The sequence below is a fragment of the Drosophila takahashii genome, chromosome 2R (assembly GCF_030179915.1).
Source record: "Drosophila takahashii strain IR98-3 E-12201 chromosome 2R, DtakHiC1v2, whole genome shotgun sequence".
NCBI classification, from domain to species: domain Eukaryota; kingdom Metazoa; phylum Arthropoda; class Insecta; order Diptera; family Drosophilidae; genus Drosophila; species Drosophila takahashii.
The window spans coordinates 14,981,893-15,053,981 of NC_091679.1; the positions used below are offsets into that span (position 1 = coordinate 14,981,893).

Consider the following 72,089-nt stretch of genomic DNA (forward strand, 5'->3'; position numbering starts at 1 on the left):
AGCAGCGCAGTGTCGCCCTCAGCAGTACCGAAGCGGAGTATATGGCGCTATCATCAGCTTGCAAGGAGGCCGTTCTGATGCGCCGACTTATAAACGAAATTGGTTGCGGAGACGAGAAGACTCCAATCATTCATTACGGCCACAATTTGAGTTCCCAAGCTCTGGCCAAGAATCCAGTTCATCATTCCAGAACAAAACATGTTAATATACGCTATCATTTTGTAAGACAAGTTGTCAAGGAAGGACAAGTTTTGTTAAAGTATAAATGTATTAATGAAATGATTGCTGATATTTTGACCAAAAATCTCCCAAAGTAGAATTTACAGAGATGTTACATTTAAATTAGATTTTCATTTTTGTAAACTTGCAAGCATTGAGGAAGGGTGTGGAAAATAATTGCGGTTGTAGAAGACTGGCAATGATGGCATGTACTATAGAGGTCTCGCTCTTACGAAGATGGAGCAACATCAATGTATGATAATTGTATTCTCCTTTTTAGTTAGTTGCAAATAAACTCTTCATGTGAACACATGCACGGCGGTTTATATTATTAGATTTGCCAGCTCAATAGTTTGGCATTGAACGTATGCATTTTGTGCATTCTGGAAGCGTCCATATTTTGCTATATCAAGCAGACTCTTCAGCTTTTTATAGACCGGGCAGCCTTTGTAGTTTCTTCGTCTTTGGTCTTTTTTGCTTGCAGGGCAAGGTTGGGAGTTGTGCAATTCTTCACAAGTTACGCAGACTGATCAAAGCCCGCAGTTGTTTCTGGTGTGTCCATACTCTTGGCAGACCATTTCGCTTATGCGGCTAATCAACAGTAATCCTTCTATGCAACAGGAATTGTATTTTGTAGATCGGCTGCACTTACTTTTTTCTGCAAAGCTCTGCTTTCTTGCTCCAGCTCCATAAAGAAAGTAAAACAAAAAAAAGTCCATTTCTTAAAAACTATTCATCAACAATCCACTCATTTTTTCTAAAAAAAGTAGAATGTTCACTGCCTTAGGCTTTAGTCTCGACCTTTTCTCACTAGCTATTTGGCCCTCCTTGCTGAAAGCCCTTTCCGATTCGGTTGAGGTGGCTGGAATGCACAAATATTTCAAAGCGCACTGCGCAAGGGAGCTAAAGTGGAATTCGTTAGCCTGTAAAAACAAATATATTTATTCAACAATAAATGTAAAATATACAATAATTTACCCTCCAAAACTCCAGCGTATCAATTTTTTGTGGAGCATTTTGTTGCTGATAATATTGACTCAGCTCGATAATTGCATCGGATCTACTAGTTTTTGGTTTCTTTTTATTTTTTTCTGCCAAATCTATTTGTCTCGGCGGGCGGTTCCTCGTTTGGACATTGGTCCTGCACATTTTTGAAGAAAAGAGTTAAATCATTTTCCAACGCAGCTACTGCTTGGTCAGCATTCATAGGATTGTAGAATCCTTCCTTCTTAAATCGGGGATCTAAAATCGTTGTCATCCTTGTTACACTTCTGGATTCATAAGGGTACAGCCTGTTCTTCAGTTGGCTTGTTAAAAACAAGCAAGTGTCAATCCCTACAGTTGTCTTCATTTCCAACTTAAGGGTATCCATTTTGATTATAAGGCCAAGTACTGGGGGTATTATTAGGGATATGGTTACCGTTTTCGCAGCCGACGTATTCACTGTTGCCGTTTCAAAGGGTTCTAAAAGTGTGCAAATATCTTCAATAATAGAAAATTTCTCCTCACTTAAGGGAACTGGAACTTTTAATGTTTTTAGCAAAACTCCGCAAACTGCCTCTCGAACGAGTAAAATTCGCTTCAGCATATAGAAGGCGCTATTCCAGCGAGTAGGCACTTCTTGAATAAGGTTGAATGGCTTTTAAACGGCTTGAGCAGATCTTAGTTTGGCATACGCAATCGAACTGCTCTTAAAATAGGTGACTATACTTTTAACGCATTTTAAAACGTCTTGCACATCCTTCAAAGCCAAAGAGCTTTGAACAATTAGATTTAATGAATGGGCAAAACAACACAGATGCTTTTTTTGCAAATTCTCGCAGGCTTTCTTCATTGATGCTGCATTGTCAGTAACAATAGTTACCACTTTATCTTAAATTTCGAAGTCATGACATATTGCTTTTACGGTTCCTGCAATATTGTCGCTACAGTGATTCGTTTCGTCTAATAGGGGCTGCGTAGCTAGAACAACCGTTTTTAACTTGAAGTTTTCAATAAAGTGGCACGTCAACGTAAGATAACTTGCGTTTGCGCCAGATGTCCAGCAATCCGTTGTTAGGGAGCAATAAGGGATCTTTCTCAGCTTATTTTTCAATTTTGTCATCGTTTCCTCATAAAGATTTTTTATAAGCACATTTTTCAATGTTGTGCGACTTGGCAAAACGTATCTTGGATCGAGCAATTTTACAAAATGTTGGAACCCCTTATCGTCCACGATACTAAACGGTTGAATATCTGACGACACCATTTTGGCGAGACCTTTATCCAATTCGATTTTTCTGCTTGAAGCTGAATCGTACTGCTTAGATCTTGAAACAAACTCATCCATTTTTCTAGGATTTTCTGAAACTGCAGCTACTTTAAGTGGATGGAGGCGTCGTAAATGCTCTATTAGGTTTGATGTGTTGCCGGAAGTTTTATACTCCTTTCCGCAAAGTCGACATTTGGAAAACATTTTGTTTTTGCACCTCTCATAGTATTTCCACACTTCTGAAACAGATTTCTTCCGTTTTTTAATGTCTGGAGGGTCACAGTCAAATTCCGATTCTGGATTTTCCAAAATATCAGCAGACGAAGATGGATACCCACAATTCTGTGAGTATATTTTGAAATTAAATAAAAGAGTCACCATGATAATTTTGCATAACTAGGCACTCCAAACAATTCAAGAAAAAAGCCATGCTATATTAAAAGCTAAACTTGTTTCAGGGAAATTTACGTTTAGCGAGAAGAATGGTCGCAGCAAGGTTTGGCAGGTTTTCGGAAAAATTTTTGACGATAACAAGCAGGAGGTCAGTGGATTAGTTGCGTGTCGCACTTGCCTATCTTGCATGAAGTATTTCGGGAATACATCAAATCTTGTGAGACAAGATAAGAAAACCATCCTCTGATGTACCTGCCTACCCACTTCTTTAGACGCGGAAACAAAATCAAAAATTACCAAAGCTATGACAAAATGGACCCTGAAAAGCTGCAGGTCCTTTAACATGGTTGCTGACGAAGGGCTGCTGAACCTGGCAGAAATTTTCGTTGACATCGGAGCGCGGCACGGTTCAAGTATCAACATTAAATCATGCATGCCTTATCCCACAGCGATCTAAAGAAATATCAAAGACCTTTACGAAGCAGAATTATCTATATCAATATTTGTCTTGATTAAAAAACGGTCAGTAGCAAATTCCACCCAGAACGGATTGACCTAAAAATCTAGAAAAATCACAGTAATTACTAAAATAATTAGGAGCCGCGTAAGGGGTACTTTTTAGAACAAAAAACAAACCCAAAGTGCCCCAAAATTCGATTTGTTTTTTTTTTTAAATTCTTTTTTTGCCATTTCTCTGTTATAAATTTTGTTAAAATGGTTTAAAAATGTGATGTTCATAATCTTATGGCATACCCGCAAATAACTGCATTTAAATTTCTTGGAGATTCAGCATCCGTAACCAAGTCCCCAATATTTTCAAATTTGGCTAACCTGTGACGTCACGCGTCCCCATGTGTTTGTATGTATGTTCTGCTGGCGCATGTATGTATGTACATATGTATGTCCTGCTGTCGCAATTTAAGTGTGACCGCGCAAGGGGAAAATGAAAATACCACAGCCAAAAAAAAATCGATTATATCGCAAATCTTTTCTTTTGCGCCTTTTTCTTAAGTAAACGTTACATTTTAAAATATCGGTAGACCTTACAGAAATCCCATTAAGCTGAATTTTACAGTCGAAATTTTCCTTAAAATTGCTTCTGTTTTTTTTAAATGCAAAAGACCGATCAGCAAACTTTTTATTAGTTTTCAAATGTTGAGTTATCGACAAACTTTGGATTTGTAAAAAACAAAAACAAACAATGATTTGCTCTGCTATGTACACACACACGCACAAAATAAATATATCAAAAAAATGCGTATTTTACACACACAGCCATTAGATACATATGTATATGCATGTGTACGTTTGTGTGTGTGCATTGCAGCTGACTAAGGAATTGATATTCGCTCAAATTCAAATTCAAGACAACCCAGCGGGAACATTCCTCTGGAAAATAACATATTTTCAAGAGGTTTCTCCATACAAGCGGAAGGGACAAAACCTCATTCACCCCTTACATTTCTTCCGTCTCTGGTTTCAAAATACACGGGGGTGACACAAAAAGTAAGGGGGAAATGAGGTTTCTATGTGGTTTTCCTAGGGAATTTACATTTTCCCTACACCGTCGCCTGCTGAAAGAAACAGGATTTCCAACACTTTCTGCTAAAAGGAACAGGATTTTCAGCACACAAAGAACCACCTTCTCACTTTCCCGGTGGGAACCCACCGGGAAAATTCCTCTGGAAAATAACATATTTTCAAGAGGTTTCTCCATACAAGCGGAAGGGACAAAACCTCATTCACCCCTTACATTTCTTCCATCTCTGGTATCAAAATACACGGGGGTGACACAAAAAGTAAGGGGGAAATGAGGTTTCTATCTGGATCTCTGGCAGAAGAATGCAGGACAAAATCCACTGGTTTTTCGACTTCCCGCATTATAGATTTTCCACACGTACCCAGTTATGGTTTTCCTCCACTTGCAATATCTGCTTTTCTACACCCTCCCAGTTTTGGTTTTTCCAGACCCTCGCAGTTTTGGTTTTGCACTGCTTTGCAGTATCTGATTTTCCACAATAAAAATCATGTTTTTTGTAATATTTGTTTGTGTATTTATTAATAATATTTACAATCGAAGCATTGGAACTGAAAATTTGTAATGCCTGAAGCATTCCCGGGTTTTGCTTGGCCGAATGCAGTTCTTAGATATCCATTTCTTGTCTGTCTTCTGAAAATATCAAAAATAATTTAGATATGAATGTAAGACCAGGAATAATAATAAGAGTAATTACCATTATTAGGTCTCCGCACAAAATTAAAGGATCTCTCCAGAAATTATGCCTGGTTTGCCATGGCCGATCATTTACCCTCTGTTCAGTTGTTTTATGTCGGGTATCTATATCAAAAACTATGAGAAGAAAAAATAAAATATGACAAACGTAGGCGCAACACTTCTGGTCCCAAGAAGTCCCAGTCGGCCTGGCTGAAATAAATGTAATATTTTGATTAAGTTAAACAACTAAGTTAGTACTGAATTGCTATTTATACAACCATTTAATGAACACCTCACACCATTTACCACTGGTAAAGATTAAAAACATTTCAAGTGTCACTGAAATGCAGAATTTGTGTTGAAGATAGCATCCGGAGGCGTATATTTATTAATGGCGAAAATATCTGTGATACTAACCTTTGTAACGCTGAAATAAAGGTTATAAAAAGACAAAATTCATTTTATCACTCACCTTTTTATTGTTTTTTAGATTAAAATTAACTATTTTCACTTTTTTTCACTTTTTCCAACAAATTTAAAATTGATGTGACCCTGCATTATATTCTTGATAATACCATACAAAATGCAGATAATTTTGGTGTAAATTTCTTTGCAAAGTACGGTCACACTTTGACGCCGAATAAATATTTCGTTTAAACAATACTTTTCAGGGACCGTAATCATTAAAGGTTACGTATATTATAGGTATATTTTTCGTGTTATCAATACCACCAACACGAATTTTTATATTTTAACAACACTTAAAAATGGCTTAGGCCACGGTCTGACGATCAAAATATTTTCTTTCACAGAAAATGTTTAAAAATGTAGAAAACAACAATAGTTTTCTTTGTAATTTAATGTAATTCCTTGATAAATGTGATCAAATATTTTAATCGTCTTACCGTGGCTTTTCTCTATAATTTGGTTGAATCCCACATTCATTCTTATTATTATTTGAAAAATGTTGAGTAAAATAAATTAATATTATCATTATAGACATTATGATAATAGTTATATAGTTTAATTTTTTTGATTAACAATTATTAATATTTTTTCTACGAATTTTAAAATTACTAAAAATTAAAACTAAATGATAGGACAAGTCTTTTGGTTTTGGTGTAAGTCATAGGATTTTTGAATATTATAAGTTGGTGATTTTTTTGTTAAAAAATATTATAATCGTGGTGTCACAGAAATCACACAGCGCATAAGTGGCCTGATATTGATGCTTCTCAGAAACCCACCCCCATTTAACGCTCAGAAATTATCTAACCCCACACCGCCGCCTGCAAAAAGGAACAGGATTTCAAGAACACAAAAACCAACTTCCCACATTCCCGCTGGGAATACTGATATCCTTTTGCTAAAAGAATATTTCATTTACATTTCCACAACATACTTACATAAGACATTTTGTAACCGATTTTTGTGAACTAAATTTCAAATCGCATTGATAATATTAAAATAACATTAAATATTCAAACCAATTGATTCTCTTGCTCTTTATTACACGTGCTCATATTGTTTAAACAATTTCAAATGTTTAAACAATTTGATTCACGGCTTCCCCGCCCACCTGAATTCCCTATTATTAATATAATTCTAATCAAGGTGAAAAATTAATGTGAAAACAAAAATACTGAAACAAAATATCAATGATAAAGTGCAGTAATTTGGAATTGCCTTTCTTGATGTCTTTTCTTAAATTAGTCAAATACATAAAGCAAAACATTGCTCCGCATATTTGTTTCCCTTATAATAGTTGTCTACTGTGGATACCTTCCAAAAACCCCCGGTAGCAAATTCGCCAAGAGTATTTGGATTGTAATAGTTTAAATAAATAGTTTAAAAATTGCATCTTTTAAAAACCAAAAATAGAAATAGAAATAGAAAATGTAGAACGAGGTAGCATGGCCAATATCAACAGGATTTGTTTTAAGGGACCGATTAAATAAAAATAAGCCTAAAATTATCCTATCTCTGGCATTCATTTTTTTAAAATAAGAATTGGAGACATTAATTTTTTTTTAACTGTCGAAGGATTAACATCCCATCACATTTTGAAGCGGTTGTAACATTTCAAGGCGAACTTAAATTAAAAATATTCCCTCAAATTTTTTAAATCTTAATCAAAATTATTATATTGGTTGTTTGAGAGCTATGTAAAACTTTTAGCAATTTTTTTTAAGAATACAAGTTTTTTTCCAGAGTTAAACGCTAATCGATTTGGAATTGAATTACATACTTAACGCGGCGTGATAATCCATATTTTGGCAGTTTTTTGCTTTGTTTTCGATAAAGTACTGCTTTGAAATTCATATTTTTGCACTCTTAATTCATACAAAAAAATGCATAAATTTATCTGGATAAGAGCGGGACAGCAATAGTCAAAACTCTCCGAAATTGAAAAAGAGTTTAATATTTTTAACATGTAAATTTAATCAAATTCGTATCCTATCTATTTTTTTCTTAAAGAAATTTTTTTTCAAATAATGTTTCTAGGCTTTAATGGCAATGGATTGGGAATTTAATTACATGCTCAACGCAGTATGACATTCTATATTTAAATAATATGTTTTGGACAATATACTAATGTTTTGAATGAAATTAGTGTAAGGATTTGTGTCGAAAAAGGAATCTGTTTGTTTCTGTTTTGTCCATCTGTTAACTTATGCAAACAATCCATAATAATTTTAAAAAGATTTAAAAAAGACACATGTTTTTTAAGTAGTTTTCAAAGGACAAAATATTTTTGTTTTTACGGATATCAAGGGAAAAAGTTCTGATAAAATCTTTTCTCGGTTTATAGAATACAAATTAGGAATTTTTTAAATTTAAAATAAGTACCAAAGATAAAGCAATGTTTAATTTTCAATTTTAATTTCCGCAAGCGAAGCTGCGGGCTACAGACCCTGCTAGTCGAAGATAAAACTAGAATTGACTAACAATAATGAAAACGGATTTTCAATAACATGCGATATATAAACGGACATGTTCCTCAAAAGGTCATACCTCGGCATTACAACTCACTACATTTGTGAAGACAAATTAGTAAACCGGCTGTTAACAATGATATCAATGGACGGAGAATCCTGCACAGGTATTTATGTAAAATTAGTAAGAAATTATTTATCTTATATATTTACTCCTAGGACCGAGAGTACGCAGTATAGTAGCGTCCTGCCTTAAGAAGTTCAACCTTGCTATACAAAAAAACTATTATAGTCACCGATCGAGGATGTAATATGGTAGCAGGTTTTAGAGGGTATGATCACTTATTCTGTACTAGCAGGGTCTGTAGCCCGCAGCTTCGCCTGCGGAAATTAAAATTGAAAATTAAGCATTGCTTTATCTTTGGTACTTATTTTAAATTTAAAAAATTCCTAATTTTTATTCTATAAACCGAGAAAAGATTTTATCAGAACTTTTTCCCTTGATATCCGTAAAAACAAAAATATTTTGTCCTACGAAAACTACTTAAAAAACATGTGTCTTTTTTAAATCTTTTTAAAATTATTATGGATTGTTTGCATAAGTTAACAGATGGACAAACAGAAACAAACAGATTCCTTTTTCGACACAAATCCTTACACTAATTTCATTCAAAACATAAGTATTTTGTCCAAAACATATTATTTAAATATAGAATGTCATACTGCGTTGAGCATGTAATTAAATTCCCAATCCATTGCCATTAAAGCCTAGAAACATTATTTGAAAAAAAATTTCTTTAAGAAAAAAATAGATAGGATACGAATTTGATAAAATTTACATGTTAAAAATATTAAACTCTTTTTCAATTTCGGAGAGTTTTGACTATTGCTGTCCCGCTCTTATCCAGATAAATTTATGCATTTTTTTGTATGAATTAAGAGTGCAAAAATATGAATTTCAAAGCAGTACTTTATCGAAAACAAAGCAAAAAACTGCCAAAATATGGATTATCACGCCGCGTTAAGTATGTAATTCAATTCCAAATCGATTAGCGTTTAACTCTGAAAAAAAAAAATTGTATTCTTAAAAAAAATTGCTAAAAGTTTTACAAAGCTCTCCAACAACCAATATAATAATTGTGATTAAGATTTAAAAAATTTGAGGGAATATTTTTAATTTAAGTTCGCTTTGAAATGTTACAACCGCTTCAAAATGTGATGGGATGTTTATCCTTCGACAGTTAAAAAAAATTAATGTCTCCAATTCTTATTTTAAAAAAATGAATGCCAGAGATAGGATAATTTTAGGCTTATTTTTATTTAATCGGTTCCTTAAAACAAATCCTGTTGATATTGGCCTTGCTACCTCGTTTTACAATTTCTATTTCTATTTTTGGTTTTTTAAAGATGCAATTTTTAAACTATTTATTTAAACTATTACAAACCAAATACTCTTTGCGAATTTGCTACCGGGGGGTTTTTGGAAAGTATCCACGGTAGACAACTATTATAAGGGAAACAAATATGCGGAGCAATGTTTTGCTTTATGTATTTGACTAATTTAAGAAAAGACATCAAGAAAGGCAATTCCAAATTACTGCACTTTATCATTGATATTTTGTTTCAGTATTTTTGTTTTCACATTAATTTTTCACCTTGATTAGAATTATATTAATAATAGGGAAGGCAGGTGGGCGGGGAAGCCGTGAATCAAATTGTTTAAACATTTGAATTTGTTTAAACAATATGAGCACGTGTAATAAAGAGCAAGAGAATCAATTGGTTTGAATATTTAATGTTATTTTAATATTATCAATGCGATTTGAAATTTAGTTCACAAAAATCGGTTACAAAATGTCTTATGTAAGTATGTTGTGGAAATGTAAATGAAATATTCTTTTAGCAAAAGGATATCAGTATTATCTTGAATTGGAAATTGAGCGAATCTCAATTCCTTAGTCAGCTGCAATGCACACACACAAAAGTACACACGCATATACATATGTATCTAATAGCTGTGTGTGTAAAATACGCATTTTTTTGATATATTTATTTTGTGCGTGTGTGTGTACATAGCAGAGCAAATCATTGTTTGTTTTTGTTTTTTACAAATCCAAAGTTTGTCCATAACTGAACATTTGAAAACTAATAAATAGTTTGCTGATCGGTCTTTTGCATTTAAAAAAACAGAAGCAATTTTAAGGAAAATTTCGACTGTAAAATTCAGCTTAATGGGATTTCTGTAAGGTCTACCGATATTTTAAAATTTAACGTTTACTTAAGATTTGCGATATAATCGATTTTTTTTGGCTGTGGTATTTTCATTTTCCCCTTGCGCGGTCACACTTAAATTGCGACAGCAGGACATACATATGCACATACATACATGCGCCAGCAGAACATACATACAAACATATGGGGACGCGTGACGTCACATTAGGTTAGCCAAATTTGAAAATATTGGGGACTTGGTTAAGGATGCTGAATCTCCAAGAAATTTAAATGCAGTTATTTGCGGGTATGCCATAAGATTATGAACATCACATGTTTAAACCATTTTAACAACATTTATAACAGAGAAATGGCAAGAGAAAGAATTAAAAAAAAAACAAATCGAATTTTGGGGCACTTTGGGGTCTTTTTTTTCTAAAAAGTACCCCTTACGCGGCTCCTAATTATTTTAGTAATTACTGTGATTTTTCTAGATTTTTAGGTCAATCCGTTCTTTGTGGAATTTGCTACTGACCGTTTTTTAGGGGTCGAATTTTATAGTAGTTTAGATAGGGAAGGCAGGTGGACGGGGAAGCCGTAAATCAAATTGTTTAAACATTGGAATTTGTTTAAACAATATGAGCACGTGTAATAAAGAGCAAGAGAATCAATTGGTTTGAATATTTAATGTTCTTTTAATATTATCAATGCGATTCGAATTTTAGTTCACAAAAATCGGTTACAAAATGTCTTATGTAAGTATGCTGTGGAAATATATGAATATGAAATATTCTTTTAGCAAAAGGATATCAGTATTATCTTGAATTGGAATTTGAGCGAATCTCAATTCCTTAGTCAGCTGCAATGCACACACACAAACGTACACACGCATATACATATGTATCTAATGGCTGTGTGTGTAAAATACGCATTTTTTTGATATATTTATTTTGTGCGTGTGTGTGTACATAGCAGAGCAAATCATTGTTTGTTTTTGTTTTTTACAAATCCAAAGTTTGTCGATAACTCAACATTTGAAAACTAATAAAAAGTTTGCTGATCGGTCTTTTGCATTTAAAAAAACAGAAGCAATTTTAAGGAAAATTTCGACTGTAAAATTCACCTTAATGGGATTTCTGTAAGGTCTACCGATATTTTAAAATGTAACGTTTACTTAAGAAAAGGCGCAAAAGAAAAGATTTGCGATCTAATCGATTTTTTTTGGCTGTGGTATTTTCATTTTCCCCTTGCGCGGTCACACTTAAATTGCGACAGCAGGACATACATATGTACATACATACATGCGCCAGCAGAACATACATACAAACATATGGGGACGCGTGACGTCACATCAGGTTAGCCAAATTTGAAAATATTGGGGACTTGGTTACGGATGCTGAATCTCCAAAAAATTTAAATGCAGTTATTTGCGGGTATTCCATAAGATTATGAACATCACATTTTTAAACCATTTTAACAACATTTATAACAGAGAAATGGCGAAAGAAAGAATTTAAAAAAAAACAAATCGAATTTTGGGGCACTTTGGGGTCGTTTTTTCTTCTAAAAAGTACCCCTTACGCGGCTCCTAATTATTTTAGTAATTACTGTGATTTTTCTAGATTTTTAGGTCAATCCGTTCTGGGTGGAATTTGCTACTGACCGTTTTTTAATCAAGACAAATATTGATATAGATAGGGAAGGCAGGTGGGCGGGGAAGCCGTGAATCAAATTGTTTAAACATTTGAATTTGTTTAAACAAGATGAGCACGTGTAATAAAGAGCAAGAGAATCAATTGGTTTGAATATTTAATGTTATTTTAATATTATCAATGCGATTTGAATTTTAGTTCACAAAAATCGGTTGTTTGATCGCACCTTGAACGAGGGGGATCAATGAATGTTGTAGGTTCGGTTAACTTGAGTTGAATTATTAGTTAGCGCGAGTGTGCTCCCGGGAATGCGGAATAAAGTACGCGGAGTTATAGGTTGAATAGATAACTCAATGTTTGATCCCAAGCGTGGCTTGGAGATCAATATAAGTTTGTATACGAGGCCTCTTCCCGGAGGTCAGAAAGGAAGACCGCGGTGTTATAAGATGTGTTGATAACTGATTTATTGTGAATTTGGTACTAGCTTATATACTACTTGTATAACACGGAAGTTTAGTGTAAAGAATAGTGAAATTGCTTGTAATCTGGAGTAGGTCAGAATGTTTTGATTATGGTAGCAGTTTGTATCGTTGGGTCGGTTGACTCTGCAGAAAGTTCTGACTTCTTGGCGGGTCAGTGAGACATCGAGTCAACCGTTGACATTGACTATGTAGAATATGTTGATCAGCAAATAGTATCTGCCGTGGGTGTAACTGGACGCCTGATACTGTTACCAATAATACTACTGCTAGAGTTGTTGGTCGTTGATCATGTTGAGCAACATAGAGTACGAACGTTGGTCATGTTGAGCAACATTGATAACGAACATTCTCCCCCCCAATGAGGGGTACCCTCAATTAAAGCGTGATGTCGGTCACCTCTTGACCGATTTGTATAGTCCGCAGCTACCATCTCCATGAAAGTGTCGGATCCTTCCTTCTGCTGTCGAGATTTAAGCTTCTGATTAACGTCCTTCCTGTTTTCTTGTTGCTGATAAACGATCGCCTTTGCGACAAATATTATATTGATAAGAAGTTGAGCTGATTTTTCTAAAAAGTTCACTTGCTGGCTGGTTTTCCGCTAGCTGCAAGGACTTATTCGGTCTAATCGTTGGTCCTTGGTCGGTTGAGTCAGTTTCGATGGTTCTTACTTGGTTACAAGTATATTCAGGCTCAATTATGTCATGATCCACCAATACTAAGTTCGTTAAATGCATCCTTTCTTCATTATGAGAGTTCCTTTTTATCCGTTCGCTATCTTTTGTTATTTCGGCAGATTGGTTATTTGTACACAGCTCTTCGATGTAACGATCCCTGATCGCCCCGAGTTGGCTGAGCTAGCTCAGGGGATTGGATTGGATTCGGTCCACGAATTTATACACGTGGCAGTACCCCGAATAAGAACACAAGAAGATCCAATTCACGATAATGTCTTTATTTCTGCTTATTTCTTGCCCGTGATACAACTTTTCGCTCCCCGCCGTTTCCGTCACTCCGTTCTTCCTCCAGGGGTCCACTCCGGGTTTCGCCGTTCCCGGGCGTTCGCTCTGACCGGTCCGCTTAGGACACCGTCCTAAGCTCCGATTGAGCTGCCTTGACCAACTCGATCGTCAGTGCCTCCGCTGGCTGGGACACTCGCCGGCCTTCGTCGGCGAAAGCGCTCGACTGGGCAGCTAGCGCGCACAGCTTGGTCACTGTCCGATCCCGTGGTCCGCCGGTCCCGCGACTCGGCTTGGGGAAGGCCTTCGGTGGCCGGACTGGGCTGACAGGGGTCCTTCGGGCAGGACCTGTTGGCTCCGTTGAATCACTCGTCTCCTGGGCTGTTCCGCCTACTCCGTGGCCGCGTCTTCGACTACGCCGTACCGCACTTGATCTCCTTGCTGCCGCTGGGTTCAGAACTCCTCGTCCTGATGATTTCCACTTCACTTCACCGACCATACACTGACTCGCGCCTGCGCACTAAGAGACTCTCCCGCCGCCGCGGCCCTCCTTATATACCCGGCCCGCCGCCATCTTCCGCCGGGTAACTTTCCATCACGTGATCCTCCACCAATGGTATCGCCGCTGGTCCCGATTAACGGGTCGCCATCGTCTTTGGCTTTTTCATGACCAAATAAGGTAACAAACTCGGGTCCGCCGCGCTGGGGCCCTTTTCATGCCCTTATAAGGTCACCAATCTTGCTGATTCTCGACGCTGTTCGGCTCGACGCTGCTCGGCTCTCCGCTCCTTCACCATTCCTCGTAGTCCGCCATCCCACTTGACTCTCCTTTTCCCCAGCGTCTTCTAACGGCCTTTCCCTCCATCCGCGGACTGGAACAATCAAGCGGTTCCCCGTCTAGAGGTACCGCTTCGTTCCCTTAGGTACTGTTCCCTGTATTTAGGTACTGTTCCCTGTATTTAGGTACCGTTCCCCGTATTTAGGTACTGTTTCCCGGTCTTTATTCTTGTGCGGTATTCCAATACCTCACACTCCCCCCTTTCTTTCCAGGGAAAATCCTCTTATTTTCCCTTCACCATTCCTGATCATTTAAACTTCCCGCGCACGCGCCGTCCGGCAACGCCGCCGTTTAAACCTCGCGCCTTTCCGCTCGAGTTGCCAGATCACCACGGATGGTCCTCGATCTCAGTTCGTGTCTTCGCTCGATATTTTATCCGAGTTCTCCACCATTTGGTATTTAGTATTCTACCTGGTGTGACCCTCCTACGGTATCGTTCACCTATCGGCGTTTCTCCGATCTCCAGTTCCATCTTTAGCATTTTCCTGGCCTCGTGTTTCCCTGCTCCTGGTAAGTTTTATTATTTTCCCCACTTTCCCAATCCGAAAAGTTTAAATCTTGGTGTCTTTTTCCTTCCAGCTTCCGCTGTACTTTATTATGCCTGCTCCTTCAGGACCCGGATCCCCCCTTGGACCCATTGGACGCGGTAGCGCCGCCCTGCTGCCCACACCAGCTGCGACAACCGGCGCTTCGCCCTGCCCCGCTGGCGTTGGACTGCCGCGTGGACCTCGTGCGGCCAATCCTCCAGCTGGACCTCCGTCCATCGCTGCCGGCCTGCTGGACACGACGCCTGCCGTTGCAGCGGTGGCGGCCGTTGTACCGGCCGCTCGGGCATCGACTGTTGCCGCTGCAACGTCGGCCGTTGCTGTTCCGGATCCGGCCACTTCCACTCACCCCGCTCCAGGTTCTCCACGGTGACGTCGGCGGCCGCCCCACCGTGCACCCTGCGTCCACCGGCGGTTCGACGTCCATCGCCGCTGTCGTCGCCGTCTTCCGGAGCCTTGGATCCCGGGGTTCCTCGGCCTCCTCTGCCGCTGTGGTCGGTGCTGCTGCTGGTGGCGGCCCGTCCCTCGTGGCACCTTGATGGGGGTCCGGCGTGCCCGGCGGAAATGGGTCCATCCACTGGACCAGGAACGCCTTCCTATGACACCACCAGTCGCCCACCGGCGTCGACGTCTGCCACTGCAGGTACACCGGTTCCTGCCAGTGGCCTCGGGCTCCTTGCTGCTGTCCATCGTCCGCCCCCTGCTCGTCGTCCGACGAGATGATGACCACCTCCTCCTCTGACTCCGACAACGGGTGCCCCCGTGGTGTCGGCGCTCTTGGTGGCCGCCACGTGGTTGGCCCGTCGTCTCCGCCGCCGGTCGCGTCGCCGTCTCCGCCGCCGGTCGCGTCGCCGTCTCCGCCGCCGGTCGCATCGCCGTCTCTGCCACCGGTCTCCTCGCCGTCTCCGCCGCCGGTCGCGTCGCCGTCGCCGCCGGTCGCATCGCCGTCTCTGCCACCGGTCTCCTCGCCGCCGGTCGCCTCACCGCCGGTCGCTTTGCCGCCCTCGCCGCCGGTCGCCTCGTCGTCCTCGCCGCCGGTCGCCTTGCCGTCTCCGCTGCTTGCGTCGTCCTCATCTGGCCACGGTCCGTGGGCCCACCCCGTGGGGCACGCCACCGGCCCTGGACTGCCTCGAGGGTCGTAGACTTTTGGGCCCGCGCCCCAGTCCGAAAACCCGCTGCCGCTGTCGCCGCTGTTCCACCCCACCGACGGACTCTCCGGGTACATCCACCGTCGACTGTCGTCCGACTCGGACCCAGTCCTGGTTGCCTGGGGTGAGACCAGCGGCGAAGCCAGCAGTTGCAGTACCGGGCTGCGGTGCCGGCGCGGTGGTGCCCTTCGGCGGACTCGGACGTCCCTCCTAGGATAAAGAAACGGCAGCCGCGTTCCTACACGTGGTCCTCGACCACGTGCTGCCCGCTGCCGTCTCCCGCTGGTCATCGCTGCGTTTACCTCCATTCTTGCTGCCTGTTCAACTTCAAGTGACTGAGTTGGAAGCTCGGCGACGGCATGGAAGCTGTTGGTCGCCTCCTTCGTATGATCCCGTTACCCGTAAGTTCGGCTTTTGCCTCTTATCTTTTACCTTTGCGTACTTATCTTTGTTCTTTTCCCCACCCGCTCTCCCATGTAGATTTGCTCATCTGCCGGCTTCGTTCACCTGCATCTGTGTGGTGGCCAGTGATGCTCGCTGCCCATCTGTTCCTGCTTCGGTATTATCCACTTCCTCCCAGTATTTTGACTGTGTACTCATTTCGACTTTGTTTTCCTTCCAGGATAGGCTTGATGTTGCGTTCGGATTTGGATTTGGCCCGGGTCCCTTTCCCGTTTGGATATTATTATTATGTTATTATTATATTATTATTATAATACTATCCATGTATTCTTTGCTAGTATTAATACATTCTGTATATGCCGGTGCTATGCGTCGTTCCTTGTGTTCTTATTCTTTGTAGTGGGTAGGCGTCTTTTTCCGATCTGCTATTCAGCTGCCTAAAGTCTACACATAGACGCCATTTTCCCGTCTTCTTTTTCACCATCACTATCGGGGCGCTGTGTGGGCTTTTCGATGGTTCGATGCAGCCTTTCTCTATGAGCTCGTCCACTAATTTATTAATTTCCGCCTGCATTTTGGGGTTTTTGGGAAAATACCTCTGTTTTATCGGTCTTGGATCGGTCATCTTTATATGATGTTGAGCTATGTGGGACGTTCCTGAGAGTTTACTGAACGCTTCCAGTTCCTCGTTCAAGAACTGTTTTATTGCTGGATCGTCTGTTAGTGGATTCTCGTGTATGACAGCCACCGATAGTCGTTCCTCCAACCACCCCTCATTCCTCGACCGTGGTACTATTTTTACTCCCAGACCTGCACATTCAAACCGCAGTCCCATTGTTCTCAGAAAATCCCATCCTAACACCAAATCGTCGATTATTCCTGGTAGAATTAGCAGTCTTATCCCGTGGCTTTCTTTTCCAAAGGTGATTTTTGTTTCGATTTGTTCTGATATACCTGTATTTTTCCCGTCTGCCAGACGTACTTGCCGTTTTATTCCTTTCCTTTTTGCCACCGTACCGATTAGTTTCGCGAGGCTCTCGCTTATAAAGCTCCCAGTTGCTCCCGTATCCACCGTCGCTTTATACGCTGTCCCACCGATTTCCACCGTAGCTGACAGGTGGGTGCCTTCGTCTTTCAGGCTTCCAATCAGTTTTGAGGGTGTTCTTGTTCCGACCGCCGCTGCTCCCTCAATGGACGGGGTCGGAATGCGTTTCCCCTCGCTTTGCAGCAACGCCATGTACTCACGCCGATTCTTCCGCACTGCCAGCAGTACTCTAACCAAGCGTTCTGGCATTCGCGGGCAAAGTGTCCGTCTTGCCCACAGCGTCTGCAAGCCATCATCGGGTTGTTTACGAATCCGTTACCGGCCCTCGGTGCCGTTTGTGGGCCTTGTGAGTAACTTTCTTGGAGCCGCCAGCACTCTTCTGGTGTTGGCTGGTATTGTACCTCCGCCGCCATGAATCTCGGGCGAGTCCTTGCTTCCTGTCGTATTTTTTCCCTGTCCCTTTCGAGCTCTTCGAATTCGTCCGCTAATTTCATTAGCTGTAATAGGTTATCGCATTGGAATGGCCTGGCATATGCCCTAAAATCCGGAAGGCTTTTCTCTAATATGGTTTTGAGCTGATCCTCTGTTGAATAACGAAGGGGTCGCATTAATGTCTGCATCTCCACCATATAAACTTTGAATCGTTCTCCCACTCTCTGCCTTCTTCGATTTACCTCCTCCCTGAGTTTTTTAAAATAGTCTCTCGGAAGGAAATAAACTTGGAAGCTGTCTATAAACTCCGTCCATCGATCCCAGTGTTCATTATTTGCTACATACCATTTTAATGCCATCCCTGACAAAAGTTCTGGCATTGCTCGAGGGATTAGGTCTTTGTCCAGTCCATAAGTGTCCGCCGACCATTCTACCTGTTCTAGGAACTCGAGGGCCTTTCCTGTTCCGTCGAATTTGAATCCCCACTCCCTTACTTGTTTTGCTACTTTTGAGTAATCTCTGGGGGTTTCGGGCAGCCGATAGTTTGGTTTGGGTGGAACTTTTATTGTTATGGGGTCTGTAGCTGCTATCTCACCTTTTGGTTCTGCGTTTTTTCCTGGGGATGTTCGCTGGTGCAGTTTTGCTAGTTCGTTTAATCGTTCTATGTGTTCCGGATCATTACTGTGTGTTTCCACCCACTCGCCGAACTGTTTCCTCATCTCGTCCACGAGTCCAGTTAGCTTGACTGTGAATTCTTCTCCGTATTTTTGGAGATCTTCCTTTCTTAGTCCCCAGACCCATCCTAAAGCCATTTTTGCGGGTTGACTTTATTCGTTTCTCTTGTTATTGGTACTATTCGGGTGTACTATCCACGTTGGGCGCCAGTGTAACGATCCCTGATCGCCCCGAGTTGGCTGAGCTAGCTCAGGGGATTGGATTGGATTCGGTCCACGAATTTATACACGTGGCAGTACCCCGAATAAGAACACAAGAAGATCCAATTCACGATAATGTCTTTATTTCTGCTTATTTCTTGCCCGTGATACAACTTTTCGCTCCCCGCCGTTTCCGTCACTCCGTTCTTCCTCCAGGGGTCCACTCCGGGTTTCGCCGTTCCCGGGCGTTCGCTCTGACCGGTCCGCTTAGGACACCGTCCTAAGCTCCGATTGAGCTGCCTTGACCAACTCGATCGTCAGTGCCTCCGCTGGCTGGGACACTCGCCGGCCTTCGTCGGCGAAAGCGCTCGACTGGGCAGCTAGCGCGCACAGCTTGGTCACTGTCCGATCCCGTGGTCCGCCGGTCCCGCGACTCGGCTTGGGGAAGGCCTTCGGTGGCCGGACTGGGCTGACAGGGGTCCTTCGGGCAGGACCTGTTGGCTTCGTTGAATCACTCGTCTCCTGGGCTGTTCCGCCTACTCCGTGGCCGCGTCTTCGACTACGCCGTACCGCACTTGATCTCCTTGCTGCCGCTGGGTTCAGAACTCCTCGTCCTGATGATTTCCACTTCACTTCACCGACCATACACTGACTCGCGCCTGCGCACTAAGAGACTCTCCCGCCGCCGCGGCCCTCCTTATATACCCGGCCCGCCGCCATCTTCCGCCGGGTAACTTTCCATCACGTGATCCTCCACCAATGGTATCGCCGCTGGTCCCGATTAACGGGTCGCCATCGTCTTTGGCTTTTTCATGACCGAATAAGGTAACAAACTCGGGTCCGCCGCGCTGGGGCCCTTTTCATGCCCTTATAAGGTCACCAATCTTGCTGATTCTCGACGCTGTTCGGCTCGACGCTGCTCGGCTCTCCGCTCCTTCACCATTCCTCGTAGTCCGCCATCCCACTTGACTCTCCTTTTCCCCAGCGTCTTCTAACGGCCTTTCCCTCCATCCGCGGACTGGAACAATCAAGCGGTTCCCCGTCTAGAGGTACCGCTTCGTTCCCTTAGGTACTGTTCCCTGTATTTAGGTACTGTTCCCTGTATTTAGGTACCGTTCCCCGTATTTAGGTACTGTTTCCCGGTCTTTATTCTTGTGCGGTATTCCAATACCTCACATCGAGTTGGAGGTCATCCATCGGATTGTCATCCTTTTGTTCCTCAAAAACCGGATGAGGTCCTGCATGATCGTCTACTCCTTCTTCTAAGCCCGGCCTTATTTTTGCATCACACGAGGTTTCTGTTTCGAGAAGACCTGTGACTACATTGCACAGACTTGAGCCTCCGGTGCTTTTATAGTCGGAATTTATACGAATTTATACACGTGGCAGTACCCCGAATAAGAACACAAGAAGATCCAATTCACGATAATGTCTTTATTTCTGCTTATTTCTTGCCCGTGATACAACTTTTCGCTCCCCGCCGTTTCCGTCACTCCGTTCTTCCTCCAGGGGTCCACTCCGGGTTTCGCCGTTCCCGGGCGTTCGCTCTGACCGGTCCGCTTAGGACACCGTCCTAAGCTCCGATTGAGCTGCCTTGACCAACTCGATCGTCAGTGCCTCCGCTGGCTGGGACACTCGCCGGCCTTCGTCGGCGAAAGCGCTCGACTGGGCAGCTAGCGCGCACAGCTTGGTCACTGTCCGATCCCGTGGTCCGCCGGTCCCGCGACTCGGCTTGGGGAAGGCCTTCGGTGGCCGGACTGGGCTGACAGGGGTCCTTCGGGCAGGACCTGTTGGCTCCGTTGAATCACTCGTCTCCTGGGCTGTTCCGCCTACTCCGTGGCCGCGTCTTCGACTACGCCGTACCGCACTTGATCTCCTTGCTGCCGCTGGGTTCAGAACTCCTCGTCCTGATGATTTCCACTTCACTTCACCGACCATACACTGACTCGCGCCTGCGCACTAAGAGACTCTCCCGCCGCCGCGGCCCTCCTTATATACCCGGCCCGCCGCCATCTTCCGCCGGGTAACTTTCCATCACGTGATCCTCCACCAATGGTATCGCCGCTGGTCCCGATTAACGGGTCGCCATCGTCTTTGGCTTTTTCATGACCAAATAAGGTAACAAACTCGGGTCCGCCGCGCTGGGGCCCTTTTCATGCCCTTATAAGGTCACCAATCTTGCTGATTCTCGACGCTGTTCGGCTCGACGCTGCTCGGCTCTCCGCTCCTTCACCATTCCTCGTAGTCCGCCATCCCACTTGACTCTCCTTTTCCCCAGCGTCTTCTAACGGCCTTTCCCTCCATCCGCGGACTGGAACAATCAAGCGGTTCCCCGTCTAGAGGTACCGCTTCGTTCCCTTAGGTACTGTTCCCTGTATTTAGGTACTGTTCCCTGTATTTAGGTACCGTTCCCCGTATTTAGGTACTGTTTCCCGGTCTTTATTCTTGTGCGGTATTCCAATACCTCACATCGAGTTGGAGGTCATCCATCGGATTGTCATCCTTTTGTTCCTCAAAAACCGGATGAGGTCCTGCATGATCGTCTACTCCTTCTTCTAAGCCCGGCCTTATTTTTGCATCACACGAGGTTTCTGTTTCGAGAAGACCTGTGACTACATTGCACAGACTTGAGCCTCCGGTGCTTTTATAGTCGGAATTTATACGAATTTATACACGTGGCAGTACCCCGAATAAGAACACAAGAAGATCCAATTCACGATAATGTCTTTATTTCTGCTTATTTCTTGCCCGTGATACAACTTTTCGCTCCCCGCCGTTTCCGTCACTCCGTTCTTCCTCCAGGGGTCCACTCCGGGTTTCGCCGTTCCCGGGCGTTCGCTCTGACCGGTCCGCTTAGGACACCGTCCTAAGCTCCGATTGAGCTGCCTTGACCAACTCGATCGTCAGTGCCTCCGCTGGCTGGGACACTCGCCGGCCTTCGTCGGCGAAAGCGCTCGACTGGGCAGCTAGCGCGCACAGCTTGGTCACTGTCCGATCCCGTGGTCCGCCGGTCCCGCGACTCGGCTTGGGGAAGGCCTTCGGTGGCCGGACTGGGCTGACAGGGGTCCTTCGGGCAGGACCTGTTGGCTCCGTTGAATCACTCGTCTCCTGGGCTGTTCCGCCTACTCCGTGGCCGCGTCTTCGACTACGCCGTACCGCACTTGATCTCCTTGCTGCCGCTGGGTTCAGAACTCCTCGTCCTGATGATTTCCACTTCACTTCACCGACCATACACTGACTCGCGCCTGCGCACTAAGAGACTCTCCCGCCGCCGCGGCCCTCCTTATATACCCGGCCCGCCGCCATCTTCCGCCGGGTAACTTTCCATCACGTGATCCTCCACCAATGGTATCGCCGCTGGTCCCGATTAACGGGTCGCCATCGTCTTTGGCTTTTTCATGACCAAATAAGGTAACAAACTCGGGTCCGCCGCGCTGGGGCCCTTTTCATGCCCTTATAAGGTCACCAATCTTGCTGATTCTCGACGCTGTTCGGCTCGACGCTGCTCGGCTCTCCGCTCCTTCACCATTCCTCGTAGTCCGCCATCCCACTTGACTCTCCTTTTCCCCAGCGTCTTCTAACGGCCTTTCCCTCCATCCGCGGACTGGAACAATCAAGCGGTTCCCCGTCTAGAGGTACCGCTTCGTTCCCTTAGGTACTGTTCCCTGTATTTAGGTACTGTTCCCTGTATTTAGGTACCGTTCCCCGTATTTAGGTACTGTTTCCCGGTCTTTATTCTTGTGCGGTATTCCAATACCTCACACTCCCCCCTTTCTTTCCAGGGAAAATCCTCTTATTTTCCCTTCACCATTCCTGATCATTTAAACTTCCCGCGCACGCGCCGTCCGGCAACGCCGCCGTTTAAACCTCGCGCCTTTCCGCTCGAGTTGCCAGATCACCACGGATGGTCCTCGATCTCAGTTCGTGTCTTCGCTCGATATTTTATCCGAGTTCTCCACCATTTGGTATTTAGTATTCTACCTGGTGTGACCCTCCTACGGTATCGTTCACCTATCGGCGTTTCTCCGATCTCCAGTTCCATCTTTAGCATTTTCCTGGCCTCGTGTTTCCCTGCTCCTGGTAAGTTTTATTATTTTCCCCACTTTCCCAATCCGAAAAGTTTAAATCTTGGTGTCTTTTTCCTTCCAGCTTCCGCTGTACTTTATTATGCCTGCTCCTTCAGGACCCGGATCCCCCCTTGGACCCATTGGACGCGGTAGCGCCGCCCTGCTGCCCACACCAGCTGCGACCACCGGCGCTTCGCCCTGCCCCGCTGGCGTTGGACTGCCGCGTGGACCTCGTGCGGCCAATCCTCCAGCTGGACCTCCGTCCATCGCTGCCGGCCTGCTGGACACGACGCCTGCCGTTGCAGCGGTGGCGGCCGTTGTACCGGCCGCTCGGGCATCGACTGTTGCCGCTGCAACGTCGGCCGTTGCTGTTCCGGATCCGGCCACTTCCACTCACCCCGCTCCAGGTTCTCCACGGTGACGTCGGCGGCCGCCCCACCGTGCACCCTGCGTCCACCGGCGGTTCGACGTCCATCGCCGCTGTCGTCGCCGTCTTCCGGAGCCTTGGATCCCGGGGTTCCTCGGCCTCCTCTGCCGCTGTGGTCGGTGCTGCTGCTGGTGGCGGCCCGTCCCTCGTGGCACCTTGATGGGGGTCCGGCGTGCCCGGCGGAAATGGGTCCATCCACTGGACCAGGAACGCCTTCCTATGACACCACCAGTCGCCCACCGGCGTCGACGTCTGCCACTGCAGGTACACCGGTTCCTGCCAGTGGCCTCGGGCTCCTTGCTGCTGTCCATCGTCCGCCCCCTGCTCGTCGTCCGACGAGATGATGACCACCTCCTCCTCTGACTCCGACAACGGGTGCCCCCGTGGTGTCGGCGCTCTTGGTGGCCGCCACGTGGTTGGCCCGTCGTCTCCGCCGCCGGTCGCGTCGCCGTCTCCGCCGCCGGTCGCGTCGCCGTCTCCGCCGCCGGTCGCATCGCCGTCTCTGCCACCGGTCTCCTCGCCGTCTCCGCCGCCGGTCGCGTCGCCGTCGCCGCCGGTCGCATCGCCGTCTCTGCCACCGGTCTCCTCGCCGCCGGTCGCCTCACCGCCGGTCGCTTTGCCGCCCTCGCCGCCGGTCGCCTCGTCGTCCTCGCCGCCGGTCGCCTTGCCGTCTCCGCTGCTTGCGTCGTCCTCATCTGGCCACGGTCCGTGGGCCCACCCCGTGGGGCACGCCACCGGCCCTGGACTGCCTCGAGGGTCGTAGACTTTTGGGCCCGCGCCCCAGTCCGAAAACCCGCTGCCGCTGTCGCCGCTGTTCCACCCCACCGACGGACTCTCCGGGTACATCCACCGTCGACTGTCGTCCGACTCGGACCCAGTCCTGGTTGCCTGGGGTGAGACCAGCGGCGAAGCCAGCAGTTGCAGTACCGGGCTGCGGTGCCGGCGCGGTGGTGCCCTTCGGCGGACTCGGACGTCCCTCCTAGGATAAAGAAACGGCAGCCGCGTTCCTACACGTGGTCCTCGACCACGTGCTGCCCGCTGCCGTCTCCCGCTGGTCATCGCTGCGTTTACCTCCATTCTTGCTGCCTGTTCAACTTCAAGTGACTGAGTTGGAAGCTCGGCGACGGCATGGAAGCTGTTGGTCGCCTCCTTCGTATGATCCCGTTACCCGTAAGTTCGGCTTTTGCCTCTTATCTTTTACCTTTGCGTACTTATCTTTGTTCTTTTCCCCACCCGCTCTCCCATGTAGATTTGCTCATCTGCCGGCTTCGTTCACCTGCATCTGTGTGGTGGCCAGTGATGCTCGCTGCCCATCTGTTCCTGCTTCGGTATTATCCACTTCCTCCCAGTATTTTGACTGTGTACTCATTTCGACTTTGTTTTCCTTCCAGGATAGGCTTGATGTTGCGTTCGGATTTGGATTTGGCCCGGGTCCCTTTCCCGTTTGGATATTATTATTATGTTATTATTATATTATTATTATAATACTATCCATGTATTCTTTGCTAGTATTAATACATTCTGTATATGCCGGTGCTATGCGTCGTTCCTTGTGTTCTTATTCTTTGTAGTGGGTAGGCGTCTTTTTCCGATCTGCTATTCAGCTGCCTAAAGTCTACACATAGACGCCATTTTCCCGTCTTCTTTTTCACCATCACTATCGGGGCGCTGTGTGGGCTTTTCGATGGTTCGATGCAGCCTTTCTCTATGAGCTCGTCCACTAATTTATTAATTTCCGCCTGCATTTTGGGGTTTTTGGGAAAATACCTCTGTTTTATCGGTCTTGGATCGGTCATCTTTATATGATGTTGAGCTATGTGGGACGTTCCTGAGAGTTTACTGAACGCTTCCAGTTCCTCGTTCAAGAACTGTTTTATTGCTGGATCGTCTGTTAGTGGATTCTCGTGTATGACAGCCACCGATAGTCGTTCCTCCAACCACCCCTCATTCCTCGACCGTGGTACTATTTTTACTCCCAGACCTGCACATTCAAACCGCAGTCCCATTGTTCTCAGAAAATCCCATCCTAACACCAAATCGTCGATTATTCCTGGTAGAATTAGCAGTCTTATCCCGTGGCTTTCTTTTCCAAAGGTGATTTTTGTTTCGATTTGTTCTGATATACCTGTATTTTTCCCGTCTGCCAGACGTACTTGCCGTTTTATTCCTTTCCTTTTTGCCACCGTACCGATTAGTTTCGCGAGGCTCTCGCTTATAAAGCTCCCAGTTGCTCCCGTATCCACCGTCGCTTTATACGCTGTCCCACCGATTTCCACCGTAGCTGACAGGTGGGTGCCTTCGTCTTTCAGGCTTCCAATCAGTTTTGAGGGTGTTCTTGTTCCGACCGCCGCTGCTCCCTCAATGGACGGGGTCGGAATGCGTTTCCCCTCGCTTTGCAGCAACGCCATGTACTCACGCCGATTCTTCCGCACTGCCAGCAGTACTCTAACCAAGCGTTCTGGCATTCGCGGGCAAAGTGTCCGTCTTGCCCACAGCGTCTGCAAGCCATCATCGGGTTGTTTACGAATCCGTTACCGGCCCTCGGTGCCGTTTGTGGGCCTTGTGAGTAACTTTCTTGGAGCCGCCAGCACTCTTCTGGTGTTGGCTGGTATTGTACCTCCGCCGCCATGAATCTCGGGCGAGTCCTTGCTTCCTGTCGTATTTTTTCCCTGTCCCTTTCGAGCTCTTCGAATTCGTCCGCTAATTTCATTAGCTGTAATAGGTTATCGCATTGGAATGGCCTGGCATATGCCCTAAAATCCGGAAGGCTTTTCTCTAATATGGTTTTGAGCTGATCCTCTGTTGAATAACGAAGGGGTCGCATTAATGTCTGCATCTCCACCATATAAACTTTGAATCGTTCTCCCACTCTCTGCCTTCTTCGATTTACCTCCTCCCTGAGTTTTTTAAAATAGTCTCTCGGAAGGAAATAAACTTGGAAGCTGTCTATAAACTCCGTCCATCGATCCCAGTGTTCATTATTTGCTACATACCATTTTAATGCCATCCCTGACAAAAGTTCTGGCATTGCTCGAGGGATTAGGTCTTTGTCCAGTCCATAAGTGTCCGCCGACCATTCTACCTGTTCTAGGAACTCGAGGGCCTTTCCTGTTCCGTCGAATTTGAATCCCCACTCCCTTACTTGTTTTGCTACTTTTGAGTAATCTCTGGGGGTTTCGGGCAGCCGATAGTTTGGTTTGGGTGGAACTTTTATTGTTATGGGGTCTGTAGCTGCTATCTCACCTTTTGGTTCTGCGTTTTTTCCTGGGGATGTTCGCTGGTGCAGTTTTGCTAGTTCGTTTAATCGTTCTATGTGTTCCGGATCATTACTGTGTGTTTCCACCCACTCGCCGAACTGTTTCCTCATCTCGTCCACGAGTCCAGTTAGCTTGACTGTGAATTCTTCTCCGTATTTTTGGAGATCTTCCTTTCTTAGTCCCCAGACCCATCCTAAAGCCATTTTTGCGGGTTGACTTTATTCGTTTCTCTTGTTATTGGTACTATTCGGGTGTACTATCCACGTTGGGCGCCAGTGTAACGATCCCTGATCGCCCCGAGTTGGCTGAGCTAGCTCAGGGGATTGGATTGGATTCGGTCCACGAATTTATACACGTGGCAGTACCCCGAATAAGAACACAAGAAGATCCAATTCACGATAATGTCTTTATTTCTGCTTATTTCTTGCCCGTGATACAACTTTTCGCTCCCCGCCGTTTCCGTCACTCCGTTCTTCCTCCAGGGGTCCACTCCGGGTTTCGCCGTTCCCGGGCGTTCGCTCTGACCGGTCCGCTTAGGACACCGTCCTAAGCTCCGATTGAGCTGCCTTGACCAACTCGATCGTCAGTGCCTCCGCTGGCTGGGACACTCGCCGGCCTTCGTCGGCGAAAGCGCTCGACTGGGCAGCTAGCGCGCACAGCTTGGTCACTGTCCGATCCCGTGGTCCGCCGGTCCCGCGACTCGGCTTGGGGAAGGCCTTCGGTGGCCGGACTGGGCTGACAGGGGTCCTTCGGGCAGGACCTGTTGGCTTCGTTGAATCACTCGTCTCCTGGGCTGTTCCGCCTACTCCGTGGCCGCGTCTTCGACTACGCCGTACCGCACTTGATCTCCTTGCTGCCGCTGGGTTCAGAACTCCTCGTCCTGATGATTTCCACTTCACTTCACCGACCATACACTGACTCGCGCCTGCGCACTAAGAGACTCTCCCGCCGCCGCGGCCCTCCTTATATACCCGGCCCGCCGCCATCTTCCGCCGGGTAACTTTCCATCACGTGATCCTCCACCAATGGTATCGCCGCTGGTCCCGATTAACGGGTCGCCATCGTCTTTGGCTTTTTCATGACCGAATAAGGTAACAAACTCGGGTCCGCCGCGCTGGGGCCCTTTTCATGCCCTTATAAGGTCACCAATCTTGCTGATTCTCGACGCTGTTCGGCTCGACGCTGCTCGGCTCTCCGCTCCTTCACCATTCCTCGTAGTCCGCCATCCCACTTGACTCTCCTTTTCCCCAGCGTCTTCTAACGGCCTTTCCCTCCATCCGCGGACTGGAACAATCAAGCGGTTCCCCGTCTAGAGGTACCGCTTCGTTCCCTTAGGTACTGTTCCCTGTATTTAGGTACTGTTCCCTGTATTTAGGTACCGTTCCCCGTATTTAGGTACTGTTTCCCGGTCTTTATTCTTGTGCGGTATTCCAATACCTCACATCGAGTTGGAGGTCATCCATCGGATTGTCATCCTTTTGTTCCTCAAAAACCGGATGAGGTCCTGCATGATCGTCTACTCCTTCTTCTAAGCCCGGCCTTATTTTTGCATCACACGAGGTTTCTGTTTCGAGAAGACCTGTGACTACATTGCACAGACTTGAGCCTCCGGTGCTTTTATAGTCGGAAATGGTTGAATCGGTTGCGAGCATTGGCTGTCTTCTACTTGGTTGTTCATCCAATATTTCTAGCATGCAAGATCTTCGTTCCAAGAAACTTAGAACGCTTGGTAGAGTGGGCACTTCTGTGGGTGCGTCGGCAGCGTCCTCTAATGCTGCTAGTGTCTTGTGATCGAGCCTTTCTCGTATTAGGAATCCTAAAATTGGATCCCATGTCTGTGTGTCGATTTCTAGACTTTTAAGTGTGCTTAGAGATCTTTCGACAGTATCATGCAGCGCTCGGATTTGAGTAGCCGACCCATTGATGGGCTCATGGTCAAAAATCTTTGCGAGTGCAGTGAAGATTAATATTTTCCCATTTTGGTATCTGGTCTTTAATCGTTGCCAGGTGTCTTCATATTCTCCTTGTGAGAATGCTGTATCTGTTAATATATTTCTTGCTTCCCCCTTAAGTGCACCTTGAAGCAGATGTAGCTTCTGTGCAGGAGGGTACGGTTGATTGTGAACTAGTTCCATGAAGAGGTCGTGGAATTGTGGCCATTGTAGGTATTCCCCAGCAAACTCAGGTAGGTTGACTGGTGGTTGGGATAACGTTAGCTTTAGTGGCGAGTCATCTTTGCGTAACAGCGTCGTCTCGTATTCTTCATAAAGTGACTGTACTTGACACAATTCTGTAGCGGCGATGTCTGAAGCGCCTGGTATTACTTCTATCACATCATGAGCCTGTCTCACCAATGCCCATTGCGCATCGATGTGGCGCTGTAGTGCGGGTGTGATGGTAGTAGCATGGGATGCTAGGTTGAGGGATGATTCCATTTCAGTATTATTGATGCGTCCAGCTCCTTTGGTGCTGGTGGTAGTGGTTTTGCGTCTTCTCGTGGTCGTGCTATTTCTCTAATCTCGGGGTCTCGATCACGAAACTGTTGCCACAGATCCTGTTAGACCTGGTAGCGGTGTTCCTTCTAGAGGACCTTGACGCGGTATGCCTTGTCTGGAGGACTTTTAGTTTTGTGCCTGAACTGGAGAGCTTTTAGTGAGGTGCCTGAACTGGAGGACTTTTAGTAATATGCCTGATCTGAAGGACTTTTTGTTGTGCCTGAACTGGAGGACTTTTATTGAGGTGCCTGAACTGGAGGACCTTTAGTGTTGTGCCTGATCTGGAGGACCTTAGTCTTGTGCCTGAACTGGAGGACTTATATTGAGGTGCCTGAACTGGAGGACCTTTAGTAATGTGCCTAATCTGGAGGACTTTGGTGTTGTGCCTGAACTGGAGGACTTGTTTAGCGTGGTTCAAAAGAATCAGTTAATGATTCCTTGTTAGTGTGATCCTTGGATCAATATCGAATATCAATTCCTTAGTCAGCTGCAATGCACACACACAAACGTACACACGCATATACTTATGTATCTAATGGCTGTGTGTGTAAAATACGCATTTTTTTTATATATTTATTTTGTGCGTGTGTGTGTACATAGCAGAGCAAATCATTGTTTGTTTTTGTTTTTTACAAATCCAAAGTTTGTCGATAACTCAACATTTGAAAACTAATAAAAAGTTTGCTGATCGGCCTTTTGCATTTAAAAAAACAGAAGCAATTTTAAGGAAAATTTCGACTGTAAAACTCAGCTTAATGGGATTTCTGTAAGGTCTACCGATATCACAGGCCAACAGTGTTTTTGGTGCAGCCCTATGGGCATTAAATTGTGTTAATATAGACGGATATAAGCATATCTGCATACTTAGTTTTCGAGTTTAACGTGTGGTATTTGTGCAATCACGGTTTGAAAAAAGTAGCAACATTTTATATTTTCATTTAAGATATCTTCGAGGGTCTGTGCTCAGTTGCAATAAAACCTATGCCAAAAAATTGCTTAGATGCCCTTCTACATAATTGCATTTAAGGTTCCATCATTATTTGAGTTAATAAAAGCCTATGAGCCATTGAAGTAATTTGTTCACCTCTATTTACAACCAGCTTGATGCGGTGAACAGGCTTAAAAAAATACAAGGAAAAATATGTGCCCTAAAATATTTTACATGCATCTAGAGGCGTCTTTTCCCGAATTTTTGAGATAAATCCCACTATTGTACTTCGAAAAATGGAATTTATAGATTTTTTTCCGTAAGAATGGGAAAAGTAACAAGTATTTTAGAGTCACTCTTACGTAACGAGTTTGTCGTGATTTTACACAGTAGGCTTTTTAAAGATAACAGTGGCGTCGCCTTAAAATTGTGGTGGGGATTTTTTTAAGGCATATTAACCCCTTAAAAATATAATTTGTCTATGTTCGGCGCCTACTGCTAACCAAATTGAAAGGCACATTTTTACGAATGTGTCAGATATTTATGTAAAATGGGATTTAAAAATAGTTGTTACTTTTTAAGTTCTTACGGAAAAAATTCTATAAATTCCATCCTTCGAGATACAATGGTCTTATTTGTCTTAAAAATTCGGTGAAAGACGCCTCTAGATGCCTGTAAAATATTTTAGGGCATATATTTTTCCTTGTATTTTTTTAAGCTTGTTCACCGCATCAAGTTGGTTGGGAATAGAGGTGAACAAATTACTTCAATGGCTCATAGGCTGTGATTGACTCAAATTATGATGGAACCTTAAGTGCAATAATGTAGAAGGGCATCTAAGCAATTTTTTGGCATAGGTATTATTACAACTGAGCACAGACCCTCGAAGATATCTTAAATCAAAAAATTAAATGTTGCTATTTTTTTCAAACCGCGATTGCCCAAATACCACCCGTTAAACGCGAAAACTAAGTATGCAGATATGCTTATATACGTCTATATTAACATGTTTTAATGCCAATAAGCCTGCACCTTTTAATAAAGTCCATTTTGTTGACCTGTGTATTTTAAAATGTAACGTTTACTTAAGAAAAAGGCGCAAAAGAAAAGATTTGCGATATAATCCATTTTTTTTGGCTGTGGTATTTTCATTTTCCCCTTGCGCGGCAAAAGAAAGAATTTAAAAAAAAAAAACAAATCGAATTTTGGGGCACTTTGGGGTCGTTTTTTGTTCTAAAAAGTACCCCTTACGCGGCTCTTAATTATTTTAGTAATTACTGTGATTTTTCTAGATTTTTAGGTCAATCCGTTCTGGGTGGAATTTGCTACTTTGCTAATCAAGACAAATATTGATATAGGTGAACCACCTATTGAACAACATAATTGAAAAAGCGTTCAAGATCCACCCTGAACTAGAGCTACTATTATCCACATCGAGTAAATTAGTAAAATATTTTAAGAAGTCTGGAGAAAATGTAAATTTAAACTCCAGCTTGAAAAGTGTCTGTCCTACAAGATGGAATACCATATTTTATACCCTTAAATCTATTGAAGAAAACTGGCATGAAATAACTTCTATATTAGTCCGGAAAAATGAATTTTAGAGGATTATGGACCTTAACTTGAGGGATCTGAGCTCAATAGTTAAAGTTTTAACGCCCTTTGAGGAAACTTCTAAGGTTTTTGAGGGAGAATTATACCCTACTCTGCATTTCGTAATAGCATATATTGATAAACTAAAAAAATCTTGTAGCGACAACGCAACAACTACAGAAATCGCTGAAAAAATCAAAAGATTTTTGAAGCACGCTTTGGACAATGTGGTCTCTCCATACATTACAAAATTTCACAAGCTAGCCCATTTTTTGTTTCCTCCAACAAATCAAATGATAAAATTCAGCGACCCGGATAAAAAGGAAACAATGGAAATCTGTAAGGGAATGTTAAAGCAGTACCTTGATAATACCAACTATGCTGGCGTTGGAATATATTCCACAACAAAACCGCAATAATACACAGGATAGAAATCCTAGCGAATTTAATGTATTGACGTGATGGGAGAGCAGCAAATCGCAACTTCCGTCGCTATATAAACTGTCTCAAAAAGTATTGGCCATACCCGCCAGTAGCGTCTCATCGGAGAGGGCATTTTCACGAGCAAGGCATTTGCTGAGTGAAAAAAGGAGCACCATAGGGAACAATCCGAGCTTGGTGAATGAAATTATGTTTTTGAACAGCAATCTAAATTTTAGTGAAACAACATAAAATAAAATATTTGTGAAAACCATAAATTAAAATACAATTTTGTTTTATTTTCAAACCTGCTCATACAAAATTATCTATTACAGCTTTTGTTTATAAGTCACGTTTGGAGACCGAATCGTCAGTATCACACTGTTGTAGATGTTTCGAATCATTTGAATCTTACTGTAAAAATGTTTCGAAACATAAAATGTCTCGAAAACTGTTGATTCATGCAGGGCTCTAATGCGGTTATTCCACTACATTATTAGGCTCATTCATTAGAACAATTTTTTCTCAGCCTATACGATTCTACGTAGGTGCGAGCCAGACAGATATATGTCAGCTGCAATGAGCAATTAATGAGCAAAATTGTAAAAACCGAAAGCCACTGTAGGATTTCTACCGAACTCGGGTTTTGCTGAAAAGGTTTTTTTTTTGCGTGCCGCAATAAGTACAGAACAAATTGGGCTGCGGAGAAGTGAATACGTCAAGATTTCTTTTCTTTTCTTTTATTGAGCATGGATCCGGGTTTATATACATGATTTGGGGTTACAAGGATATTTACTTAGGTCTAGTCTAGATACAAATGGACAACATGGTTTATTATCAGTTTACAAGAAAATAGCCTAAATAAGCAATTACATATACCAAATGGTGTGAAGACACGTCCGTCGGCTGGATGCATATGGTTTATGACCCGTTTATCACATGCAGATGTGCGCAGACCAAGATATCAGCTACCTATTTATTTAGGTCAAAGTAGCTATCAGCAACGAACGAATTTCTGCTAAGTCGAAATCGTACATACTCCCGGCCGTTGAGCTAATGTTCAACAATCGTTAATGTTGATTGTGAAAGGCTGAATCGAAGAACCGTCTCTATTTACAGGTGTGGTCGTCGGCAGTTGATTCAGCTGAAGGGTATTTCGAGGTTTTTCCATTTCTTCATAAAATGAATTACAATAATGATTATTATAAAAACTAATGCAATATAGATCGCAATATGATGATGTTCAATAGTCTCAAGATTATGTGGTAATTTAAAACTATTGGAAGGCAGGAGTTGAGCTTTTCGTTGATACAACTCCTTGTAGTTAAGGTTTGAGTCTTCCATCAAACTTGTAGAGGTCGATCTTGTTAAATTAAATCGTAAAGTCTGTGTGAGTTCTCCTTCTCCAAAGCGAGCATACGATGTATGTAATGTGGTTTCCAATATGTCTTGACTTGTAACTGTCATTAAGGAATTTCGAATGGTGCATCCAGAATTGGCAACCATTAATCCAGAACCTCTTAAATTTATATTGGAGGTTCCGTCCAAGCAAACTGCAGATAATATTAGCGTGGATCTTGTTGTAAAAATCCAGTGATTTTTGGCATGTGTTCTTAGCCAGACTAGCGGTCTTTCTGCCTCTGTTAATTTGCAAGAAGAATCTGTTTTATTATGAAACATCTGCATTTCACAGCTAGCTTCTGAAGAGAACATTTCTTGTTTGTTGTAGCATATAAAATCATCCTTTGCTCTCTCTTGACAAGCCTTTAAATCAATCTCTGACATTTTAAAGAATTAATCCCAATGACTGTTGATTGCGATGTATGGGGTTTTAATTTCAAACATACTGATTCCATCTTCGGCCAGAAATGGAATTGGTGTCAATCTGTAGATATCCAAAATCTGAGTAGATACCAATGGCAAGTTTACCTTGATGATGACATGCTCTTTTATAATGGTTCCCTCAGCCCTCATCATCTGATATGCCATTAATATATTATCAGGAGAAACTGGAAGCATTTGTCCAGGCTTTAAGTGGTTTCGCATCTGATCTAACTGATCCTTTAATTGCCTTGGTGACAGCAACATCGGACTTATTGTGTTATGCCGAATATCAGTTAAAACGTTTATGATTTCAGATTGCATTCTTTGCAAACTGTAGGCTAACAGAGATAGTTGAGTTGCAAGTGTTATGTACCATGAAAATTTATTAAATCTACTTTCAGTACCAGTTGTTTCTGCAATATAATTCTCTACCGATTTTAACCATTTGGAATTCGAGATCTCATCCCTTTTAATGACATTAATTGTAGAGTCAATCAAAGATGTTTCATTTCTTAGCAAAGTCAGCAAATGCTTCTCATTCGCTTTAACCTTTGTTATCTTTTGCACCATTTTATCAGCAAAGGTGGCGTCCAATACGCCGAAAAGACTACTGGCAATATTTCCAACGATATCCAACGGCGCTTCTTGCTGACGTGATTTTGTTAAAGGCATATTTTCAGCCTGAAGATCCTCCTCGATGAGTTTAAAGTGTTGATACATGCTTGCACATGCCTCTGTTTCTGAAAACTGCTTGCACAAGTGTCCAATTTTTGTTGTACCCATCGAAACAGTACTCATATCCTTCCAGTAAGGTCGCAAATTATAATAGACATTTAAAGTCCAATCCGTTTTCGCTTGTTGACTCTTTCCAATCCTTTCGAAGAATATTCCTGGTTTCGATGCAAATTGAGTAACGTTAATTGATTGTGCTGCTACTAAAGGTAATAGAAGAAGCATAACTATTAACGCCATTGTCAGCGATGGCATTGCTGATTTATTCGGCCTTTTCGCCTGCCTCTCATCAGGTGTATTCTCAACTTCCTCTAAGGCAGCTGGATGCTTATGAACAGGTTCCTCCTCTGGAAATAATGTGGCGATATGTTGAATATCTCATTTAAGTATTTCTCCTTTACTCGTTTTGACTTCTACAACTCTGACAAAATTATCCTTGCCATGAATTATCTTAATTATTCGTGCCAATGGCCATTGCAGAACTGGACTATTGTCTTCCTGTATCAGCACTAATGGTCCTTCTCTTACGTTTGCTGAGGATCTTCTCCATTTTTGACGATGCTGAAGTTGTTGCCGATAATCAGTTGACTATTGAGTCCAAAACGTATGTTTTAACTTGGATACGGCTTGCCATCTCTGTCCCAATGATTGTAGTTGCTGAGATGGCTCACTATCTGCTTGTGCGGTTAATGGTTCTCCAATTAGAAAGTGACCTGGGGTAAGTGCCGTCACATCATTTGGATCGCTTGATATCGGAACCAAGGGTCTTGAATTCATGATAGCTTCTATTTCCACTATCACAGTTTCTAATTCCTCATAGGTCAGATCCGCTGTAGAAACATTTTTTAACAATAAATGTTGTTGGGTCGGGGGTGGCTTGATTGTCGAAGCGATGATGAGTCCCAGGAAAAGCGGATGAATTTCCGCGCAGAAATTGTAACGAAAAACACGATGGAAAAACTTCGGGGTTTTGCGCGACGTGCGGCTGTTTATTTGACACTTGAAAATAGAACTGATTACATGGAGCTTAACTTAGCGGCTCCAGAGCGGAGCGTAGAGTTGCGGGAGAGTTGGAGAGGGAGAGCGAAGGGCAGTGCAAGCGAGCGAGATGTGGACATCTGGAGAAAACTGCCGCTTGACACTGCCTCTCGAAATTAGACGCCCTTTTGGCGTGAACATTCTCCCCCCCCTTGCGAGGACCACCGTAGCAAATCATCAGGAGAAGTATCTGCAGGATAGCGGGAGCGATCGTCCAAGTGTAGAAGAGTGTGGTGGTTCTTTCCACACTTCTGGCAGCAATTTCCACTGCGGCACGAGTCCTGGGAATGATCGTGGGCCAAGCAATTCGAACAGTATTTATGCATATGTACTTCCTGGATCCTTTTCTGGGCGCTAAGCCGTAGAAAACGGTGGCATTTCCGTAGCGGATGGATCTTTTGGCAGACTCGGCATTGGTAGGATTTAATACCTCGGCAACGTCTGTCATCCAAGGCGGGATATGGAACCCAATAATCGGAAGAATTATCTGTAGGATAGACCCTTGTAATCGGGTTGGGATCGGACATTCGGTTAATCCCATGAACGTTGGAAACACGCGCTGAGAAAGTTGAAATTCTGTGTGGGATTGAGGCTGACACTGGCCCTGGAGGTTTGGATGGAATCGAAGTAATTGTAGAATTGTTGCTTGGATGCAACAGCGTATGATGCCGACTTTGGCAAGTAAAACAACTGTGAGCGCTAATGCAATCCTGCAATTTATGGCTGCTTGCAAAACAGTTGGAACATAACTGCTTATCTTGGATGTAGGCTGAACGATCATTTACCCGCATTTGGAGAAAGCGTGGACATATACGCACGGGGTGTTTTTCCTTTAAACACAGATCGCAGCCTTTGGGTAATGGGAGTACCCTCGTAGTAAAAGAATTTATCTTTGGAAGTTCTGCCAACACATTTGTGGCTTTGGAATGGACATGGAGTAAATTAGCAGGCCGGATGCTATCAACGGCCTCTAGAGTTCGATGGCGTTTTGTTAAAAAATAATTAAGCTCGAGCCAAGTAGGAATTTCGGCTTTATTATGAATGGATTGCTCCCATAATGAGAGCGTGAGCTTTGGTAGCTTTGTGGAGCAAATGTAGACTAGAATAGGGTCCCAATTCTCAATTTGAATGCCGGATAGTTCTAAGGCAGTTAAACATCCTTGAATCGTGTGTTGAAGTTCCTTTAAGGCTGCCCCAGACTATTGTGCCATGGATTGCACATTGAACAATGTTTTTAGGTGGCTGTTCACCTGAAATCGCTTGTTTTCGAAACGCTCAGTTATATTTGTCCAAGCTGAACGGAAGCCATCATTGGTTAGTGGGGACTTGGAAACTATAGAATGAGCTTCGCCACTAGTTTTGGCATTTAAATGGTACAGCTTTTCAACAGGCGTCAGACTCGGATTGTCTATATAGATCGCCGTGAAAAGGTCCCGGAAAGTCGGCCAGCGAAGATAATCGCCTAAAAAAATCTCCGTATCAATCGGAGGAAGCTGACAGCCAAACGAAATGTAGTCTTGGGGAGACGATGCTGGAGGTTGAGATGATTTGGTGGAGCCCTGTTGTATTTGCTCGAGGATCTGAGCAGCAAATCTTTCGTATATGGAATACGTTTCGTTATATTTCGCCTTCAGGATGGATTTGGTGTCTGCGGCGCTGTCACCCGCAGCCACAATGCACTCGGAGCATGTGTCATATGCATCATTCACCTTTTGCCATAAGGAACTGACATGCTCGCGACGGATTTTAGATGCGGATAATGTTGGTGTGGGTGCACCCGGAAAGTTTAAAGTGGCTTCAAAATGGCTCAGAGAGTCAGCTGTGACAATAAATTTATTTAGGTCGGATTTTGCTTGAGAAGCCATTACGGACAGGAGTTTAAAATTTATTGCGAAATCGTTTACACGGAAATTATTGTGAATTGGAATTTAGGAACCAATTGAAAGTCCGTAGGGATATACGGTCACACTGTATTGTGTGGAGGAAACTGTATGGCGATTTTAAATAATTTCGAAAATAAGTATTTAAGTGTATGCACAAAATAAATAATTATTAAATTATGCAAAGGGAAAATATGGTCACACTGGTGCACGGATAGGAAAAAAATATTAATTGTTTAACAATATTAAAATTCGGATTTATGGTCGTTTTTTTTATAATTATTGTAAGCACTTAACCCACTGTGCGCTGCCGATTACTTGGAGAGTACGTAGCTGTGTGTATGTATGTATGTGGCTAGCTAACAGCTGGATAATGTAAGTCACCGATTGCGGGAGTTCTGGAGACTTATTGCGAATAGCGGAATAGCTTCGAAATGCAAAATATGTTTGCGGGATTTTATTAAATCAATTAGCTCAAAATGTCTGTAGATGAAGTGGACTGTATTTTGGAATATTAATGTAAAAATATATGCACGCAGCAGGAAACACAGTAAAATCACAAAAGCTGCCAATTTCGGCGGATCACTTTTATTTTGAAATTTTCACTGTGGCTGGACTATATATTTTTTACACACGGAAAAATGTAGTTTATCAACCACGAAAATATATTGAGAAAAATATGTTTGTGTCATTAGGGTCTTGGATTTGATTTATAAATGCAGAGTAGCATAAGTAAACTGTATTAGAATATTTATGTGAATATTTACGCGCAGCAGGAACACAGTAAAAAATGCAGAGTGCAATTTTTGCGGAACAATTTAAAAAATAGGAAACTTTTACTGCGGCTGGGTTATATTTTTACACACACTTGGAGTTTTTAGGAATATTTGTATTTATAATTGGAATAATTTGGCACTATGGACTTGCAACTTTGCACGGAATTTTTTGAAGTGTACGGCATAAGGGAATGGAAAAAATGCCGCACAAGCAAAAGGAATAAAATAATATATTAAATGCCGTTGCGTCGGATTTAATCGCGATTCGATTTAGACAAGAAATCATACAACAAATTGAACGAAATGGGGTTCGAACAACTGGCTGTATGAACGGCAAATAATAACAATTGGAAATGGAACTTAGCTGAAGCGGTTCAAGCCACCGTAGGCGCTGGAGATAATCTTCGGAAAAATCCAGGAGTGGAAGTCCAAAGATCCGGTAGAAGGATCAAATGTTGGGTCGGGGGTGGCTTGATTGTCGAAGCGATGATGAGTCCCAGGAAAAGCGGATGAATTTCCGCGCAGAAATTGTAACGAAAAACACGATGGAAAAACTTCGGGGTTTTGCGCGACGTGCGGCTGTTTATTTGACACTTGAAAATAGAACTGATTACATGGAGCTTAACTTAGCGGCTCCAGAGCGGAGCGTAGAGTTGCGGGAGAGTTGGAGAGGGAGAGCGAAGGGCAGTGCGAGCGAGCGAGATGTGGACATCTGGAGAAAACTGCCGCTTGACACTGCCTCTCGAAATTAGACGCCCTTTTGGCGTGAACAAATGTTTTGCCGATTTTACCGCCGCTTCCCAAAGTCCTCCAAAATGCGGTGCTCTTGGTGGGATAAACTTGAAGTTGACGCCGAAGTTGCCGATTTTACCGCCGCTTCCCAAAGTCCTCCAAAATGCGGTGCTCTTGGTGGGATAAACTTGAAGTTGACGCCTTTATTATTGCAGGTCTCCATTATAGACCTCTTGGCCTTTTCTGAGAAGATAGCTTCTTCCAATTCCTGAAGCTTATTTCTTGCTCCAACAAAATTCGTAGCGTTGTCGCAGTGTAGAGTCTGACATTTTCCTCGACGACTTATGAATCGACGAAGTGCTGCCAAAAATGCTTCTGTCTTTAAATCACTGACTAATTCTAAATGCACTGCCTTGGTCGCAAAGCAACAAAAGATTGCTATGTAAGCAGTATGTCGTTTCTTTCCACGAATTTTATAGTGAATCTTAAATGGTCCACAATAATCAACTCCAGAATTAAGAAACGGACTAGCTTGTGTGACTCTTAAGGGTGGTAACTGTCCCATTATTTGTTCCATTAACTTTGGTTTAGCTCTGGTGCATTTGACACATTTTAAAATAACATTTCGAGCTATTGTTTTTGCTTTAATTGCCCAATATCTTTGCCTTGATGTGGCTATTAGAGTTTGGGCACCACAATGCATATTTTCCTTGTGGATTTTTTCAAATATTAATTTGACTATTGGATCATTATCTGGCAATAGTACAGGATGTTTTGCATCGAATGAAAGTTTAGATGCTTCCAATCTGCCTCCAACTCGAATGAGATCATCCTGATCCAAGAAAGGCATTAGGGCGCTGAGATTACTGCCTCGTCCGACTTCCCGGGATTTCTTATCTCTTTGATTTCAGCACTAAAATTATTGTGCTGAATTAGCCGGAGAACTATCTTCCGAGAATTTTCCAATTCTTCAAATGTCACCATTGTAGTTGCATCTGTAGATTTGCCTTTGAAGCGCATGATGTAGGCTACTATTCTTAGTAACTTATCGAAGGAATTCCCATGGTTTATACCATAAAGCCAATTTCGACATTGCGTGGTAGCTACCAAGATTTCTGGGTTATCCTGGGGAAGTGCACAGCGTTCTGATTTTGCCGCAACAAATGGTAATGGCCTTTTGGATGATGGACCATACAAAAACAGTGGACCATAAAACCAAAGACTGAAATTGTTGAACTTGGAACCACTTATTCCTCTTGTCGCTATGTCTGCAGCGTTGTTTTCCGATGGAACACGGCGCCATTCCCTTTGCAACGATGCTTCTTGAATGGTGGTAATTCTAGTAGCCACAAATATGTCCTTGATTGTTTTTGGACTATTTATCCAGGATAACACAATTTCGGAATCTGCCCAAAAATATGTTGCAGTCCCTTGCAGCGACAATTCTTCTTTTATGGTCGCTGTTAATTGAGCACCTGATACTGCTGCCTTTAATTCCAGTCTCGGGAGCGTGATCGCATTTACAGAGGCCAAACGCGATTTTGGACATAATAACTGTACAGTCACTCGTTTATCCTTGTGAACTGCACAAAGATATAAGGCTGCAGCATACGCATTTTCTGAAGCGTCGACGAACGTGTGTATCTCCTTCGACACAGGAATTTTTCCATCAAAGGCATGACTAGGAATTTTAATGTCATTCAACATTTTTAAGTCTTCCCGGAATTGCTTCCATTCCAATTGTAACTGTGTTGGCAATTCTTCGTTATATTCAAATTTCTCCTTTGTTAAGCCTTGCATGAATATATTGGCCTTTATGACTACTGGAGAAAATAGTCCGAGAGGATCAAATATTTTGAATATTTCTGAAACCACATCCCGTCTTGTTATTTTGTCTGTGGTCATAGTTTGTGTTTTTCCACAGAGTTTGTCAATCGCAGGATTCCAAGTGATTCCCAAGGTTTTAATGCCGCAGTCCTCATAGGCAGCATCTTCAAATCAATCATCAAATCATTTTTAAGAGCAGACGATCCTATAGGATATTTCTGCATTTCCTTGCTTGCTAAATACTCCAGGCATTTCGTCGCCAGATATGGTGCAGACTTTGTGCCATAAGAGACGGTTTTCAACCGATAAACTTAAGCCTTTCTGACGGATCATTTCTCCAGACGATCATTTGATATTGTTGATCATTTGGATTTATCCAAATCTGCCTGTACATTTTTTCAATGTCAGCAGTGTATACATATTTATGCATTCTAAATCTAAGCAGTATTGACATTAAACTGTTTTGCACTGTAGGACCTTTGTGCATTAAATCGTTCAATGATTTCCCGGAAGATGTCACTGCTGATGCGTCAAATACAACTCTTAATTTGGTTGTCTATGGGGTACTTCCTTCATGTGCCCAAGAGCTTCATACTCCTTCATGAACTCTATGTATCCTTTTTTTATTTCCTGATCTTTTTGTAGTCGTTTCTCCAACGATAGAAACCGTCTCGTGGCAATGTCACGACTCTCCCCCAGCGCTGAAGTATGCTCCAAAAAGGGTAACTTAACAATAAGTCTCGAGTCCTGAGCCTTCTGAACGTTCTGAAGGAAGTGATCTTCACACTGTTTCTCCATTGGTGAATAGCATTTTGACTCTGGTTGAAAATTATCCAATTCCCAGAATTTAGCGAGTTGCTCATCAACTTTTTCTCCTTCCGTAAGTACAGCACATACTGATGATGTAGGTGCTACCTCCGAAATTTTCCCGGCTACAATCCATCCAAGTTTGGTATTCTGTAGCTTGGGGAGTCCATTCTTTATACTCATGCACTCGGCTTGCATTATATTGTAGTAATGCTCGGCTCCAAGAAGAATATCAATTTTTCCAGGCTTTCCAAATTGAGGGTCAGCTAACATTATATTTTTTGGTATTTTCCAATTATCAGTCGAAATTGTATACGTTGGTTGATCAGCGACTATGTGAGGCAAAACCATTGCTTCAAGCTGTGAGCTAAAATCGCCTTGTTTTGACTTTAGCTGAACGTTGATCCTTGCATTGGAAGTCTGACATTTTTCACCAATGCTATTTATTTTCAGCCTCGAATTTGTAGTTTTCAATGAGAGCATTTTAATTGCTCTTTCGGAAATGGCATTAATTTGGGATCCAGAGTCAAGCAGAGCTCTGAATTCTGCCTTTTGTCCATTTACTCCTTGAATAATTACACGGGCGGTCGCCAGAAGAATATAACTGGTTTGCTTTCCACTTGCAGATGCGGCCGTGATGCTATCCGAGAGTTCCGGTTTTGTTTCCAAGTGCAGCAATGTATTGTGCTTTTTGTTGCATTTAAAGCAATCTCTCTTTGTGCATGTCTTTAACGAATGATTTTGGCTTAGACATTTAACACATAATTTTTGTTTTTCAACCCAGTTAAGACGTTCTGCTGGGGTTTTCTTTAAAAATTCGTTGCATTTATATATGCTGTGATTTGGTTTCTTACAAAAGTAACAGGTATATTGAGTTTCAGCCCCAACTGATGCACATGTATTTTGTTTTTTTCTATTTTCTGATCCAATGGCTTCAAGAGCGAGAAACCTTTGTTCAAGAAAGCTTAAAAATTCGTTCAAAGGCTGAATTTGCCTTGTATTTTGAACGGATTGCTCATACAACAAGTGGTTTGGTCGATCAAGCATTTTCGTAAGAAGACAGAGTAGAAGTGGATCCCATTTGTCTGTCTCTATCCCGATGTTATTGAGAGCAGATAATGTTTCCTTCACATTATCATGCAACGATTTAATTGTTTTCGAATCATTTGTAATCATTGAATGATCCAATAATTTTTGAATTAAAGTATTACTTAATACTCTTCTATTGTTGAAGCGTTCTTCAAGCGTTTTCCATGCAGTTGAATAATTTGCCTCGGTTAGTGATAAATGGCGAATTAGGCGTTCTGCCTCTCCATTAACGTTAGTCTTCAAGTACCACATTTTTTGTATAGTCGGTAACGTTGATTCATGAATCATTTTTTTGAAAATATCATGAAACTGTTGCCATTTTAAATAATCCCCATCAAATTTGGGTATGGCTACCTTTGGAAAATGTAATGCATTTTGAACAGCATTTGTTGGAGAACTATTTGTTTTTTACTTACATTTCTGTTTGTATTTTTATGACTGCATCTTCTGCTGCCATATATCTGCTGTCGTCATATCCAAGTTCCTTAGGGTCCTTAAATTTTTTATAAATTTTGGCATGAATATCTTTTATTTCATTCCAGTATTGTGTTATGACGGTCGAGAAATTCTGTCTCGTTTCTTCGGTCATTTTATTTATGATGCGCTCTAAACAATCAAGCAACACCCTTTGTTCTCTGAACATCGATTCTATTTCGATGTCCTCTGCTGTGGATGCGATGGATGTAACATCCGCTTCCAAGAGAGACAACTGATTGTTGAATTCTGTCTTATAATCCTCAACCAGTTGCTTAATTTTATTAAAGAATTCATTGTTAAAGTAATCGTGCTCTAACGTGACTCCTTTGAGAAAAATATTTACTTGATTGTCTCCAGAGTTGAATTTATCCCACAGGGATTCTAACGTTAATAAACGTTCTCTGTAGTAGGCTGGCTTAGTCCTCCTGTCGACGGAATCCTTTTTATAATTCCGAATGACATTCTGAATTTGCTCTCCTATCGATAACTGTCCTGTCATCAACTGATGAATACTGTTCGGTGCCATTTTTACCTGTAACGACCCTGTTTTGGGAGGCGGTATAGCTCGCCGTGGTCAGGGTTCGTGACAGATATTTATAGTTCCTCTCCAGATCGATTTACCTCCTTTTCCCCAATAATAACACAGAGGGATAGAATTATAAAGTAGGCGTGTATTTCGTAGTGATTTGGACAGTGGGTTTTTGTCGGGTGATGACGTGTAGGTGAGTCGACACTGCTTGCTTCGGTGGTTCGGTGATACGGGAGGGCCGAAGACCGGACTGCTTGCTGTCGGTTTGGCTGTGTGAGGAACTGCTTGCCGCCTTTGGTCCGATGTTACGGAAGCGTATGTGATGAACTGCTTGCCGTCGTTGATCCGATGCTACGGAAGCGTGTGCGATGAACTGCTCGCCGTCGTTGATCCGATGCTACGGAAGCGTGTGTGATGAACTGCTTCGCGGTGTGTCCGTGACGCTATGAAAGCGTGTGAGATGAACTGCTTCGCGATGTGTCCGTGACGCTATAGAAACGTGTGAGATGAACTGCTTCGCGGTGTGTCCGTGACGCTATAGAAGCGTGTGAGATGAACTGCTTGCCGGTGTGGGTCCGATGCTACGGAAGCGTGAGTGCTTGCCGCCGTGGATCCAGTGCTACGGAAGCGTATGAGATCGTGTCGGTGCTGCGGGGTGGGCCGAGTGATCGTGTTGACGTCGCAGATGGGCCGAGTGTCCGTGTCGACGCTGCGGATGGCCGGGTTGTCGCGTTGGCGCTGCGGGCGGCCGAGTGACCGTGTTGGCGCTGCGGGCGGCCGAGTGACCGTGTTGGCGCTGCGGGGCCGAGTGATCGCATTGGCGCTGCGGATGGCCGAGTGATCGCGTTGATGCTGCGGATGGCCGAGTGAGAACTGCTTCGTCGTGCGTACGTCGTGTACGTCGGGTTCGTAGTGTTCTGGGTCGTTGGGAACGATCTACTTGGATTTCTAGTGGGATTCGGGAATGTAGGGCATCGTTAGTTTCGGTCTGCCGGGCATCGTTAATGTCGACCTGCCGTTTCTACATCCGTTTCGTTTCCGGGTCGGAAGCCGGAAACGTGACGTCTGGGGGAACTCACTGAGGTGGGCCTGAATTACGTAAACCGGGCCGCCTCAGTGATCACGACTGGGTCTGGGCTGATTTCAGGGAAACCACACCGGGACGCCAGTGATCCTCACCAGGTCGCAGAGCCGATTTAAAACCGCACTCTTACGGATCCACCACCAATACCAAGATTATCTACCAGAACACTTACCCGGATATTTCTCCTTGTTGCTGATGTCTTCTCGAAGATCGTCGGAACGCAAGTGACTCATCTGGGGTCTTGCCTCTGCTTATATAGGCCCCGTTGAGTGTGCCCAGAGCGGTCGATGTTGAGAATACCGCTATCGATAACTCGTTATCGGTTCCTCAATATAGCGATGGTACTAGGTTATCGAAGTATCGTAAGGGTTAGTGTGGCCAGACCTGGTAGTTGTTTATCGATATGTTAGTGTGACCAACGTATCTGTTTGGGCGCGCGGTTTGAACGTATGCGCTTTTGGCGCGTATTTTGAATGTGGTGCGGCGTAGGGAGAATAAGAAAGATAGATGTGTTTTTGGAATGTTCTTTTTTATTATTTGTGACGTCGGGTCGTCACACCCCCCCCCCCCCCCCCGCTTAAGATACTGGCGTCTCGTTGGTGTTGGTATGTACGTGTCCGTCTCTGCCGATCCGGATGCGGGTTGTATGGTTGTCCGAGACCACCAGTTTTGTCTTGCGGTTTCCGCTCCGCCAGGTTGCCTTCAGACGCACGATCGCTTCCTCCACGCGTTTCAGGTGCTCCTCGCGGCCCCGTGGTTTTGGCTCCCATTCCTCCTCGCTTTCCTCCGATAAGTTGATCGGCTCCACTCCGGGAAAGTCTAGTGCCGAGAGCCGCCGCGGGGTTACCCATTTTGTTTGCGGACGCTGATAATCTGCCAGCTGGTGCCTTTTTGTGCCGGTCGTTGTCCTGGGCATGGGGGGTCGTGCTTCGTTGTCCGTTGCTTGCCGTGTCGTTTCCTTTGTCGTTGATGTTACCAATGTTTGCCGTGTTGCTGCTGTGGTCGTATTCCTGTCGCCGCCGTTTGCCGTGGTGATGTAATGGTCATATTCGTGGTCGTAGGGGTCGCCAGCGTTTTCCGTGTTGTTGCCGTGGTCGTATTCGTGGTCGTGGAGGTTGCCAGAGTTTGCCGTGTTGTTGGGGTGGGTGTTGTCATGCGTGGGTTCCGATATGGGGCCTGTCTGCCCACCGGGGCAGCCCTGGTTGGCTTCTGGCAACCAGCTGGACCTGCCACGTCCACGGCTCCGAGTATGACTACTCGTCGCCGCTGCTGGTTGAGCCTTTGCAGGTTCTCCCTGTATTTTGCCAGCGAGTTTTGAAGTTTTTTGTCCATTCTGAAACACGACGAATGGTTTTTTACTTAGTTGGTTTTGTGGAGTTGTGCGTGCTTGTTAGTTGAGGGTTTCTACGTGGGGTTTCAGTTCGTTTACGTAGGTTCTGTGCGTCTTCCCGGTCATATGAAACCTGTGACTTTGAATGGGCCTTCGTATTTCGGAGCTAACTTTGCCGCGAATCCAGTTGCTGCTTTTGACAAAGGGTGCTGTCTTTCCCATACTAAGTCTCCTATTTTGGGTCTCCAGTCCCTTTTCCGGAGGTTGTATGATCTAGCTTGATCCTGTGCCGCTTTTCCCATGTTTAGGTGTGCAAGTTTCCTCGTTTCCATGATACGCTCCCATCGTGCATGTATTGTCTCCTCCACAATTCCCGATCCTTGCGTGTTTTCGGCAAACAGGCTTCCTGGTAATCTAATTTCCCGTCCGTAGAGCAGATATGCTGGGCTATATCCAGTTGACTCTGATCTGCTACTGTTGATTGCCAGCGATATTTCAGGTAGCCAGTCGTCCCATCTTGTGTGTTCTGTTCCCGAGAATTGTGCGATCATTGTTTTAATCGTCCTGTTTGCCCTTTCTGCCGGGTTTTCTTGAGGGGTGTATGGGGCTGTCAGCTGGTGAGCAATTCCCCATTTCTGTAGCTGTGCCTTGAACTTGTTGCTAGTGAATTGCACCCCATTGTCCGAGATTATCTTTTTTGGTGTTCCGAACCGGGATATGACCTGTTCCCTTAGTACCTTTAATACGATATCTGTCGTTGCTTTCCGGACGGCTGCAATTTCTACCCATTTTGTGAACCTGTCGAACATCACTAGCAACATGTTGTTACCGTGGCTGGATCTCGGTAGTGGGCCCACGAAATCTATGCAAAGGGTTTCCCAGGGTACTTTTGCTATTTCTGACAACATTTTCCCTGCTGCTTGTTGCTGAGATGTTTTGTAGCGTTGGCACGTTTCGCAGCTTCTCACATGCTGCTGTATATCTCTGTGCATTCCTTGCCAGTAGTATTGTGCCATTATCCGGTGTTTTGTTTTTCTCACCCCTAGGTGGCCTGCTGTTGCTTCGCTATGGTTTTCTCGAAGTACTCGCTCTCGTTGTTTTTTAGCCACGCATAGTTTCCATGGCTGTGTGTCCTCGTCTGCAGCCCATGACGGTATATGCCTATATAGTCTTCCGTTGATTATCGCGTAATCTGGCCATGATTCGGGGTTGACATGTCTAGGATCGCGGCTATTTTTCCCGGGTCCGTGTGTATCCCCCTTGCGCTTACCACATGGCCTAGGTACTTCAGCTCTTCCTTGAAGAAGTGACATTTCTCTGCGTTTATCTTCAAATTTGCTTTGCGTAGTCGGTTCATTACTTCCTGTAGTTTTTCCATGTGTTCCCTTTTGGTACGCCCGATGACCACTATATCGTCCAGGTATGCGAATGCAAAGGGTTCCATTTCTGGTCCTATGACTGAGTCCAGAGCTCTTTGAAACGTGGCTGGTGCTGTGTGTAGTCCGAAGGGCTTGCGTTCCGACGATCTTCGAGGAAACATCAGCAACAAGGAGAAACATCCGGGTAAGTGTTCTGGTAGATAATCTTGGTATTGGTGGTGGATCCGTAAGAGTGCGGTTTTAAATCGGCTCTGCGACCTGGTGAGGATCACTGGCGTCCCGGTGTGGTTTCCCTGAAATCAGCCCAGACCCAGTCGTGATCACTGAGGCGGCCCGGTTTACGTAATTCAGGCCCACCTCAGTGAGTTCCCCCAGACGTCACGTTTCCGGCTTCCGACCCGGAAACGAAACGGATGTAGAAACGGCAGGTCGACATTAACGATGCCCGGCAGACCGAAACTAACGATGCCCTACATTCCCTAATCCCACTAGAAATCCAAGTAGATCGTTCCCAACGACCCAGAACACTACGAACCCGACGTACACGACGTACGCACGACGAAGCAGTTCTCACTCGGCCATCCGCAGCACCAACGCGATCAATCGGCCATCCGCAGCGCCAATGCGATCACTCGGCCCCGCAGCGCCAACACGGTCACTCGGCCGCCCGCAGCGCCAACGCGACAACCCGGCCATCCGCAGCGTCGACACGGACACTCGGCCCATCTGCGACGTCAACACGATCACTCGGCCCACCCCGCAGCACCGACACGATCTCATACGCTTCCGTAGCACTGGATCCACGGCGGCAAGCACTCACGCTTCCGTAGCATCGGACCCACACCGGCAAGCAGTTCATCTCACACGCTTCTATAGCGTCACGGACACACCGCGAAGCAGTTCATCTCACACGTTTCTATAGCGTCACGGACACACCGCGAAGCAGTTCATCTCACACGCTTTCATAGCGTCACGGACACACCGCGAAGCAGTTCATCACACACGCTTCCGTAGCATCGGATCAACGACGGCGAGCAGTTCATCACATACGCTTCCGTAACATCGGACCAACGGCGGCAAGCAGTTCCTCACACAGCCAAACCGACAGCAAGCAGTCCGGTCTTCGGCCCTCCCGTATCACCGAACCACCGAAGCAAGCAGTGTCGACTCACCTACACGTCATCACCCGACAAAAACCCACTGTCCAAATCACTACGAAATACACGCCTACTTTATAATTCTATCCCTCTGTGTTATTATTGGGGAAAAGGAGGTAAATCGATCTGGAGAGGAACTCTAAATATCTGTCACGAACCCTGACCACGGCGAGCTATACCGCCTCCCAAAACAGGGTCGTTACAGTCGGACTTGCGTTCCGACGATCTTCGAGGAAACATCAGCAACAAGGAGAAATATCCGGGTAAGTGTTCTGGTAGATAATCTTGGTATTGGTGGTGGATCCGTAAGAGTGCGGTTTTAAATCGGCTCTGCGACCTGGTGAGGATCACTGGCGTCCCGGTGTGGTTTCCCTGAAATCAGCCCAGACCCAGTCGTGATCACTGAGGCGGCCCGGTTTACGTAATTCAGGCCCACCTCAGTGAGTTCCCCCAGACGTCACGTTTCCGGCTTCCGACCCGGAAACAAAACGGATGTAGAAACGGCAGGTCGACATTAACGATGCCCGGCAGACCGAAACTAACGATGCCCTACATTCCCGAATCCCACTAGAAATCCAAGTAGATCGTTCCCAACGACCCAGAACACTACGAACCCGACGTACACGACGTACGCACGACGAAGCAGTTCTCACTCGGCCATCCGCAGCGCCAACGCGATCACTCGGCCATCCGCAGCGCCAACGCGATCACTCGGCCCGCAGCGCCAACACGGTCACTCGGCCGCCCGCAGCGCCAACGCGACAACCCGGCCATCCGCAGCGTCGACACGGACACTCGGCCCATCTGCGACGTCAACACGATCACTCGGCCCACCCCGCAGCACCGACCCTGTTTTGGGAGGCGGTATAGCTCGCCGTGGTCAGGGTTCGTGACAGATATTTATAGTTCCTCTCCAGATCGATTTACCTCCTTTTCCCCAATAATAACACAGAGGGATAGAATTATAAAGTAGGCGTGTATTTCGTAGTGATTTGGACAGTGGGTTTTTGTCGGGTGATGACGTGTAGGTGAGTCGAGACTGCTTGCTTCGGTGGTTCGGTGATACGGGAGGGCCGAAGACCGGACTGCTTGCTGTCGGTTTGGCTGTGTGAGGAACTGCTTGCCGCCGTTGGTCCGATGTTACGGAAGCGTATGTGATGAACTGCTTGCCGTCGTTGATCCGATGCTACGGAAGCGTGTGCGATGAACTGCTCGCCGTCGTTGATCCGATGCTACGGAAGCGTGTGTGATGAACTGCTTCGCGGTGTGTCCGTGACGCTATGAAAGCGTGTGAGATGAACTGCTTCGCGGTGTGTCCGTGACGCTATAGAAACGTGTGAGATGAACTGCTTCGCGGTGTGTCCGTGACGCTATAGAAGCGTGTGAGATGAACTGCTTGCCGGTGTGGGTCCGATGCTACGGAAGCGTGAGTGCTTGCCGCCGTGGATCCAGTGCTACGGAAGCGTATGAGATCGTGTCGGTTCTGCGGGGTGGGCCGAGTGATCGTGTTGACGTCGCAGATGGGCCGAGTGTCCGTGTCGACGCTGCGGATGGCCGGGTTGTCGCGTTGGCGCTGCGGGCGGCCGAGTGACCGTGTTGGCGCTGCGGGGCCGAGTGATCGCATTGGCGCTGCGGATGGCCGAGTGATCGCGTTGGTGCTGCGGATGGCCGAGTGAGAACTGCTTCGTCGTGCGTACGTCGTGTACGTCGGGTTCGTAGTGTTCTGGGTCGTTGGGAACGATCTACTTGGATTTCTAGTGGGATTCGGGAATGTAGGGCATCGTTAGTTTCGGTCTGCCGGGCATCGTTAATGTCGACCTGCCGTTTCTACATCCGTTTCGTTTCCGTGTCGGAAGCCGGAAACGTGACGTCTGGGGGAACTCACTGAGGTGGGCCTGAATTACGTAAACCGGGCCGCCTCAGTGATCACGACTGGGTCTGGGCTGATTTCAGGGAAACCACACCGGGACGCCAGTGATCCTCACCAGGTCGCAGAGCCGATTTAAAACCGCACTCTTACGGATCCACCACCAATACCAAGATTATCTACCAGAACACTTACCCGGATATTTCTCCTTGTTGCTGATGTTTCCTCGAAGATCGTCGGAACGCAGACTTAGGAAAAAACCCCGAATCATGGCCAGATTACGCGATAATCAACGGAAGACTATATAGGCATATACCGTCATGGGCTGCAGACGAGGACACACAGCCATGGAAACTATGCGTGGCTAAAAAACAACGAGAGAGAGTACTTCGAGAAAACCATAGCGAAGCAACAGCAGGCCACCTAGGGGTGAGAAAAACAAAACACCGGATAATGGCACAATACTACTGGCAAGGAATGCACAGAGATATACAGCAGCATGTGAGAAGCTGCGAAACGTGCCAACGCTACAAAACATCTCAGCAACAAGCAGCAGGGAAAATGTTGTCAGAAATAGCAAAAGTACCCTGGGAAACCCTTTGCATAGATTTCGTGGGCCCACTACCGAGATCCAGCCACGGTAACAACATGTTGCTAGTGATGTTCGACAGGTTCACAAAATGGGTAGAAATTGCAGCCGTCCGGAAAGCAACGACAGATAGCGTATTAAAGGTACTAAGGGAACAGGTCATATCCCGGTTCGGAACACCAAAAAAGATAATCTCGGACAATGGGGTGCAATTCACTAGCAACAAGTTCAAGGCACAGCTACAGAAATGGGGAATTGCTCACCAGCTGACAGCCCCATACACCCCTCAAGAAAACCCGGCAGAAAGGGCAAACAGGACGATTAAAACAATGATCGCACAATTCTCGGGAACAGAACACACAAGATGGGACGACTGGCTACCTGAAATATCGCTGGCAATCAACAGTAGCAGATCAGAGTCAACTGGATATAGCCCAGCATATCTGCTCTACGGACGGGAAATTAGATTACCAGGAAGCCTGTTTGCCGAAAACACGCAAGGATCGGGAATTGTGGAGGAGACAATACATGCACGATGGGAGCGTATCATGGAAACGAGGAAACTTGCACACCTAAACATGGGAAAAGCGGCACAGGATCAAGCTAGATCATACAACCTCCGGAAAAGGGACTGGAGACCCAAAATAGGAGACTTAGTATGGGAAAGACAGCACCCTTTGTCAAAAGCAGCAACTGGATTCGCGGCAAAGTTAGCTCCGAAATACGAAGGCCCATTCAAAGTCACAGGTTTCATATCCGCGGTGATTGCAACAATAAAACACACGGTGACCGGGAAGACGCACAGAACCTACGTAAACGAACTGAAACCCCACGTAGAAACCCTCAACTAACAAGCACGCACAACTCCACAAAACCAACTAAGTAAAAAACCATTCGTCGTGTTTCAGAATGGACAAAAAACTTCAAAACTCGCTGGCAAAATACAAGGAGAACCTGCAAAGGCTCAACCAGCAGCGGCGACGAGTAGTCATACTCGGAGCCGTGGACGTGGCAGGTCCAGCTGGTGGCCGGAAGCCAACCAGGGCTGCCCCGGTGGGCAGACAGGCCCCATATCGGAACCCACGCATGACAACACCCACCCCAACAACACGGCAAACTCTGGCAACCTCCACGACCACGAATACGACCACGGCAACAACACGGAAAACGCTGGCGACCCCTACGACCACGAATATGACCATTACATCACCACGGCAAACGGCGGCGACAACTACGAGCAGGAATACGACCACAGCAAACCCCCATGCCCAGGACAACGACCGGCACAAAAAGGCACCAGCTGGCAGATTATCAGCGTCCGCAAACAAAATGGGTAACCCCGCGGCGGCTCTCGGCACTAGACTTTCCCGGAGTGAAGCCGATCAACTTATCGGAGGAAAGCGAGGAGGAATGGGAGCCAAAACCACGGGGCCGCGAGGAGCACCTGAAACGCGTGGAGGAAGCGATCGTGCGTCTGAAGGCAACCTGGCGGAGCGGAAACCGCAAGACAAAACTGGTGGTCTCGGACAACCGTACAACCCGCATCCGGATCGGCAGAGACGGACACGTACATACCAACACCAACGAGACGCCAGTATCTTAAGCGGGGGGGGGGGGGGGGTGACGACCCGACGTCACAAATAATAAAAAAGAACATTCCAAAAACACATCTATCTTTTTTATTCTCCCTACGCCGCACCACATTCAAAATACGCGCCAAAAGCGCATACGTTCAAACCGCGCGCCCAAACAGATACGTTGGTCACACTAACATATCGATAAGCAACTACCAGGTCTGGCCACACTAACCCTTACGATACTTCGATAACCTAGTACCATCGCTATATTGAGGAACCGATAACGAGTTATCGATAGCGGTATTCTCAACATCGACCGCTCTGGGCACACTCAACGGGGCCTATATAAGCAGAGGCAAGACCCCAGATGAGTCACTTGCGTTCCGACGATCTTCGAGGAAACATCAGCAACAAGGAGAAACATCCGGGTAAGTGTTCTGGTAGATAATCTTGGTATTGGTGGTGGATCCGTAAGAGTGCGGTTTTAAATCGGCTCTGCGACCTGGTGAGGATCACTGGCGTCCCGGGTCCCACAGGCCCACCTCAGTGAGTTCCCCCAGACGTCACGTTTCCGGCTTCCGACCCGGAAACGAAACGGATGTAGAAACGGCAGGTCGACATTAACGATGCCCGGCAGACCGAAACTAACGATGCCCTACATTCCCGAATCCCACTAGAAATCCAAGTAGATCGTTCCCAACGACCCAGAACACTACGAACCCGACGTACACGACGTACGCACGACGAAGCAGTTCTCACTCGGCCATCCGCAGCACCAACGCGATCACTCGGCCATCCGCAGCGCCAATGCGATCACTCGGCCCCGCAGCGCCAACACGGTCACTCGGCCGCCCGCAGCGCCAACACGGTCACTCGGCCGCCCGCAGCGCCAACGCGACAACCCGGCCATCCGCAGCGTCGACACGGACACTCGGCCCATCTGCGACGTCAACACGATCACTCGGCCCACCCCGCAGCACCGACACGATCTCATACGCTTCCGTAGCACTGGATCCACGGCGGCAAGCACTCACGCTTCCGTAGCATCGGACCCACACCGGCAAGCAGTTCATCTCACACGCTTCTATAGCGTCACGGACACACCGCAAAGCAGTTCATCTCACACGCTTCTATAGCGTCACGGACACACCGCGAAGCAGTTCATCTCACACGTTTCTATAGCGTCACGGACACACCGCGAAGCAGTTCATCTCACACGCTTTCATAGCGTCACGGACACACCGCGAAGCAGTTCATCACACACGTTTCCGTAGCATCGGATCAACGACGGCGAGCAGTTCATCGCACACGCTTCCGTAGCATCGGATCAACGACGGCAAGCAGTTCATACGCTTCCGTAACATCGGACCAACGGCGGCAAGCAGTTCCTCACACAGCCAAACCGACAGCAAGCAGTCCGGTCTTCGGCCCTCCCGTATCACCGAACCACCGAAGCAAGCAGTGTCGACTCACCTACACGTCATCACCCGTCAAAAACCCACTGTCCAAATCACTACGAAATACACGCCTACTTTATAATTCTATCCCTCTGTGTTATTATTGGGGAAAAGGAGGTAAATCGATCTGGAGAGGAACTATAAATATCTGTCACGATTTACCTCCTTTTCCCCAATAATAACACAGAGGGATAGAATTATAAAGTAGGCGTGTATTTCGTAGTGATTTGGACAGTGGGTTTTTGTCGGGTGATGACGTGTAGGTGAGTCGACACTGCTTGCTTCGGTGGTTCGGTGATACGGGAGGGCCGAAGACCAGACTGCTTGCTGTCGGTTTGGCTGTGTGAGGAACTGCTTGCCGCCGTTGGTCCGATGTTACGGAAGCGTATGTTATGAACTGCTTGCCGTCGTTGATCCGATGCTACGGAAGCGTGTGCGATGAACTGCTCGCCGTCGTTGATCCGATGCTACGGAAGCGTGTGTGATGAACTGCTTCGCGGTGTGTCCGTGACGCTATGAAAGCGTGTGAGATGAACTGCTTCGCGGTGTGTCCGTGACGCTATAGAAACGTGTGAGATGAACTGCTTCGCGGTGTGTCCGTGACGCTATAGAAGCGTGTGAGATGAACTGCTTGCCGGTGTGGGTCCGATGCTACGGAAGCGTGAGTGCTTGCCGCCGTGGATCCAGTGCTACGGAAGCGTATGAGATCGTGTCGGTGCTGCGGGGTGGGCCGAGTGATCGTGTTGACGTCGCAGATGGGCCGAGTGTCCGTGTCGACGCTGCGGATGGCCGGGTTGTCGCGTTGGCGCTGCGGGCGGCCGAGTGACCGTGTTGGCGCTGCGGGCGGCCGAGTGACCGTGTTGGCGCTGCGGGGCCGAGTGATCGCATTGGCGCTGCGGATGGCCGAGTGATCGCGTTGGTGCTGCGGATGGCCGAGTGAGAACTGCTTCGTCGTGCGCACGTCGTGTACGTCGGGTTCGTAGTGTTCTGGGTCGTTGGGAACGATCTACTTGGATTTCTAGTGGGATTCGGGAATGTAGGGCATCGTTAGTTTCGGTCTGCCGGGCATCGTTAATGTCGACCTGCCGTTTCTACATCCGTTCCGTTTCCGGGTCGGAAGCCGGAAACGTGACGTCTGGGGGAACTCACTGAGGTGGGCCTGAATTACGTAAACCGGGCCGCCTCAGTGATCACGACTGGGTCTGGGCTGATTTCAGGGAAACCACACCGGGACGCCAGTGATCCTCACCAGGTCGCAGAGCCGATTTAAAACCGCACTCTTACGGATCCACCACCAATACCAAGACTATCTACCAGAACACTTACCCGGATATTTCTCCTTGTTGCTGATGTTTCCTCGAAGATCGTCGGAACGCAGACTTAGGAAAAAACCCCGAATCATGGCCAGATTACGCGATAATCAACGGAAGACTATATAGGCATATACCGTCATGGGCTGCAGACGAGGACACACAGCCATGGAAACTATGCGTGGCTAAAAAACAACGAGAGCGAGTACTTCGAGAAAACCATAGCGAAGCAACAGCAGGCCACCTAGGGGTGAGAAAAACAAAACACCGGATAATGGCACAATACTACTGGCAAGGAATGCACAGAGATATACAGCAGCATGTGAGAAGCTGCGAAACGTGCCAACGCTACAAAACATCTCAGCAACAAGCAGCAGGGAAAATGTTGTCAGAAATAGCAAAAGTACCCTGGGAAACCCTTTGCATAGATTTCGTGGGCCCACTACCGAGATCCAGCCACGGTAACAACATGTTGCTAGTGATGTTCGACAGGTTCACAAAATGGGTAGAAATTGCAGCCGTCCGGAAAGCAACGACAGATATCGTATTAAAGGTACTAAGGGAACAGGTCATATCCCGGTTCGGAACACCAAAAAAGATAATCTCGGACAATGGGGTGCAATTCACTAGCAACAAGTTCAAGGCACAGCTACAGAAATGGGGAATTGCTCACCAGCTGACAGCCCCATACACCCCTCAAGAAAACCCGGCAGAAAGGGAAAACAGGACGATTAAAACAATGATCGCACAATTCTCGGGAACAGAACACACAAGATGGGACGACTGGCTACCTGAAATATCGCTGGCAATCAACAGTAGCAGATCAGAGTCAACTGGATATAGCCCAGCATATCTGCTCTACGGACGGAAAATTAGATTACCAGGAAGCCTGTTTGCCGAAAACACGCAAGGATCGGGAATTGTGGAGGAGACAATACATGCACGATGGGAGCGTATCATGGAAACGAGGAAACTTGCACACCTAAACATGGGAAAAGCGGCACAGGATCAAGCTAGATCATACAACCTCCGGAAAAGGGACTGGAGACCCAAAATAGGAGACTTAGTATGGGAAAGACAGCACCCTTTGTCAAAAGCAGCAACTGGATTCGCGGCAAAGTTAGCTCCGAAATACGAAGGCCCATTCAAAGTCACAGGTTTCATATCCGCGGTGATTGCAACAATAAAACACACGGTGACCGGGAAGACGCACAGAACCTACATAAACGAACTGAAACCCCACGTAGAAACCCTCAACTAACAAGCACGCACAACTCCACAAAACCAACTAAGTAAAAAACCATTCGTCGTGTTTCAGAATGGACAAAAAACTTCAAAACTCGCTGGCAAAATACAGGGAGAACCTGCAAAGGCTCAACCAGCAGCGGCGACGAGTAGTCATACTCGGAGCCGTGGACGTGGCAGGTCCAGCTGGTGGCCGGAAGCCAACCAGGGCTGCCCCGGTGGGCAGACAGGCCCTATATCGGAACCCACGCATGACAACACGCACCCCAACAACACGGCAAACTCTGGCAACCTCCACGACCACGAATACGACCACGGCAACAACACGGAAAACGCTGGCGACCCCTACGACCACGAATATGACCATTACATCACCACGGCAAACGGCGGCGACAGGAATACGACCACAGCAGCAACACGGCAAACATTGGTAACATCAACGACAAAGGAAACGACACGGCAAGCAACGGACAACGAAGCACGAACCCCCATGCCCAGGACAACGACCGGCACAAAAAGGCACCAGCTGGCAGATTATCAGCGTCCGCAAACAAAATGGGTAACCCCGCGGCGGCTCTCGGCACTAGACTTTCCCGGAGTGAAGCCGATCAACTTATCGGAGGAAAGCGAGGAGGAATGGGAGCCAAAACCACGGGGCCGCGAGGAGCACCTGAAACGCGTGGAGGAAGCGATCGTGCGTCTGAAGGCAACCTGGCGGAGCGGAAACCGCAAGACAAAACTGGTGGTCTCGGACAACCATACAACCCGCATCCGGATCGGCAGAGACGGACACGTACATACCAACACCAACGAGACGCCAGTATCTTAAGCGGGGGGGGGGGGGGGGGGTGTGACGACCCGACGTCACAAATAATAAAAAAGAACATTCCAAAAACACATCTATCTTTTTTATTCTCCCTACGCCGCACCACATTCAAAATACGCGCCAAAAGCGCATACGTTCAAACCGCGCGCCCAAACAGATACGTTGGTCACACTAACATATCGATAAACAACTACCAGGTCTGGCCACACTAACCCTTACGATACTTCGATAACCTAGTACCATCGCTATATTGAGGAACCGATAACGAGTTATCGATAGCGGTATTCTCAACATCGACCGCTCTGGGCACACTCAACGGGGCCTATATAAGCAGAGGCAAGACCCCAGATGAGTCACTTGCGTTCCGACGATCTTCGAGGAAACATCAGCAACAAGGAGAAACATCCGGGTAAGTGTTCTGGTAGATAATCTTGGTATTGGTGGTGGATCCGTAAGAGTGCGGTTTTAAATCGGCTCTGCGACCTGGTGAGGATCACTGGCGTCCCGGTGTGGTTTCCCTGAAATCAGCCCAGACCCAGTCGTGATCACTGAGGCGGCCCGGTTTACGTAATTCAGGCCCACCTCAGTGAGTTCCCCCAGACGTCACGTTTCCGGCTTCCGACCCGGAAACGAAACGGATGTAGAAACGGCAGGTCGACATTAACGATGCCCGGCAGACCGAAACTAACGATGCCCTACATTCCCGAATCCCACTAGAAATCCAAGTAGATCGTTCCCAACGACCCAGAACACTACGAACCCGACGTACACGACGTACGCACGACGAAGCAGTTCTCACTCGGCCATCCGCAGCACCAACGCGATCACTCGGCCATCCGCAGCGCCAATGCGATCACTCGGCCCCGCAGCGCCAACACGGTCACTCGGCCGCCCGCAGCGCCAACACGGTCACTCGGCCGCCCGCAGCGCCAACGCGACAACCCGGCCATCCGCAGCGTCGACACGGACACTCGGCCCATCTGCGACGTCAACACGATCACTCGGCCCACCCCGCAGCACCGACACGATCTCATACGCTTCCGTAGCACTGGATCCACGGCGGCAAGCACTCACGCTTCCGTAGCATCGGACCCACACCGGCAAGCAGTTCATCTCACACGCTTCTATAGCGTCACGGACACACCGCGAAGCAGTTCATCTCACACGCTTCTCTAGCGTCACGGACACACCGCGAAGCAGTTCATCTCACACGTTTCTATAGCGTCACGGACACACCGCGAAGCAGTTCATCTCACACGCTTTCATAGCGTCACGGACACACCGCGAAGCAGTTCATCACACACGCTTCCGTAGCATCGGATCAACGACGGCGAGCAGTTCATCGCACACGCTTCCGTAGCATCGGATCAACGACGGCAAGCAGTTCATCACATACGCTTCCGTAACATCGGACCAACGGCGGCAAGCAGTTCCTCACACAGCCAAACCGACAGCAAGCAGTCCGGTCTTCGGCCCTCCCGTATCACCGAACCACCGAAGCAAGCAGTGTCGACTCACCTACACGTCATCACCCGACAAAAACCCACTGTCCAAATCACTACGAAATACACGCCTACTTTATAATTCTATCCCTCTGTGTTATTATTGGGGAAAACGACCTGTAACGACTCTGTTTTGGGAGGCGGTATAGCTCGCCGTGGTCAGGGTTCGTGAGAGATATTTATAGTTCCTCTCCAGATCGATTTACCTCCTTTTCCCCAATAATAACACAGAGGGATAGAATTATAAAGTAAGGCGTGTATTTCGTAGTGATTTGGACAGTGGGTTTTTGTCGGGTGATGACGTGTGGGTGAGTCGACACTGCCTGCTTCGGTGGTTCGGTGATACGGGAGGGCCGAAGACCGGACTGCTTGCTGTCGGTTTGGCTGTGTGAGGAACTGCTTGCCGCCGTTGGTCCGATGTTACGGAAGCGTATGTGATGAACTGCTTGCCGTCGTTGATCCGATGCTACGGAAGCGTGTGCGATGAACTGCTCGCCGTCGTTGATCCGATGCTACGGAAGCGTGTGTGATGAACTGCTCGCCGTCGTTGATCCGATGCTACGGAAGCGTGTGTGATGAACTGCTTCGCGGTGTGTCCGTGACGCTATAGAAGCGTGTGAGATGAACTGCTTCGCGGTGTGTCCGTGACGCTATAGAAGCGTGTGAGATGAACTGCTTGCCGGTGTGGGTCCGATGCTACGGAAGCGTGAGTGCTTGCCGCCGTGGATCCAGTGCTACGGAAGCGTGTGTGATGAACTGCTTCGCGGTGTGTCCGTGACGCTATGAAAGCGTGTGAGATGATGTCGGTGCTGCGGGGTGGGCCGAGTGATCGTGTTGACGTCGCAGATGGGCCGAGTGTCCGTGTCGACGCTGCGGATGGCCGGGTTGTCGCGTTGGCGCTGCGGGCGGCCGAGTGACCGTGTTGGCGCTGCGGGCGGCCGAGTGACCGTGTTGGCGCTGCGGGCCGAGTGATCGCGTTGGCGCTGCGGATGGCCGAGTGAGAACTGCTTCGTCGTGCGTACGTCGTGTACGTCGGGTTCGTAGTGTTCTGGGTCGTTGGGAACGATCTACTTGGATTTCTAGTGGGATTCGGGAATGTAGGGCATCGTTAGTTTCGGTCTGCCGGGCATCGTTAATGTCGACCTGCCGTTTCTACATCCGTTTCGTTTCCGGGTCGGAAGCCGGAAACGTGACGTCTGGGGGAACTCACTGAGGTGGACCTGAATTACGTAAACCGGGCCGCCTCAGTGATCACGACTGGGTCTGGGCTGATTTCAGGGAAACCACACCGGGACGCCAGTGATCCTCACCAGGTCGCAGAGCCGATTTAAAACCGCACTCTTACGGATCCACCACCAATACCAAGATTATCTACCAGAACACTTACCCGGATGTTTCTCCTTGTTGCTGATGTTTCCTCGAAGATCGTCGGAACGCAAGCCCTTCGGACTACACACAGCACCAGCCACGTTTCAAAGAGCTCTGGACTCAGTCATAGGACCAGAAATGGAACCCTTTGCATTCGCATACCTGGACGATATAGTGGTCATCGGGCGTACCAAAAGGGAACACATGGAAAAACTACAGGAAGTAATGAACCGACTACGCAAAGCAAATTTGAAGATAAACGCAGAGAAATGTCACTTCTTCAAGGAAGAGCTGAAGTACCTAGGCCATGTGGTAAGCGCAAGGGGGATACACACGGACCCGGGAAAAATAGCCGCGATCCTAGACATGCCAAGCCCACAGACAACGAAGCAAGTACACAGCTTTCTGGGAGTAGCTTCGTGGTACAGAAGATTCGTTCCAAACTTCACGGAACTGGCTCAACCACTATATAACTTAGTGAAAAAAGACACGAAGTTCAAATGGAGCGAGGAGGCAGAACAGGCAACGCAACACCTAAAAAAAGCACTAACGGAAGCACCAGTTCTGGCCTGCCCAGATTTTGGGAAAACTTTTCTACTCCAGACAGACGCCAGCAACTGCGGACTAGGAGCAGTCCTTACTCAAGAAGACGAAAACGGCGAGCACGTGATATCGTACGCCAGTCGGAAACTCACAAAGACGGAACAGAACTACTCAGCGACCGAAAAGGAATGCCTGGCAATCCACTGGGGCATCCAGAAGATGAGGATGTACTTAGAAGGTTACCACTTCATAGTCATCACGGACCATCAGGCGCTAAAGTGGCTTAACTCGATAGAGAGCCCATCAGGACGGATCGCCAGATGGGCGTTGGCAATGCAGCCATACTCGTTCGAGATTCGCTACCGCAGAGGAAAGCTCAATGTCGTGGCGGACGCATTGTCCAGAATGCCAGAAGAAGAAGCCCACGGAGCCGAAATCGAAGAAGACGTCTGGATTAAACGGAAAATTATAGACTTAGGAAAAAACCCCGAATCATGGCCAGATTACGCGATAATCAACGGAAGACTATATAGGCATATACCGTCATGGGCTGCAGACGAGGACACACAGCCATGGAAACTATGCGTGGCTAAAAAACAACGAGAGCGAGTACTTCGAGAAAACCATAGCGAAGCAACAGCAGGCCACCTAGGGGTGAGAAAAACAAAACACCGGATAATGGCACAATACTACTGGCAAGGAATGCACAAAGATATACAGCAGCATGTGAGAAGCTACGAAACGTGCCAACGCTACAAAACATCTCAGCAACAAGCAGCAGGGAAAATGTTGTCAGAAATAGCAAAAGTACCCTGGGAAACCCTTTGCATAGATTTCGTGGGCCCACTACCGAGATCCAGCCACGGTAACAACATGTTGCTAGTGATGTTCGACAGGTTCACAAAATGGGTAGAAATTGCAGCCGTCCGGAAAGCAACGACAGATATCGTATTAAAGGTACTAAGGGAACAGGTCATATCCCGGTTCGGAACACCAAAAAAGATAATCTCGGGCAATGGGGTGCAATTCACTAGCAACAAGTTCAAGGCACAGCTACAGAAATGGGGAATTGCTCACCAGCTGACAGCCCCATACACCCCTCAAGAAAACCCGGCAGAAAGGGCAAACAGGACGATTAAAACAATGATCGCACAATTCTCGGGAACAGAACACACAAGATGGGACGACTGGCTACCTGAAATATCGCTGGCAATCAACAGTAGCAGATCAGAGTCAACTGGATATAGCCCAGCATATCTGCTCTACGGACGGGAAATTAGATTACCAGGAAGCCTGTTTGCCGAAAACACGCAAGGATCGGGAATTGTGGAGGAGACAATACATGCACGATGGGAGCGTATCATGGAAACGAGGAAACTTGCACACCTAAACATGGGAAAAGCGGCACAGGATCAAGCTAGATCATACAACCTCCGGAAAAGGGACTGGAGACCCAAAATAGGAGACTTAGTATGGGAAAGACAGCACCCTTTGTCAAAAGCAGCAACTGGATTCGCGGCAAAGTTAGCTCCGAAATACGAAGGCCCATTCAAAGTCACAGGTTTCATATGACCGGGAAGACGCACAGAACCTACGTAAACGAACTGAAACCCCACGTAGAAACCCTCAACTAACAAGCACGCACAACTCCACAAAACCAACTAAGTAAAAAACCATTCGTCGTGTTTCAGAATGGACAAAAAACTTCAAAACTCGCTGGCAAAATACAGGGAGAACCTGCAAAGGCTCAACCAGCAGCGGCGACGAGTAGTCATACTCGGAGCCGTGGACGTGGCAGGTCCAGCTGGTTGCCAGAAGCCAACCAGGGCTGCCCCGGTGGGCAGACAGGCCCCATATCGGAACCCACGCATGACAACACCCACCCCAACAACACGGCAAACTCTGGCAACCTCCACGACCACGAATACGACCACGGCAACAACACGGAAAACGCTGGCGACCCCTACGACCACGAATATGACCATTACATCACCACGGCAAACGGCGGCGACAACTACGAGCAGGAATACGACCACAGCAGCAACACGGCAAACATTGGTAACATCAACGACAAAGGAAACGACACGGCAAGCAACGGACAACGAAGCACGACCCCCCATGCCCAGAACAACGACCGGCACAAAAAGGCACCAGCTGGCAGATTATCAGCGTCCGCAAACAAAATGGGTAACCCCGCGGCGGCTCTCGGCACTCAACTTATCGGAGGAAAGCGAGGAGGAATGGGAGCCAAAACCACGGGGCCGCGAGGAGCACCTGAAACGCGTGGAGGAAGCGATCGTGCGTCTGAAGGCAACCTGGCGGAGCGGAAACCGCAAGACAAAACTGGTGGTCTCGGACAACCATACAACCCGCATCCGGATCGGCAGAGACGGACACGTACATACCAACACCAACGAGACGCCAGTATCTTAAGCGGGGGGGGGGGGGGGGGGGGGTGTGACGACCCGACGTCACAAATAATAAAAAAGAACATTCCAAAAACACATCCATCTTTTTTATTCTCCCTACGCCGCACCACATTCAAAATACGCGCCAAAAGCGCATACGTTCAAACCGCGCGCCCAAACAGATACGTTGGTCACACTAACATATCGATAAACAACTACCAGGTCTGGCCACACTAACCCTTACGATACTTCGATAACCTAGTACCATCGCTATATTGAGGAACCGATAACGAGTTATCGATAGCGGTATTCTCAACATCGACCGCTCTGGGCACACTCAACGGGGCCTATATAAGCAGAGGCAAGACCCCAGACGAGTCACTTGCGTTCCGACGATCTTCGAGAAAACATCAGCAACAAGGAGAAATATCCGGGTAAGTGTTCTGGTAGATAATCTTGGTATTGGTGGTGGATCCGTAAGAGTGCGGTTTTAAATCGGCTCTGCGACCTGGTGAGGATCACTGGCGTCCCGGTGTGGTTTCCCTGAAATCAGCCCAGACCCAGTCGTGATCACTGAGGCGGCCCGGTTTACGTAATTCAGGCCCACCTCAGTGAGTTCCCCCAGACGTCATGTAGAAACGGATGTAGAAACGGCAGGTCGACATTAACGATGCCCGGCAGACCGAAACTAACGATGCCCTACATTCCCGAATCCCACTAGAAATCCAAGTAGATCGTTCCCAACGACCCAGAACACTACGAACCCGACGTACACGACGTACGCACGAAGAAGCAGTTCTCACTCGGCCATCCGCAGCACCAACGCGATCACTCGGCCATCCGCAGCGCCAATGCGATCACTCGGCCCCGCAGCGCCAACACGGTCACTCAGCCGCCCGCAGCGCCAACACGGTCACTCGGCCGCCCGCAGCGCCAACGCGACAACCCGGCCATCCGCAGCGTCGACACGGACACTCGGCCCATCTGCGACGTCAACACGATCACTCGGCCCACCCCGCAGCACCGACACGATCTCATACGCTTCCGTAGCACTGGATCCACGGCGGCAAGCACTCACGCTTCCGTAGCATCGGACCCACACCGGCAAGCAGTTCATTCTTTATACTCATGCACTCGGCTTGCATTATATTGTAGTAATGCTCGGCTCCAAGAAGAATATCAATTTTTCCAGGCTTTCCAAATTGAGGGTCAGCTAACATTATATTTTTTGGTATTTTCCAATTATCAGTCGAAATTGTATACGTTGGTTGATCAGCGACTATGTGAGGCAAAACCATTGCTTCAAGCTGTGAGCTAAAATCGCCTTGTTTTGACTTTAGCTGAACGTTGATCCTTGCATTGGAAGTCTGACATTTTTCACCAATGCTATTTATTTTCAGCCTCGAATTTGTAGTTTTCAATGAGAGCATTTTAATTGCTCTTTCGGAAATGGCATTAATTTGGGATCCAGAGTCAAGCAGAGCTCTGAATTCTGCCTTTTGTCCATTTACTCCTTGAATAATTACACGGGCGGTCGCCAGAAGAATATAACTGGTTTGCTTTCCACTTGCAGATGCGGCCGTGATGCTATCCGAGAGTTCCGGTTTTGTTTCCAAGTGCAGCAATGTATTGTGCTTTTTGTTGCATTTAAAGCAATCTCTCTTTGTGCATGTCTTTAACGAATGATTTTGGCTTAGACATTTAACACATAATTTTTGTTTTTCAACCCAGTTAAGACGTTCTGCTGGGGTTTTCTTTAAAAATTCGTTGCATTTATATATGCTGTGATTTGGTTTCTTACAAAAGTAACAGGTATATTGAGTTTCAGCCCCAACTGATGCACATGTATTTTGTTTTTTTCTATTTTCTGATCCAATGGCTTCAAGAGCGAGAAACCTTTGTTCAAGAAAGCTTAAAAATTCGTTCAAAGGCTGAATTTGCCTTGTATTTTGAACGGATTGCTCATACAACAAGTGGTTTGGTCGATCAAGCTTTTTCGTAAGAAGACAGAGTAGAAGTGGATCCCATTTGTCTTTCTCTATCCCGATGTTATTGAGAGCAGATAATGTTTCCTTCACATTATCACGCAACGATTTAATTGTTTTCGAATCATTTGTAATCATTGAATGATCCAATAATTTTTGAATTAAATTATTACTTAATACTCTTCTATTGTTGAAGCGTTCTTCAAGCGTTTTCCATGCAGTTGAATAATTTGCCTCGGTTAGTGATAAATGGCGAATTAGGCGTTCTGCCTCTCCATTAACGTTAGTCTTCAAGTACCACATTTTTTGTATAGTCGGTAACGTTGATTCATGAATCATTTTTTTGAAAATATCATGAAACTGTTGCCATTTTAAATAATCCCCATCAAATTTGGGTATGGCTACCTTTGGAAAATGTAATGCATTTTGAACAGCATTTGTTGGAGAACTATTTGTTTTTTACTTACATTTCTGTTTGTATTTTTATGACTGCATCTTCTGCTGCCATATATCTGCTGTCGTCATATCCAAGTTCCTTAGGGTCCTTAAATTTTTTATAAATTTTGGCATGAATATCTTTTATTTCATTCCAGTATTGTGTTATGACGGTCGAGAAATTCTGTCTCGTTTCTTCGGTCATTTTATTTATGATGCGCTCTAAACAATCAAGCAACACCCTTTGTTCTCTGAACATCGATTCTATTCCGATGTCCTCTGCTGTGGATGTGATGGATGTAACATCCGCTTCCAAGAGAGACAACTGATTGTTGAATTCTGTCTTATAATCCTCAACCAGTTGCTTAATTATACCCGTTACTCGTAGAGTAAAAGGGTATACTAGATTCGTGCAAAAGTATGTAACAGCCAGAAGGAAGCGTTTCCGACCCCATAAAGTATATATATTCTTGATCAGGGTCACTAGCCGAGTCGATCTAGCCATGTCCGTCTGTCCGTCTGTCCGTCTGTCTGTCTGTCCGTCTGTATGAACGCTGAGATCTCAGAAACTACAAAAGCTAGAAGGTTGAGATTTCCCACACATATTCTTTGGCTTCCTACGCAGCGCAAGTTTATTTTAGCCGAGCGCCACGCCCCCTCTAACGCCCACAATCGCCCACTAACGATTTTAAAATGGGTCCTGCGCCCACATCTTTAAAGATTTCCGAGAAGTATAAATGCAATTTTGTTGTGTATATTTATACCTATCGAAATGTAGAAGACATTTTTCAAATCGGACCATTCATTAAAAAGTTATACGCAATCAAAAATTATATATCTATCTCCCTCGCACTCCCTTTAGCTGAGTTACGATTATTAGTCGGGACACCAACCCGACACAGCGTTCGCACTCCCTTTAGCTGAGTGACGGGTATTAGATAGTCGGGACAACAACCCGACTATAGCGTTCTCTCTTGTTTTATTAAAGAATTCATTGTTAAAGTAATCGTGCTCTAACGTGACTCCTTTGAGAAAAATATTTACTTGATTGTCTCCAGAGTTGAATTTATCCCACAGGGATTCTAACGTTAATAAACGTTCTCTGTAGTAGGCTGGCTTAGTCCTCCTGTCGACGGAATCCTTTTTATAATTCCGAATGACATTCTGAATTTGCTCTCCTATCGATAACTGTCCTGTCAACAACTGATGAATACTGTTCGGTGCCATTTTTACCTTTTTTATATAATCCACTTAAGAGGTATTTTGTAATGATGTGCCTCGACTCACACCGTTGGATATATATACGTAAATTAGTTTATCTGGTTCAAATCGCCTGGTTGATCAGAACCTTTTAACGTAAATCCTTACAGTGTTTGATCGCCAAGTTGATCGCACACCTGAAGTTGTTGAATTTACCGTCTTTTGGTCGCCTTGTTGAGCGTTGAAGACTGTAATAAGATCAAATGGATATTATAATTGACCGATATATGCGGTTCAAATTTTTACCAAATAGACCTTGGGTTGATCAAAACTATGATCGATGATGCTGGTTCAAATTGGAGTCCCAATTTGAACAATTGTTGCGGTTCAAAGTCGGGGGTCACCAAATGTAGGATTTCTACCGAAATCGGGTTTTGCTGAAAAGATTTTTTTTGCGTGCCTCAAGTACAGAACCAGTGGCAAAGGTCGCCGCAATAAGTACAGAACAAATTGGGCTGCGGAGAAGTGAATACGTCAAGATTTCATTTCGTACTGATTTTATTGAGCATGAATCCGGGTTTATATACATGATTTGGGGTTACAAGGATATTTACTTAGGTCTAGTCTAGATACAAATGGACAACATGGTTTATTATCAGTTTACAAGAAAATAGCCTAAATAAGCAATTACATATACCAAATGGTGTGAAGACACGTCCGTCGGCTGGATGCATATGGTTTATGACCCGTTTATCACATGCAGATGTGCGCAGACCAAGATATCAGCTACCTATTTATTTAGGTCAAAGTAGCTATCAGCAACGAACGAATTTCTGCTAAGTCGAAATCGTACAGCCACTATTTTTTTTTGTTGTATGAGCAAAATTGAATCTAAAAAGTACAATTTTGCTCATTTATTAGAGCTGCTGTAAATCGGATCTTGCTCGCACCTACGTAAAATCGTATGGGCTGAGAAAAAATTGCTCTAATGAATGATCCGAAAAATTTAGTGAAATAACCGCATTACGGCTGCTTAGCGTCTCTTTCTCTTAGTGATACATCGATGGTTAAAAAAAACCATCGATCGGTTAAAAAAAAACCATCGATGTATCGCCGTTTTTAAAAACATCGATAATATCGAAGGTTACTTCGATGGTTTTGCATCTCTAGCACTTACTACTCTTGAGCTGGTACGTGTAGTAGAGTTCCTTAGCCTCGTCTAGGTATTTGGTTACAGCTCTGAATTGATCTTCAGTCTTAGCTTGAAGCTTTGTTTCGTGAATATTCTCTTTGACAAGAGGAGTAACATAAATGTTGTCATTCTCGACCAACAACAATTTTCTTTTTCAGGGCATTTGAGTTCTGTTCCCTTAAGTAAATTGGTGGGGGCTTTGGCTTCTTTTGTACAGCCTGTCCAGCCTCGGATTGATTATTTTCAATATCCGACAGCCCTGGTTGTTTGCTGCCTTTATAGGGGCAATTTTGTTTTGGTTTATTTCGAACCATTTTACTTTGCGGGCTTAGCTTCCTTTTGATTTGGAGGGAACGATCCATGTTAGTCTGTATAGCCAGACACACTTGTAGTTGTTTGATATTGCAGATATTGGCACTCGTACTTACAATTGGCTTTGTCGTTGTATTAGGCGTTGCAGAAGTTGCTAACGGATGCGAAATCGCGTTGTTGGTAATGGAGACCGTTGATGTTGTTGTTGCAGTGGCTGCGGTTGCAGAAATTAACGAGGTTGCAGTGCTCGTGGCTAGTGAGCAGTAAGTCGAAGCTGGGGGTGGGGATCTACACTGCAAGCTCCATGAAGTGGGAGTTGGTGTGAGTAGGGCGGAAGAACAAGACCACTTTCGCACATTTTTTGAATCGCCGCCCATTGAGTTTTTACTCGTAGCACTTCTAAGTTTTTATAATAACTTTGCACTAGTTTTATGCATAGCACTAATTAGTATATACTATTATATTTTCTGTTTTTACCAATAAGATTGCCTTTATTACAATACTCCAGTATTCTTAGTTTTTTGTTTTTAACTTTTAAGCTGTTTTTTCCGAAGCTTGCGCAAAACACGTCTGCACTCCGCGGACTAGTGTCCAAAGAGTCTAATAACATTTTATGAGAATGGTCTCTTTTGCTTTTAACACCGAAAGTAAGCTTCGTACTATTTTTTCCCCAGTACTGGGGCTAGACTAGTTTAAAAAGTATGTTGACAAAGCCTGAAAGGCTTTGCAATTGACTTCAAATGTTGTCGGAAAAAGTTATAGCCAATACAACAGCCTATGATATATATATATCATATATCTTATAAGAGTTCAAGATCCTTTTTAATAAAAACATTCTAATTTGGTTTTTTATTTCACAAATTCATACATATAACATTTTAATAATGTTTTGACAATTTCTACATATATTGTAGCAACATTTTTTCCAAATGTAGTCATTTCAGCTTCGGAGATTCTGATTCCCGTATTTATGCTTAATAAATAACTTAAAATATGTTACATTTGCGTACATGATTTTTAGAAACGTTCCTTATTATTTTTTTTGGTCGGAAATTAAGTGGGTTTTCCATTTTTTTCATATTAACAAAAAAATAAAAATCAATAATTACAAATCATTGAAACTATCATTCCCACAAATTCCTGCTCTCAAAAGTTATCTTGGCTGTAACTCTCTAGTTAGGCTCTTGCTTTTGCATAAAAAAACCATAATATAAACGCTAGAAGGTAAAGAAAAAAACTTAAACATTTATGCCATAGAATTTTTCGTAGTCCAAAAAATTATTTTGATCGGAGCAGTGCTTTAAGTTTTAAAAATCAAAAAGGTTTTTTTAAATTAAAAAAATTATTCAAACATGAATGTTAACTTCGGAAAGCAGAAGTTTATATTTCCTTGCAACCATACGCTATAGAGTTCCGATCCGGCTAGTTCCCTCATATATACTACCTGCAAGAGAACGAAGACTTTTGTGAAAGTTTTATGGCGATAGCTTTAAAACTGCGACACAAGTTCGCGAAAATTAAACAAAAGGGCAAACGGACATGGCTAGATCGACTCAGCTGTTGGTCGGAAACATCTCTGTTACTGCATTCCAAACTTCTGACTAAAATTATAATACCCCTTGGTATAGAAAAGAAGGCTATTTTTAAAAAATAAAAATCAAGCATTTGGGCCAAAGGTGATTTAACAGGTGATCAATAAATCATCTTGGTCGGATCAGCGATTTCCGGTTTTACAATTTTAAAGATAATTTTTAATTGGACCCAAATGTTAAATATTTTGGTTGAGAAATAAAAGTTTTGAGCGATAGACTTGGTTTTTGAATTTTTATACCCTTGTAGAGGGTATTATAATTTCAGTCAGATGTTTGCAACGCAGTGAAGGAGACGTTTCCGACCACATAAAGTATATATATTCTTGATCAGCACCAATAGCCGAGTCTATCTAGCCATGTCCGTCTGTCCGTTTCTATGCGAACTAGTCTCTCATTTTTAAAGCTATCGCGATGAAACTTTCCCGAAAGTCTTCTTTCTATTGCAGGTAGTACATATGTCGGAGCGAGCCGGATCGGTCCACTAAATCTTAAGGATCCCTGTTGACGCTGCCAGCTTTTTGGCAGCTTTATTTATTCCAATAATAACTCGTATATTTAATCGTTATAATATATATTTATTTGGGTTTAAATTGCGGCGCAACAACGACAACGACAATGTATATCTCTTCCGATTAACGAGCAACCAAACCAAAGTGACAAAAGTTATGTGAGCGACAATGAAAAGGAACAACGACAAGAGAGCGAGAGCTGGCAGCTGGAGTTTACAGTGATCTCACTCCATCCTTTCCTGGAATAAGGCCGACCACTCGGGCCAGCGGCCAACGCATTGGAGGAAGATTCTCATCCTTGACGAGTACCAGGTCATCTAATTGAAGAGGTCGAGTTACGAGGCGCCATTTGGAGCGTTGTTGCAGCAGGGTCAGATACTCCTCACACAACGAGCCCAAAAGATTTGCTGAATATGGCTCACACGTTGCCAGCCGACTAAACGATTATAGTTTAATGCAGTTAAATCCGGCTCTAACAGTGCCTCAGCAGGTCCACCAAGAAGAAAATGAGCAGGAGTCAAAACGTCTAGATCGCCAGGGCTTTCTGAAATCGAAACTAAAGGCCGAGAATTAATGACTGCAGAAATCTGACACACTAAAGTCCGCCGTTCCTCAAATCTGAGCAAAGAAGTTTCAACTGTGCGATAAAAATGATGCTTGGCCGATTTTACTGCTGCCTCCCACAAACCTTCGCAGTGGGGCGATCGAGGAGGAATGAAGCGCCAGTCAATATTTTCAGCCAGACATAATTGGCTAACAGCAGCAGAAAGAGAGTCGCTCAAGACTAATCGAATTAGCTCTTGCAATTCATTTTTTACAAAGTTTGTGGCGTTATCACTCCAAATTTGATTAGGCTTGCCTCGCGTAGCAATGAATCGCTTTAGTGCACCGAGAAACGAGCTAGTTGTTAGGTCTTGAACAAGCTCTAAATGCACAGCCTTGGTTGTAAAGCAAATAAAAACTGAGATGTAGCACTTTACTGGAGGCGTGCTCCGAACAGAGGATCTGTAGTAAAAAGGTCCGCAGTAGTCGTCTCCACTAACTTCAAATGCTCGGGATCCTGTTAATCATTCCTTCGGGAGGCTACCCATGACATGTTCAATCAATTTTGGCTTAGCATGAAAGCACTTAATGCATTTACTGACAAGTCTTGCTACGCTCTTAAACCCTCCAATGGGCCAAAACTGCAAGCGCAAATTGGAAAGCAAGGCACGTGGTCCGGCGTGCAGCTGCCGTTCATGAAAGCTTCGAATGATAGCCATTGTGATAGGTTGGTGCTTAGGCAAAATTATTGGATGTTGAGCGTCGTATGAAAGTGCAGAATTTTGAAGTCTGCCACCAACCCGCAAAGTGCCATGATCATCCAGAAATTTTAACAGCCACACGATTGGGCTAGCCTTTTTATACCCTTGTAGAGGGTATTATAATTTCAGTCAGATGTTTGCAACGCAGTGAAGGAGACGTTTCCGACCACATAAAGTATATATATTCTTGATCAGCACCAATAGCCGAGTCTATCTAGCCATGTCCGTCTGTCCGTCTGTCCGTCTGTCCGTCTGTCCGTTTCTATGCGAACTAGTCTCTCAGTTTTAAAGCTATCGCGATAAAACTTTCCCGAAGGTCTTCTTTCTATTGCAGGTAGTACATATGTCGGAGCGAGCCGGATCGGACCACTATATCTTAAGGCTCCCAAACAAATATAAGAAAATTCATTGTAACTTTGT

General features: G+C 45.7%; 2 protein-coding genes and 1 long non-coding RNA gene across 3 annotated transcripts; all 3 read right to left on the reverse strand.

Annotated features, from left to right (window-relative positions):
- Positions 1-4,925: 4,925 nt before the first annotated feature.
- LOC138912776 (uncharacterized) lies at positions 4,926-5,605 on the reverse strand. Its single transcript, XR_011418331.1, has 3 exons — positions 5,551-5,605; positions 5,098-5,213; positions 4,926-5,033 (listed from the first exon to the last, which is right to left on the reverse strand). It is a non-coding gene; the product is annotated as an uncharacterized lncRNA (long non-coding RNA).
- A 30,975-nt stretch (positions 5,606-36,580) lies between these two features.
- Positions 36,581-37,246, reverse strand: LOC138912163 (uncharacterized). The gene has a single exon (XM_070212025.1). It carries the CDS (start codon positions 37,244-37,246, stop codon positions 36,581-36,583), a length of 666 nt encoding a protein of 221 aa, XP_070068126.1.
- Positions 37,247-41,139: 3,893 nt separating this feature from the next.
- Positions 41,140-41,676, reverse strand: LOC138912164 (uncharacterized). Its single transcript, XM_070212026.1, has one exon. It carries the CDS (start codon positions 41,674-41,676, stop codon positions 41,140-41,142), a length of 537 nt encoding a protein of 178 aa, XP_070068127.1.
- Between the last annotated feature and the right edge of the window lie 30,413 nt (positions 41,677-72,089).

Coding starts and splice junctions, on each gene's coding strand:
- LOC138912163 (XM_070212025.1), bottom strand. CDS start 37,246: ATGGCTTCTCAAGCAAAATCCGACCTAAATAAATTTATTGTCACAGCT.
- LOC138912164 (XM_070212026.1), bottom strand. CDS start 41,676: ATGTTAGCTGACCCTCAATTTGGAAAGCCTGGAAAAATTGATATTCTT.